Consider the following 68,658-nt stretch of genomic DNA (forward strand, 5'->3'; position numbering starts at 1 on the left):
AAAAGTGACTGTGTATTTAAATGGTGATGCCCTGAGTCAGCTCAGCCAGGACAGCCTGGGGGGCCCCACGTCCAAATGCCAACCCCAAATTTTCTGACGCTATATACAAATTAATAGGACTTACTTAGAATTATGCCTGTGTCACAGTGCAGTCAATGCTGGTTCCCTGATTAAAAACATAGAGGGGGGGGGGGGGTGTGCCAATCTAGATAGAGGCATTCTCAAACCTCAGGTGTGAATTTCTACACATATACATAGTATGTTTCTCATTAATGTAGCAATATAAATTTAGTTTTACATAATACATGAAATATGCAAAAAATTTTAGTCATGAAGTAAAATGGGATAAGGGACCAAATGTACTAAGCCTTGAAGAGAGAAAGTGGAGAGAGAGAAACTACCAACCAATCAACTCCTAACTGTAATTTTTCTAACAGACAGTAATGTGGCAGTTATGAGCTGAATGGCTGGTACTTTACCTATCTCCACTTTATCACTTTCCAAGTCTTAATACATTTCCACCACAATCACATAAATAAACGATACTGAATTAAGTAAAACAAATATACAATAGTAGAGTAGATACTGTATATAAAGCAAGCCAAATGACACCAATCCGAAAAAGATGGTAATGGATAAAATGAAAGTAGAAAAGTGAGCTCTGCTACTGATAACTTATAATATAATGAGCAGGAGCAAGGTGAAATTGTGGAATGGATATATTGTAGAAAATTGATGTGAGAGACATTGTGGAGATAAGTGTGAGAGACTGCAGTCTGAGCCAGTGAAAAGATTTCAGTGGGAGAATGGTAAGCTCTGTAGGGACTGCTGGAGTTTTTAAAAACATTTAAGAATGAACCAGAGTTTTTCTGAGCATGGAAGAGTGTTAGAGAGGGATCAATATTTGGAAGACCCCGGTACATCCCAATGCTGATCACAGACCTTGCCTATTATTATTATTATTATTATTATTATTATTATCATCCTTTATTTATATGGCACCACAAGGGTTCTGCAGCGCCCAATTACAGAGTACCTAAACAAATAATCAAAACAGGAAAACAACTTACAGTTGACGACAGTATAGGACAAGTACAGTGGAAATAAAACATAGCTACATCAGCAGATGACACTGTAATAAGTATCAGGTGGCAGAAGACTGCTGGATTTGATGCAGTTGAAGATTATTAAAGTAAGAAAAAGGATAAGCATATGAGGGAAGAGGGCCCTACTCGTGAGAGCTTACATTCTAAAGGAATCATGCCTATCATGAGCTGATGAAATAGGGAAAGGGGAAATACTTGCAACAGAAGAAACAATTCTAGAAGTAAAATACAGAATTAACAAAAGATTACAACAAAATAAGCATGCTTATAATAGAGATGAAAAAATATACTGTATATCAGAAAATAGAAATGGTTGAGGAAGATTTAAAAGTGAAGGAAGAGAAAACTTATGTTTCCAGCTTTATGGAGTAAAGCAGCTCCAGCCAGGGCTCAATGACTTTTGTGCCAGGACAAACCTTTTCACATTCATAATCAGCATGCATTTGGTCCTTGGACTTTGCTTCTGACCCTGCTACAGCCCATGCTTCATTGTATCACCTCCACCCGCAGCCTGGTCTTCAGCAGCCATGTCAGGAGCAATGCCGAACAGCAAGCAACATGATGCAGGTCCTGATTCTGTGTCTCCTGTGGAAATGAATATGGCCCCTGCAACCCAGGTACCATATGCAGCTTGATCGATTTTCCTGTTTTGTATGTGGAGGTGATGCAGGCTGTTAAATCTACCATGACCCATCTTCTGTCTCAGGTTGTTAGTGACCTTAAACTACAGATTTCAAAGTTTTCTTAGAGTTTATCTGGCATTAAGCACTAACTAAGATCTGCTAAACATGATGTTGAGGTATTAAAGTAGTCTCTTAAGGAGCTCACCACAGATAATTTTCAGATCTGGAACAAATTGGATGATCTTGAGAATTGTTCACGTATGAACAATATAAGATTAGTTGGTCTTCCAGAATTTGTTAAAGGGACATGTTGTGCAAAAGACTTTGCTTTCCAAATTGGTAATTGAACAAGAGTTTCAGGATCTTATAACTAAAAGGGTTTACAGGGCAGGGCTGGCACACACCCTAAATAAGCCCCACCTCTGGGTCCCAATCTTCCAATGCGTAGACTACATGCATAAAGTGGGTTTCTGGTCAGCATCACAATATGTGAAGGACTGTACATAAGAGGACCATAAGCTCTTTATCATCTAGGACTTCTTTGTGGAATTGACTAAGATCTCAAAAGCTTTCTCCCCTTTATGCTGTCAATTGTTCACAGAGGGTTGCAAATTTGGTTTGTTATATCCAGCTTGTTTACATATCTATTATTACTTCCCCTGCTGATGCTGATGCCTACCTATGAGAGCTTTCACATGCAGCATCTGCTGATATTAGTGACCCACCTCCTGCTGACAACCATTAAAAAATTAATGCAGTTTATTGGCCTAATCATTTTAATTGGAGCTCTCCACAGTGTTTTGGAAGCTTACCATTAATTAAGGTCCTTGTGCATTGGTTCTTTAACTGTCTTTATCTTCTCCAGCCCTTACATACTGTATTTGGTGACTTATCCATCTGATGGACTATTGGATATATCTGATGTTCACCTGGATCATCCCCACAACTGGTTCTGGTTTTGTCCCCTCTAGTTATGATAGTCTCACTGGTGATTTCATATTGTTTCTTAGGAACCTATAAGACTATCTTGCCAAATATCCTGGTAAGTTCATCTGAGTGCTTACCCCTCTTTTGCTGGCTTATGTTTTTGATTGCTTGGTTTCATAAGTTTTATTTGTTCCTTCAAAGTTCAGTGTCAGCACTGTATTTCCCATTTACTGTATGTCATACTTTTGATTTATTGTGCTTACTACTATCTACTCTTTTCCCTTCCCTTCCCCCTAATTATTTACACTATACCTGTACAAAGTAATTTATGTTGACATGCCTGCCACTCATTTATGCTCTCTATTAAGTAATGCTTGATCTAAAAAATAGGGTACTGGTGTACGGGTGAATTCAATTCCCTAGCAAAAAATAGAAATAAATATTCTCTATCTTTCAAAATATTTTTATTAGATTTCTCCACATAAAGATTACAGAAATGTAAAAGAGAATATTGTGTAAATTGTACATACCATCACATCAGTAAAAAAACAAACAAATAAACACCAAAAAATAGAGGTACACAACATTTATAGGAAAAATGGAGAAAGTTTTCCAATTTTCTAAGATAATCATATAATACAGGTTGAGTATCCCATATCCAAATATTCTGAAATACGGAATATTCTGAAATACAGAATTTTTTGAGTGAGAGTGAGATGGTAAAAATTTTGTTTTCTGATGGCTCAATGTACACAAACTTTGTTTAATACACACAGTTATTAAAAATATTGGATTAAATGACCTTCAGGCTGTGTGTAAGGTGTATATGAAACATAAATGAATTGTGTGAATGTACACACACTTTGTTTAATGCACACAGTTAATAAAAATATTGGCTAAAATTACCTTCAGGCTGTGTGTATAAGGTGTTTATGAAACATAAATGTATTCTGTGCTTAGACTTAGGTCCCATCGCCTTGATATTTCATTATGGTATGCAATTATTCCAAAATACGGAAAAATCTGATATCCAAAATACCTCTGGTCCCAAGCATTTTGGATAAGGGATACTCAACCTGTATAACATATAAAAAAATATTAATGAGTGATGAGATAAAAGACAAACTAGCTGTAGATTATCAATAGAGCAACGGTAAAACTATATGGTAGCAGAGATAGGAGAGAACACAGCTAATAAGCATAAGTTCAAACTAATCACCAAGTTCTGAAAAACAAATAGGAGGGTGCAGGGAGCATAAAACCAACCCTCCCTAAATCCGTCACCTATTAAAAATTTTTTTTAAAAACCAACATAATAAATGAAAAACACCTACCAAGGACCACAGGCCATCGATCCATCCATGGAATGTCCGACCAACTGCCAAAAGGAGACAGGGATGTAGGAAAGAGAGAAGAAAGGTAAGGGGGGAGAGAGGAGCGTAAGAGAAGTGGCAGAGTAAAGAGTTCAGTGAGCCAAAGGATCCTGGCCATCAATTTGTTGAAGCAAATACCAGGAGGAGGAGTGAAAACATTTATATATTGCCGATTTAGTGTGTGGTGGAGGGGTATGTATATATTTTCCCCAGCACATAAAGAGCATGGAGGTTAGGGTTTCCGTATGAATAGAGGCCTCCAGCCAATCCGTAATAAATAAAAATAGTAATATAGAGGTAGCCATAGAGAGAATGGGGATGGGGGGGGAGCAGAATAGATCCATTGCTGTAATATAGCTTTTTTTCCCCACTGCTGAGAGCAGGACAATCAGGACAAAAGCCCTGAATAACAGAACAGTCCCAGAGACAGTGTAGGAGATAAGCTTCCTCAGCGCAGAGCATTTATTAGTACCACCCCCCTAAGATATACCCATTAGAAAACCCTGTTTAGGTGAGATATATGACCTGTGCAACAATTTATAGGCCATTTTCTGATACATACTTGCCGGTTATAGTTTGAGTAGTATAAAAAGTATCTAATAGGCTATCTATAGTAAGCATGGGAACTTGAGAAACACATTTTGCCAGGTCAGGGAGATCAGTGTGTAGGTCTAATTCCAAGCAGATACAGGCATATAGAGAGGATATTGAGTAAGTATTTGAACGTAAAAGAGAATCTATAGGGTTTAAGAAGTCCTGGCCCTTAAGTTAAGAAAGAACGAATTTCAGATAATGCATAGCCTGGGAATAAAAAAACCCATGCAGAGGAGAGGTTTCAAATTTCTCTATAGCCTCTGAAAATGGCAGAGGGGTGTTTGAGGGCATCATTAGGCTCCGTAAATTTAGAAGACCAGAAGAACACCAGGCACTAAAAGGCAGAGAGGCAGCAGCATTCTGAAATTCCGAATTTCCAAGCAAGGGAAGGGACACTGAATGATAATATGTAAGACGAAGAAATTTCCTAGCCATTTTCCATGCCTGGATAGTGGAGGATAATAAAAGATTATCAAATTGGGGGGATTTGATTTGAGAGGAACGCGCATGTAGAAGGAAACCAAGAGAAAGGGGGGGGGGGGGAGTACAGAGCTGGGATTCTAACTTGGTATCCGTAAATATGTTATTACCACTGAGCCAATCCATGGCAAAGCAAAGAAGACAGGCCAAATTATATTGTTTAATATTGGGAAAGTTCACTCCCACTCGACGCACAGTTTGTAACATTTTTTAAAGACTTATTCTGGGCCACTTATGATTCCATATAAACTTGGAAAGCAGGGTATTAAGTAAAGAAAGATCAGTATTAGTGAGAAGAATGGGGTCATTTGTAGAATATATGAAAGTTTTTGAAAGCTCGCCATTTTTAATAAATTGCATCTTTCTAATATATTAAGGGGAAGGTTTTGCCAAAGACTGAGTTCATCTCGTATTTTATGTATAATCAGGGTAATATTATGTGAGTAGACGGTGCAAAGATGTTGTGGCAGAGCAACACCTAAGAATGTAATATGCGATGGAGCCCCGAAACTCAGACACTAGCTGGATATAATGAATAAAAGGCTCCAAGGCCAAGTTAAAAAGCAAGGAAGAGAGAGGGCAGCCTTGTCTTGTACCTCTCCCAAGAGCAAAGGAAGGGGAAGCTACATTATTAACTACTACCTGAGCTATCGGGTCAGTGTAAAGGGTTTGTATAACACTGCAAAAGTTAGTGCCAATCGTTGATATATATATATATATATATATATATCGTAGAAGAGCTGGCACTCACCCTAAGTATATGGCTCCGGTGCCCTCTGGAATAATGAATATACGGCAGATAGAGACATGCAGCGGCACTCAGAGACTGATCCAAGTTGATAACGTGCAAACAGTAACTTTAATCCATAGGAAACAAAGTGGGGTGACCAACGTTTCGGGGCACTAACGCCACTCTGTCAAGGTGATACTATTTTATGTTTATGTTTCCTATGGATTAAAGTTACTGTTTGCACGTTATCAACTTGGATCAGTCTCTGAGTGCCGCTGCATGTCTCTATCTGCCGTATATATATATATATATATATAGATATATATAAATATATATTTGTATTAATATTTTATAATAAATTTATATTTTGAGTTTTCCCAAATGACGCTAAGGATTTAAAAACTTGTGGATTAGATTGGGCCGAAATGATGCATCTGGTTTGTCTACTAAGAGAAGACTGGAGTAAAACCACCACCCTTACTGTAGTACCGGAATCAGAATAGTTACTCCGGAATCAGAAAGGGCAGAAATTGCTTGCATGGGAGCCACCTTTTCTGCAAACATCCCTTGAAAGAGGAGTTGAAAAAAAACTTTTCTGGAAATGGACCCTCCAAGTCTATCATGTAACCCCTGGTTACAAGTACAGTTAACAAAAGATCCAGTCTGGATTGCTTCCACATTTCCCAGAACCTGTGCAAGTGGGCCAAATGTCATGTCCCAGTCCTGTGACAGTCATGTAGATTGTCCTGTTGCCTTGGCAGCAGGATGAAGGGCACTGGGAACCCCTTGCAACCTAAAGGCACCTCTACAGGGACCCCTAGGCATACCCTGGGAGACCTGAAATGTTCCCATGCCTTGGGCCCTAAAGGAACTAAACCTAGGAGGTCTCGGTTTGTGTAGATACAGTTAGGTAAGTACATTTACCTCCCTTGATTTGGGAATAATCTATATTAATTCTGTCCTGAACAAATGGTAATGCTTCTAAAGCATGTTTGGACTTTGTCTGCCTTCTATGTTTTCAGCCAAAAGGAACATCTGGTGGAAATATCCAAAGCAGAAACATGAGACTGTAGCTGTATAGTGTCTATTAAAGCATCAGCTATATACTGTAGATCAGAGTCTCTGAAATCTGGTAAGCTAAAGAACTAGTTTCAGACAAATCTTCTGATTGGAAACCAGAAGTCATCTTGGCCAACCAGGAAATGATAGCTTTTATTACCAAGGGGGCTGGACAAAACAGGCCACAGTGATACTCCTGACAAAGTGAAAATAGCCTCAAGTATAGCCTCACTTTTTCTATCCATAGGTTCTTTGTGTTACAGACCATGCTGTGGGAATAACTGTATTCCTGACCAACATAGCAATGGGAGCGTCCAACATGAGTGGAATTTAACAAAGTTTGGTATCCACTTCTGAAAAAGGATAAAGATGCTTACATTTTTTCATAATATGAAACTTAGAAACAGGTTTTAACCAAGCTTCATTTAAGATTCCACCAAAATGTGAGAATTCTGGGAAAACCAATACCTGTTTCTTCTTTCATTTAAAGAAAGAAACTGAACTAGTCACTGGAATAGCTGTATCTTTTAGATGCATAGTCTCCTAAACTGCATCTACCAGCATAAAAACTCCTGAATAGGCATGGGAATCATCCTCCGAGTTTGAGGAGTCTTCACAATCATAATCCAGTTCCCCTTCTTCCTGGTAAGGGGCAGCTGTAGCTTTGTCCTCAGGAAACATAAAAGATGATTGACCTGATCATCTCTTATTGGCTGCTGCTGCTAGTATTCTATTAATCTGCCATTTCAGTGCGATATCGTCTCATATCTAGGCTCTACCAAAGAGTCTGACAAATCAGAAAGATTGTGTACAGGGTAACATAATTTGCAAGAATAAATTACCAAGGTAAAAAGCCTAGTGCTGAATTTGAGTTTAGTTTTATAGTAAGCAGCTGAATGAAGGGATAGTTAGTCCCGATATAATAATGCAGGAAAGGTATAGACATTGCTAGAGAGCTGGAAATAATAAAAAAATATATTACATTTATTCATATACAATAAACAATAAAATTACCATTGCAACATAATATAACATTAAGCAAAATGCATGATAAAGAGAGAAAAGGGGCACACATTAGCACTGCGTTGAAAACAATGGTCTTATTATAAATGTATAGGCTGAGATTTACATTCAAAGCATTTAAAACTCCTTAAGGCTCACTTACGTCCTTGAACATTGAAATAGCTGAGGTAATGAGATCCTTCTATGCTGACCTTTAGTCAGGCCCTAATGTACATCTCCCTTGATTTCTGAAATCCCAGACATTTCCTTCCTTAAGACTATTGGGACACCCTTTCTTGTCCTAAAATCACATCTGAGATGGCCCAGTCTTTTACAACTCCGATAACTCTCCAACTGGGTGGCCTCAGTGGCGATTTTTATAAGATTCTCTTACCCAGACTAGGTGAATCCCTGGTCTTGGTTCTCAGCTCTTTGCTTTCTTACATTTTTTTACCTCTACAGTTTAATCCAGCCATATTGAAGGTTTTACCAAAGCGTTGTGAAGATTTCGCCTTCCTGGGCCTTTATCACCCCATTTCTTTATTACCTCATTTATCTATTAAACCTAGATTATAAATTGCTCATTACTATACTAGCAGCTCATATGAAGGTTCTACTACCTTACATTATTTACCATGACCAGATGGGCATCATCTGGGGCCGCCACTCATAAGTCAAAATGAGACAGGTCATTTCAGCAACAGCTCACATTGACTTCTGAGTGGCAGCCCCAGATGAAGCCCATCTGGTCAGGTTGAATTATGTAGGGTAGTTGAACCTTCATATGATCTGCCAGTATGGGTGAAATGACTTCCACCTCACCCCAGATACATTTGATACTTTCTTTAGATGCTGGAAAGGCTATCTAGTTGAATGGGATCACTTATTCCAGACTCTTTTAAACTTGGATTCCCTTAGACATTTATAAACACTTTAAAATTGCTATATATACACACCTCTAGACCCAAGTATCCTGCAAGTAATTTCACCTTTCACTGATAATCAAACAGGATGTAATTATGTGACTGGCGATCGGGAGACCACCTGTCACTATACAGACGCTGGAATCCTGAGTGCTGGACAGAAGTTCTATTCCCATAGAGTGGGAATAGAACCTGTGGCGAGCACAGCAAGCCACCAAGACTGAAAGAGGCTTCGTTGCACTCGCCCCTCCACCAGCATTCTGGAGATCAGGATCCCGGGGTTGGTATGGTGACCTCCAGGATCCCAAACATCTGTCTCCCAATCCCTACCCTATCTAAGCATAAAGGGAAAAGGCAGGATTTCCCTCTGTCTCCACTATTATTTGCAAAAGCTATGGAACCCTTGGCAAAATGCTGTGTTGGGTCTCACCCTCTTTTCAAGCCATCAAATGATCACTATCTGTGAATCACTCTGTATCCAAATAATCACTATGACTGCCATCGCAATACCATTCCAACGCATGCACACGTGCAGTAGCAAAATTGTCAGCCAAACAATGGCTTTGCATTTATCTCTGAATCAGGCCAAAGATGTCTGTGTGAAATATTGATAGGATACTTGAGGGTTAATATAGGAAATCTGTGAAGTGGAAAAGTAAGGAATTCCCCTTCAGAAGTGTGTGATGATCAATTTGAGACCATAAGTATGATTATTTATTATGATTATTATTTATTATTATTATTATTATTATTATTATTATTATTATTTTAAAACTTAATTTGGCAATATCTGTATATGTTTTAACAAGTAGATATTTGGTTATTTTAAGTGTGTTCCTGCCTAATTACATGTACTGTGCCCTGCATGCTCTAGGTCTTTCCTTAAGAAGAGCATGTAGCAAATGGGTAGGGGTGGTGGTGATGGCATTTCCTGCTCCTGTATGTCATACTATTAACTAGAGATGTGCGCCTGACCATTTTGGGGGTTTTAGTTTTGTTTTGTTGCTTTCGTGTTTTGGTTTTGCCAAAACCACCTTTGTGTGTTTTGGTTTTGGTTCTAGTTTTTTTTTTTTTTTATAAAACCAGCTAAAATCAGAGAATGTGGGGGTGTTTTTGATCCAACTGTATTATTAACCTCAATAACATTAATTTCCACTCATTTTCAGTCTATTTTTGAACACCTCACAGCTCACATTATTGTTTGCATACAGTTTAGGCCAAAAGGATGCACTGAGGTAGTTGGATGACTAAGCTAGGGACAGAAGTGGGTGGCACAAACCCCTGGCACATCTAGAAGTGGCACTACAGTGGCAGACAGGATGGCACTTTTATAACCTATGCCCAAAAAATGCTCCAAAGAGCACATAACACAAAGAAATAAGGTGCAAGATGGAATTGTCCTTTATGTTGTATATAATGAACAGGACATGCACAATTTAACATACCAATCATTTCAGCGACAGGGAACGTCAGTTGTGGATGAAATGATTGGTTTGTTTGGGCCCCCACAAAACAATTTTTTAGAAGGACTTTCTTCAGTAAGTAATTACTATGAGGATATTGATGATGAGGTGATAATTACATTATAATCTTGTACAATAAATTTCATGTCTTCGCCACAAATGACATAACATGGAGGAGGTGCCTAGATGGCTAACGTTCCTACCTCTACTAAATTTGGCTTTGCAAATGGAGCAGTTGCTTTTATAAACATTGTCAGGAATGGGGTAAAAATAATCCCACACCCAAGAGGTGGCTTTTTTTTGGTCTTATGCCCAGGCATCACAATGGCTTTCTTTTTATCACGGTCAACAACGGCAGCCACTGCTGGCTGACGTACACAAGCAACATCATCATCAGTATCCTCACTGTCAGATGGTACACACATATCACCCTCATCCTGCCCCACTTCCACACATAAATCCTCAATTTGTATTATGTCCTCATCAGATTCATCACCCTCCTCATCAGATTCATCACCATCTTTACTTGTACTGCTCCCCACATGTGCAGATGGTTCAGAAATGGTTGAAGGAGGTGAAAGAGGCTTCTCTTTGAGGACAGTGTAAGAAATGTCAGACTCACACATAGCTGATGTGGGCACCCCTAAACTTTCCTCAAGAATGTCAGATGGTTCTGATTCTGAATGCGCAGTTTGTCTTACGGCCTCTGCAGCTAACTTTTCTTTTGACTTTTTTTCTTTACCGCTCTAAAATTAAATGATTTTACATACCCTGACTCTGGGGCCCTCTATGCCCCCTGGTATCTGTCTTAGCAGATGATGTTGAAGGACTTGCATTGTCAATGTCATGACTGGTGGCAGCAGCTTCAGTATTAGTAGTAGCCTCCATTTCTATCAACACAAAGTGGGGTTGAACTTCAACGACAGCGTTGCACAAATGAATCAGAAATTTATGTAATAATTACACCCTATGGTTGACTTCACCAACAGCGTTGCACAAATTAGTCAGAAATATATATAATAATTACACACTGTGGTTGATTTCACTGACAGCATCACACAAATGTGTCAGAAATGTATAGAATAATAATAATTACACACTGCAGTTTAATTCACTGGCACTGTCGCACAATACGTGTATAAGTAGGAAATAATATACTGCAGTCTTACCGGCAGTGTCACAGTACTTACTGTATAATAAAGAAAAAATTTATATTACACTGGGGTACAGCACAGACAAAAATATATTTTTTTTAGCATTTTACTTTTTTTGTTTTTATTTTTAGTATTTTATTTTTACACTGGGGCAGAGCTCCTGGATGGACAGACAGATCACACCTTTCAGATACAGCAGACAGAGAGAGCACCCCTTTTTCAAATACTGCAGTCAGAGCACCCTTTTTCAGATACAGCAGACAGAAAGCACCCCTTTTTCAGATACAGCAGACAGAGAGAGCACCCCTTTTTCAGAAATAGCAGACAGCAGCCCTTTTTCAGATACCACAGACAGAGCACCTCTTTTTCAGATACAGCTGACAGAGAGAGCACCTATTTTTCAGATACAGTGGACAGAGCACCCCTTTTTCAGATACAGCACACAGGGCACCCCCACTCACCACACACTGTGCGCCACGCCACCCGGTACTGAGACAAACACATCCATCCAGTACACTCTCCAATGCCGGAGTGAAGATGGTGCCGATGCAAGGGAAATGATATAGAATCCAAAACTCTCGAGAATCCAACAGCGGGAAGGTGACGTTTGGCCTCGCTTTGGGATCCGAGTAAGGCCGGAAGTCCCGAGCCGGACTCAGATCCTGGCTTTGATCCCAATGTTCTGGTGGGTTCGGGTATACGAGAACCAAACCAGCTCATCTCTACTAGTAACCACAGTCTCAGTACACCTCAATCATGGAGGATCAGATGTAGCAAGTCACAGATAGGAAATTGCTGGCTGCTTGTTATCCATGTTGGTGAAGGAGCCTAGAGTAGAAGTGCCGCTGGGAAGATAAGAACACTAAATGATTGACATTACAGTATATTACCTATTCAGTGTTTTAGGCACCCTCTGTAGTAGAACACTGGTAGTGCTAGCCCTGATTATGGGCCTGATGCATGGTAAACAGTATTCCATTTAGCGTAGCACATGTAAACCTGTGTCTAGGAAAAGTTATGTTAAGAAACATAAATCACCAGCAATTTGTGTTTGCACACTATAATAAATCCGGCGGCCTTTAACAGAAAATTGCAGGCAATGGATGGATGCCTCTAAAAACACAATTCTAATTTTACCCCCTGGTTTTAAAAATAATTTGCTAATCTCTACTTGCAACGCAATATTCCATTAATTTGTTACTGTTGCAAAATTTTGGCAGAAATGTTTGATTTTCTTTAGAAATTACTTTATTATTAATGCAAAACTTCCTTGTACTTCATTACTCAATGTCATCATATCAAATTATGATTTACGGAGTTGGAGGTTTAGATAATAAAATATAGCACTTTTTTTGTTAAATACATATATTTTTTAACTATCTGTATTTGTTAAACGCTTCTCTTCACTGTGTAAGTATAGGAAGCCATATGAACAAATTATAGGCAGTTGAAATATACTTTTTTTTTTAGCATGCAAATAACCTGTAATTATAAGAAAATAAATTGCACCCTTTGCTACTGTGCAAAGCCACTAGATAAACATATAATTGTAACTCCAAACAATTATTTTTCCAGATTGTATGCTGTTTGGAAAACAGCAAATTGTTACCTTATAAGCAGGACTTAAAGTAGTCAAGGAGAGGCAGTGTAACATATTTCCACTGGCAACCCCCCCCCCCCCTACAAAAAAAAAAAATTTCATATTACACCACATGTAGTGACTCTTATTCATATTACACCGCACAGCAATGTCCCTTATTCACATTACGTCACTCAGTAGTGCCTTTTTTATTCACGTTATGCTACACAGTGGTACCGCTTATACACGTTATAGAATTACTGTGCAAGGTCGTGGAGATGGAACTAGTTCCACCTACAATTACAGGTGGTCAGTTCCACCTCGTGTCCCCCCCCCCCCCCCCCCACTTTAACTCCTGTGTATAAGTTTAACTACTTAAATCACTATAAATGAAGTAATTCTCTTGGTAGGGGTAGAGTTTAAAAATAAAATTTGCATATGTATTATTCAGCATGTACTGTACATTGCCTTTTGTGCTGTGCTACTTCTAAAACATCCTTTTGCAGCTAAGATCCTTAAAAATTCAAAATTCATTTTGGATTTACTTCTGCAGAAAGCTATTATCAAGAAATTGATCTGATTATTGGAGGGGTACTAACTGTTGAAACAGTGTTGCTAAAAATGTTAGTAATACTTCACTCATGCTCGAAAAAGTTTTTAAAGGCCAGCAGAAACGACCCAGGTCTAACAGTAGTGTAAAAGCTACTGACCCACATCCATGGCCCTGCAATTTATCTGGGTTATTCCCGGGCCTGTAAAGGATAAACCTAGGTTTTCTGTAGTTTGAAAGTACTGGACTCGGGTTTTAGATCTGGGTCTGGCCAAACTGCATCGATTGGCTGTTCAGGCCCACCAGCAACAGCATCTGCACCTCCCACAGTATGTGTAGAGGCCAGATAAATAGCTTCAGAAGCCAAATAAATGGTGGCTTGGTGAGTATCACTTACCTTAAAGGGCACTATTTATCTGGCATTATCTAGAGGGGCACTACTGCCTGGCTTTTTCTACAGGATCACTACTTTCTGGCATTTTATAAAGCAGCACTATTGTCTGACATTATAAGGGGCACTAGTATGTGGCATTTGTAAGGGGCATTACTGTCTGGTATTATTTCTAATAGGTACTACGGTGTGGCATAATGTGTTTAAGTTGCTCTAGTGTGTGGCATGATGTGAAAAAGGGACACTACTGTGTGGTATGTGAATAAGGTTGCAAAACTGTGTGGCATATTTTGATTTAAGGGTAGTAAAATGTGTGAAAATGGCATCATGTCCCTTCTGAGATCAAAGGGGGACTTCAGAAATGGATGCAGGAGACCTACTGCTCACAAAATCCTGATTATCAGGAATCTGCAGCTATATAAGGCCTGTTTCGTTCATGCAGAGAATGGCCTTGCAGTATTTATATTCCCCCTCTGCTGATTGACAGGCAGAAGCTTTGAGGGCAGGGGGAGGCATGCTTTCTCAGAATTTAAGCGTAAGGTGGCCATACACCTAAAGATTTATTTTTTAACAGATCTGGCTTGTTGGAACGGAAATCTGGTAATGTATGGGAGCAAATGACAATTGACCATCAGACAAATTGGCTAAATCCATTTGATTTAACCAATTTGCCTGAACGACCATTTTTGTTGGCATTTAGGAGCAAATTGTCATTTGCTTCCATATAGTGCTAGATTTTCATTCCAACCAGCCAGATCTGGCAATAAATCTTTAGGTGTATGGCCAGCTTATTTTCTGCTGGCCATCTGTGTGAACATTGCATCAGATGAATGCAATGTGCTTGCAATGTCATTTTTAGAGCTGGAATTGCAGCTACTTTTACTGAGAAAAATCATGCATATTCCCTCCTTCAAATTGAACGCTAATTTAAAGCTCTCTAAATCACCCCCAAAGACCATTATTAAAATGACTTGAAATTTTAATATAAAAAAGGAAAAACCTGTGAAATTCCCAGGTTCAGTGTAAATGGGGTCAACCCCGGAAATTTCCTGGCTTCAAGACATACTGTGAAATGGGGGTCTCTAGCAAAAACCCTGTTTTTTGCTGAGTTTGAAAACCTTGGTCTGAGCTTGGAAATTAGTACAGTGTGTCACATTGTCATGAGCCATCGCTGTGGCTCATTCCTGTTTATGTTTTTATGTTGTGAGACTGTTGTATTTCTGTTAGCATTCCAGATTTTCTTATGAACTTGGTTGAGGGCCGCCTTTGGTGAGTCTGTGTAACTGCAGCCTGTCTCCTGTATGTGTAGCCTGTGCAGTCTTACCTGTCAGATAATTAGGCTATTTACTTGTGTCTGATTTTGCTGCTGCGGTTAATCAGTGTTCAGGAGGCTTGCTCTTTTCCAGCCATCCTGATTGGGGCTTGCTCCCTTTATTACCCAGCTTGAGCTTCACCTGATGCTGGTTATAGCTTGAAGCTTCTTGTTCCTGATAGTACCTGTGTCCAGTCCCTGTACCTTGGTGGAACCTAGAATCTGTACAGTTGTGCCATTATATCTGGTGATACCCAGTACTGTTTGTATCCTGTATATCCTGTCCAGCCAGAATCCTGAGTACTTTACCTGTGTCACTGAGTTTCTAGTCTAAGTGAGAACATGTCAGCCTGAGAAACACCTGTGACTCTGAGACCCTGTCTGACTGATTTCCTGATTGGATCCAGCTAGCCTTGTGTTCAGGTTTTGTGTGGAACTCCACACAGATTCTTGCCTTTGCATTTATTTATTATTTATAGTACCATCCTGTGCATTGTTGCATGTATATACGGTCTTGTTGCAAATAACACCCTGTGCATTGTTGCATGCATATACGGTCTTGTTGCTAATAACATCCTGTGCATTGTAGCATATACATTACATATTGATTGTGTTAATATTATATATCAACCTGTGCATTGTTGCACTCATGTGCATTCGGTTATTTCTCTCTGCCTGTGTGTAGTGCAGTGGTACCTAGATGGTGTCCAGTGAATGTCTCACCATCTGCAATTTACTCTTGCCTAGCTTCCAATAGTCACCTTGTCCATACATAAAACCTGGGGACATCTGATTATGGGGTGGACCTAATTCACCCTGGAAAGGTGGCTGCTATAGGAGAAACCTAGCACTGCAGGAGACTAGAAGACTGCTGGGCAAGGGTAATTGCATGAGCATCACCAAGAACCACCAGGTAGCCCATAGCACACTGTAGTCCACATAACATTTATGTCTCAAAGGGGTATAGCAGATTTTTCTGAACTGCCTCTTGGCTTCAATTAATCTTGTATTATGTGAGTAGGGAACTTTTTACATTTGTATGAACCATTATTATTTAAGTTAAATGAATGTATTATGATGCCACATACAGTATGTTCTATTAAGTAGGCTGGAATGTAATGCATTATGAAGTCACATATGTACTATCTAGGTGCCTATGTATGACAGAGATTAGCAGGTCTGGTTCTCCGGGAACCAGACTGACCCGAACTTCATGATCCAAGTCTGGCTCGGGGTGCTCTCCGTGCTCCATCTGTCCAGCGGTGCTGCAGTGTTGTCCATTCAGGGGTGGTCTGTCAAACTAAATGTGTGACCCCCCTGTGATTTAAAGAATTTGAGCTAAATAAATAAAAAATATAATTGAAATATATACAGTGGAGCAAAAAAGTATTTGGACAGCCACCGATTGTGCAAGTTGACCTACTTAAAAAGATGAGAGAGGTCTGTAATTTCCATCATAGGTACACTTCAACTGTGAGAGAGAGAATCTGAAAAAATCTAGGAAATCACATTGTATGATATTTAAAAATGTATTTGTATATTCTTGTGGAAAATAAATATTTGGACAATCAAAAAGTTGAACTCAATACTTTGTAATATAACCTTGGTTGGCAATTACACAGGTCAACCGTTTCCTGTAGTTCTTGACCAGGTTTGCACACACTGTAGCAGGTGTGTTGCAGATTGTCAGTGATCTTGTATTTCTTCCATTTTTTTAATAATTGCGCCAACAGTTGATCTCTTCTCACCAAACTGCTTGCCTATTGTCGAGTAGCTCATCCCAGCCTTGTGCAGCTCTACAATTTTGTCCCTGGTGTCCTTAGACAGCTCTCTGGTGTTGGCCATAGTGGAGAGGTAGCAGTCTGACTGTTTGAGGGTGTGGACAGGTTTCTTTTATACAGATAACAAGTTCAAACAGTTGCCATTAATACAGGTAATGAGTGGAGGATAGAATAGTTTCTTAAAGAAGAAGTAACAGGTCTGTGAGAGCCAGAAATCTTGCTGCTTGGTAGGTGTCCAAATATTTATTTTCCACAAGAATATACAAGTAAATTGTTTAAAAATCATACAATGTGATTTCCTTTTTTTTTCCAGATTCTGTCTCTCATAGTTAAAGTGTACCTAAGATGGAAATTACAGACCTCTCTCATCTTTTTAAGTGGGTCCACTTGCACAATCAGTGGCTGTCCAAATACTTTTTTGCCCCACTAAATAATAAAGTACTATACTATTATTTTTCTATTATTTTTCTTTGACACTGCTGGTCAGACCGCAGTGTATAATATGCGTGTGCTGTGACACTGTGGGTGGTCCATGCATAGACATGTTTTGTTTTACATAAAGGAGTGCTGTGTCGAACAAGGAACCACTGCGTCTATCAGGGATCATCTGTCAAACTAGGGGTGTGACCCCAGTTATTTAAAAAACGAAAGCTTAAAAAATGAAGACTATAATTGGAAAATAATATATTATATTTATTTTTGTGCTATACCCTTGTGTACTATATTATTATTTTTCTGTGACACTGCCAGTCAGACCGCAGTGTATCATACATGTATTGAGTGGCACTGTAGGTGGTCCCTCCCCAGGTGTGATGCGTTGTCCATTCAAGGTGCTCTGTCAAACTTAAGGGCCCTACACACTAAAAGATTATCTGTCCAATCTGGCTGATTGGAAAGAAAATCTGGCAATGTCTGGGAGCAAATGGCAATTCACTATTTGCTCTCAAACATTGGAAAACAGACAAAAATGGACTTTAAGACAAATTGGTTAAGTTTGTTTCATTAAACCAATTTATCTGAACTGTTTTTGTCCATTTTCTTGATTTTTGTAGCAAATTGTTGATTGTCATTTGCTCCCAGACATTGCCAGATTTTCTTTCCAATCAGCCAGATTGGACAGATAATCTTTAAGTGTGTAGGGCCTTTAAGTGTTCAAACACTGTGTAAAAGAAAAATTAAAGCCACAGATAGAATTGAAAAAATATATATATTTATTTTTGTGCTATACCCCAGTGTACAATACTATTATTTTTCTGTAATACTTCCAGTCAGACCACAGTGTATCATACATGTATTTGTTTGACATTATAGGTGGAAGTGAACAGTAGTGTAATATATATTCAAACTATGTGACACTGTAGGTGAAAGTTAAGCACAGTGTTAGATTATTATATCTTACATTCAAAGTAAGACTCACAACACAGTGATGTGCACATCAAACAGACCAGCCTTTCTAGTCATGCTAATTAAAAATAATGAAACTCATAATCCAGGGTTGCCTTTGTGCCTCCTCTATCTTTGTACCTACTGACAGCATTAAAATGGCCATCAAAGACAATCTGCTGAGCTGTAAAAAGAAATGGTTTTATCTCCCTGAAGAGAGATTTCCTGCCCCACCGGGATTGAGGTCCTTAGATGTGGATCAGTCTTAGGTCCTGTCCTCTCAGGTTAATATCCACAAACATACACCTACCTACCTATAATTGTATAATCCTGTTCATGGTTCCATACTGGCAAAAAGTACCGCCACCCCACCCCGTGGCTTTGTCACAGGAGAACAGAGCTATGACTCAGGATTCCACTCTTAACTCTGTGAGAGGCTCCAGATCACCAATCCTGGTCTTTTGCAAAAATAAAAAATCAGCATCAATTGTGCTGAAAAAACCAAAAGCCATTAAATGAGCACATTCAGATAACATTTAAGCCACATTTATAGTGGTACATTGTATGGGCTGGGAATCTATGTTTCATTGGATTGCAAGGTAAGACCCATTCACTTTCTCTTTGCTTGTCTTTCTTATTCCTCACTAGAGGAGTCAACCTGTACCTGTTGAAGCTCATCTACAAAGGGAGGGCATCATCATCCCATACAATAATCTCTTCAGAATCACAATTTTCCACTACTGTAGAAATTAACAGGTCCATATTATGGACCTCCCCCACAACAGCAGGAATACCCTGACCTAAATTAGTCCCATCTGGAGGACCCAAATCAAGTGGTACCATGGCTGGAGAAGGAGGAAAGGACAGGTGAAGGCTCCCCAGGATCTTGAGTCAAGGTAGATGGCATTTGAGGGGTATGGGAAGGCACAGAACAAAGATCCCCTACATCCTCCTCTGTGGTACTTTCAGGTAACAAATATTCTTTATCTGTATTAGATATCTACATAGACCTAATTTTTGATTAAACTAAGTCTCCAGCCAAAACGTTAGCCCCATATATTCCCACAGAGCTCCCAACCATCCTCTTCCTCTCACTCCTCTTACCACACTTACCTTCCAACAGGGATGCTGCAACTACAAAGAATTACTGGCAGTAGATCTCTTTCTCTGCTTCTGACCATGTTTCCCTTTGGGGACTTGAACTAACTGCCACAGAGAGAACCACATCTCTGTTCTCCAGCTCCTCTCTCAGGTTTACAGCTGCCTCTCCACCATCTACTCCTGAATGTCTGAGCGCTCCCTGAAGCTCAACATGGACAAAACTGAGCTCATTATCTTTCCTCCAGCCAGAGTAACACCTCTACCAATATCTCTATCATTGTTGACAACACCATCATCTCCCCCGTTCCCCAACTCCGCTGCTTGGGCATCACTCTTGACTCCTCCCTCTCCTTTGCACTCCACATCCAAGCTCTGGTGCAATCCTGTTGGTTCCAGCTACTCAACATTGCTTGGATCAGGCCATTTCTCTCCCAGAGTGCAACTAAACTTATCACCCACTCACTGGTCATCTCACGGCTTGACTACTGCAACGTTCTCCTCACTGGCCTCACTCGCTCCCATCTTGCTCCCCCCCAATCTATCATCATCTCTGCAGCTAGGCTTATCTTCCTCTCCCACTGCTTCACTTCTGCCACTCCCCTTCGACATAATCTGCACTGGATCACATTCCCCTACAGAATCCTCTTCAAACTCCTCACCCTCACATACAAGGCCATCTCTAATTCCACTGCTCCCTACATCTCCAACCTCCTTTTCCTTCATACTTCCTCCTGCCCCTGCGGTCGGACAATGATCATCACCTCTCCTCTACCCTGGTCATTGCTTTCCATACTCAAGTTCAAGATTTTGCCTGTGCTGCACCCCTTCAGTGGACCGTGCTCCCCTGCTATATTAGACTCTCCCCGACCTTGCAAAGCTTCAAACAGGCACTGAAAACCCACCTATTCATCAAAGCATACCCCTCAAATGCATAACCTAGGGAGTCATTCTGACCTGATCGCACGCTGCTGTTCATCGCAGCGCATTGATCAAGTCAGAAGTGCAGTGTGCCGGTGCATGGCTGACAGCCGATGGCTGTCGTCACCTAGCGATCGCCTCTGCCTGATTGACAGGCAGAGGCAGTCACTGGGTGGGAGGGGGTGGCACGGCTGCATTTGCCCGCCATTTTGTGGGCGCTGTCCGGCCAACGCAGGCGAGGCTGGACCATGCGGGGGGCAGGCCGCAGTGGTCCAGCCTGCCCCCCGCATGTTAACAATGTGTTGTTAACATAGTAACATAATATTTGAGGTGGAATAGAGACAAATTGCCCATCAAGTTCAACCTGTTTTAAGTTGTGATGATTCTACATACTTGCTAAATAATGTTTTATGACTAGTTAGCTACTATAACTCATGTTACCCCCGGATTAAATTAGCTTTTTCATTCACAAATTTATCCATTCCTTTTTTAAATCCAATTACAGAGTCTGCCATTACCACATCCTGATTGCCTTAACAGCGAAGAACCTTTTCCTCCATTGCGTTCGGAACTTTCTCTCCTCCAGTTGCAGTGAGTGCCCACATGTCCTACACTGTGTTCTTTTATTAAATAATTCCTCTGATAACTCTTTGTGATGTCCCTTTACATATTTGAAGATATTAATAATATCTCCTCTTAGGCGCTTCTTTTCTAGTGTATACATATTCAGCCTAGTAAGTCTTTCCTTATAGTCCAGTCCTTCTAGGCCTTTAATCAATTTAGTAGCTCACCTTTGAACACTTTCGAGTTCACTGATGTCTTTTTTACACAATGGTGCCCAAAACTGAACACAATATTCCAGGTGCGGACGTACCAATGCCTTTTACAGCGGCACCATTAAGATTCTTAACATATAAACATTTTTATTGAATCGTGACTGGCATGTCAATTCAAGCTATTGTAAGTAAAGTAAATTACATTGTTTAATTTAAAAACAAAAAACTGGTTCACATAGTCATACAATAACACATAAATACAGTTTCATATCCCGGGGGATTCACTGCAATTTACTCATCTGCATCCTAATATACAGTATAAACAAATCATTATTTTCTATAGTGCAATGTAAAGAAGAAACTCTGTTTCCAGTTAATTATAATTTCCACAGACTGCATACTGTTGATAAACAAACCTGGCAATATCTCCAGAGGGTTGAAGTCAATACATCTTGTTGTGATTCTATAGCTCCCACTGGATATTACATTTAGTATATAAAGATACTCTTGAGAAAGTTTGGATTTGTAAATTAATGTCCGTTTTTAAAAATCTGAAGACACCAAGCTTGAGATCTCAGGTTAGTAATTATTGCATTATAGGCTAATTTCTCCAGGCCCAGTATAGTATTGTTAAACTGCAGTGTATATATATATATATATATATATATAGAGAGAGAGAGAGAGAGAGAGAGAGTTAGAGAGAGAGAGAGAGAGAGAGAATATTTATTTTAAAACTTATAGATTACTCTTTTAACCAATTTTTTTTTATTGTAAAAATATTATTCATGTAATCTTTAGTTTAAAAACTAGTATAGCATTTATTTTTAACATGCAAAAAAAGACAATATTAAAAACTATGTTTAAAGTATAAAGAAGTAAGTAATTGAGAGGCCAAAATTATTTTCAATTTTAGCCTTAATTTGACAGAATTTTTTTTAATGATTTTGGAAGCAACAAGTTTATACATGGTAAAAACAAAAGCGACCCCCCCCCCCAGCAAACTATTGATGTTTAAAAAGGTGAATAGAGAATAAGAGTACAGTATATATAAGATATACACAAATAAATGAAATTTGTATAGGGCTTTTATCAGAGCCGGCCCTAACCATTATGATGCCCTAGGCAAGATTTTGGCTGGTGCCCCCTAGCACCACCGCTGGTTCCGCCTCTGACCTTGCACCTCTTTCCCAGCACCACCCCTCATCCATAGCAGTCCTTATTTTGGTGTTTGTACCCCCTATATTTTAAATTGGAACAGTTCGCACATTTGGCGCTCATCCCAAAAATGGGTGTGTTTTTGCTGGCAAGGGGCATGGTCATACAATAGTAACCCCAATTTCAATTACGCCACACAGTACTGCAACTTTATTCACATTTGATCATGCGATAGTGTCCATAATTCATATTGCATCCCACAGTAGTATCACTTTACCTTATAAACGTTACTCCTCACAGTAGAGCCCCTTATTCACATTACATCACACTGAATTGCTCCTTATTCACATTACACCACACCCTATTGCTCTTTATTCACATTAGACGTCACAGTAGTGCCCTTTCTATACGCAATGCCACATAGTAGAGCACCTTATACACATAATGCCACACAGTAATGCCCCTTACACATATGAGACACATTATTAATGTCCTTATAAACATAATGTGCATTACACATTATGACAACCTTTATTAATGCCCTTTTACACATAATGTCCCTTACACATATGCTGCACATTATTAATGCCCTTATACACATAATGACACACATAGTGCCCCCTACACATTTGCTGCACATTATTAGTGCCCCTATACACATAATGACACACATACAGTAGTACCCTGTTACACATATGCTGCACATTATTAATGCCCGTATACACATAATGACACACATAGTGCCCATTACACATATGTTGCACATTATTAATGCATTTTTACATGACACACATAATGCTTCTTACACATATTCTGAACACTAGTGCACAACCAACCCACTCACATGCACACAGCACTCACACTTCCACTAACACTGTGACCTCTGCCCTCTGCTTGGATTCAGATGTGTCGTCATAAATCTTGCCTCAATGCCAACGTCAGGCACATTTTTTTTTATGAAAATGCATCTTATTTGCATTGCTATGTGGCTAGGATGCACAAGCAGTTTCTGCTGATCAAAATGATATGCAGCATGCCTATATACTGTGTGAGACTGTGGCTGTATCTGCATATGAAATGCTACACACAGAATATAGGCATGCCGCATATCATTTTAATCAGCAGAAGCTGCTGATGCCCCTAGGCATATCAAATGCCCTAGGCAATTGCCTAGTTTGCCTATGCCTATGGCCGGCTCTGGCTTTTATGATCTTTTTGGTTTCATGTGTGCTCTGGTTTCTTTACACTGTTTCGTGACATGTTGGTGCTGTAGGTTAACTGGATCTTGTCTAAAATTAAGAGTGTGTTTAACCAATCTGTGTTTAACCAAGAGTGTGTTTAACCAAAATGTATTTATTATACAAACAATTGTGTAAGATTCATGGGCATTTTATAAGTCAAATATCATCATTGGTAAGCATTATCATATACCAACAAAATAAGTAGCACTGATTTAGACTTTTGTATCATTGCCTTATCATAACCACACGGGTGTGGTTCATCAAATCGACAGTGTCTAGGTCGACAATGTTTAGGTTGACCACTATAGGTCGACAGTTACTAGGTCGACATGGATGGAAGGTCGACAGGGTTTCTAGGTCGACATGTGCTAGGTCGACAGGTCTAAAGGTCGACATGAGGATTTTTTTTTTTGGTGTCGTTTTCTTCGTAGAGTGACCGGGATCCCAAATTAGTGCACCGCGTCCCCTCGCATGGCTCGCTTCGCTCGCCATGCTTTGGGCATGGTGCCTTCGGTCCGTTACCGCTTCGCTCGGCACACTTTACCGTTCTAATCGTAGTCCACTTGGATCGTTAAGTATGAAAAAATTCAAAAAAAGAAAAAAAAAATTGAAAAACTCATGTCGACCTTTAGACCTATCGACCTAGCACATGTTGACCTAGAAACCCTGTCAACCTTCCATCCATGTCGACTTAGTGACTGTCGACCTATAGTGGTCGACCTAAACATTGTCGACCTAGACACTGTCGATCTTCAGACCGGATCCCAACCACACACCTGACTAAAGGCCCAATTCAGACCTGATCGCTACTGAGCATTTTTGCAGCAGTCTGTGATCAGATAGCCACCACCCATAGAGAGTGAAAACCCACCCCGTGCAAGTGTGCGGATGCATGTGTACACCATGCAAAAATTCAGCTGCAAATCTGTTCACAACTCACTCACCATCAAATGATCTTTCCAGTCTGTGCAGTCTGTGCGTAGCCCAGGACTTACTCTTACAGTGTGATACAAACACGCTGATTGGGGCCCGAGCTGACGTCATACACCTACCATGAAAACACTTGGGAACGCCTGTGTTTTTCCTGACACTACCTGAAAACGTCCAGATACCACCCACAAACGTACTCTTCCTGTCAATCACCTTGCGATCAAAATTTTCGCACCATCCTATCGCTGTTTGGCGACACGCCTGCACATTGTGGTGCAAATGTGTGCACAGTCATTTAATAATCGGCCTCTGTGCGAATTCCCACAACGGCAATCAGGTCTGAATCAGGCCCAAAATTTGTTTTTATGTTCCTGTAGAGCAATTACTGTAGATCATAATTTCAAATTGGGCTTTTATTGAAGTGTTTGAATACAAATATTTATTGTATGGAATTTGGTTCATAAAAAACTGGTCCTCTATATTTAGGAACAAATCAGCTAAGGGAGACGAAGGAATTTACATTTTTGTATTACTGTACATTAGAATAAAAAACATTTTGCATAGCAGCATATACAGTATCTTGTATAAGATTACATATTTCCAAAGACACATTATCATACTAAATAGTCATCTTTATGCTGTATTGATCATTAGATGTACAGTTACTAGATAGACAGTCAATAGTTCGACCCTACATGGTCAACACGGAATAGATCGACAGTGACACAAGGTCAGCAGGTAAAAGACCGACTGTGTTTATGGTTGACAGGTAAAAAAGGTGGACAAGGTCAAAAGGTCAATGTGAAAATGGTAGACAAAAAGGTTGACACAAGTTTTATTTGTTTCCAAAAATTTGTCCATTTTACAGTGTTTGACCACAATTAGTGAACCGTGTCAACTCACAAGTCTCGCTATGCTCGCCATGCTTCAGGCAAGTTACTATTCCCAAATTTAGTTCATGTGGATGGTACAGCATGAAAAAGTTGAAAAATAAAAATAAAAAAGTGTGTTGACCATTTGTGTGTCAACTATTGTCATGTTGACCTTTTGTACCTGTAAACCTTAGACACAGTGGACCTTGTACCTGTTGCCCTTTTGATCATGTTGACTTTTGAACCCTCTCAACCTAAGGTGTAGGCCTATTGACTATCTAGACCAGTGGTTCTCAAACTCGGTCCTCAGGACCCCACACGGTTCACGTTTTCCATGTCACCTAGCAGCTGCATTGTGTATCACCAACTGTCACATTTTAAAAATCTACAGGTGACCTGCAAAACATGAACCATGTGGGGTCCTGAGGACCGAGTTTGAGAACCTTTGATCTAGACAGTGTAGATCTATCAACCACCAACCATCTTTTGGGTAGAGAAAATCTAATTAATAGGCGAGGAAAGAAACAGGGCTGGGCTGAGGGGAGAGCTTCTCAGAATAAGTATTACAGATTTTGATCAAATGTATGCAATAATTTATTGTTATTTAGATAGTCACGTAAACTGCACAGCACTTTACAAGGAATATTTTAGTCTTTCACATTACTTCCTGCCCCAGTAGAACCTGCAATCTATATTCCCTATCATATACACACACACTAGGGTTCATTTTTTTGTCAGAAGCCATTTAACCTACAGTACCAGTTTGTTTTTGGAGTGTTGACGAAATGGGAGCACCCAAAAAAAACGCACACAGACATGGGGACAACATGCAAATCTCACAATGATAGTGCTACAGCCAGGAATTGAACTCATGACCTTAGGGGTTTGAGGCAGTAATGCTAACCAATATACCAACCGTGCTGTCTAATTAAAACAATATATAAAAAAGTGGTCCATGTATACACATATTCAATAAATCATATATACAATTAGAGTTCAGCCAAAACCAGTGTATGGGATGTACAAAAGCCAAACAGACAATATACATCCCCCCTAATACTACTACTTGAAGGATTTCTCCAGGGGAAAGTGTCTGTGTATGCTACTATTTTGTATTTGTGATTGTGTGATTTGTTATTGGTGATCTGTTCTTTTACTACTCTAATCATCATCTTCGCACCTGTGTCATATAGTAGCATTGCCTGATATTTTCAAATCACACTACCAGAATTGAGGCACTAGAAAGGGAATCTATTGTTTTGTATTGCCATGGCATGCTCATAGAAAGTCTTCAGTTATTCAGTCACGTTGCTGGTTGATGTTGGTGGGTCTCTATGTTTTCTGGCCCATGACTGCTGCAACCCATCTCGGTAAAACTGTGGTCAACGAGGACACAGAACAGGGTGTTCGGGAGAGATTTTGCCAGGCCCAAGTCTAGAAGATAAGTGCTGACAGCTGGCAAGTCCAGGATAATTATTGTGGATAACACAGATGGTGTAAGTGTTAGCATTTGTGACTCATTGCACTGAGCTTATGGGTTTTATTGCCACCACATCCCTAACTGTGTGGAGTTTGTATATTTTCCATGTGCTTATGTGGGTTTCCTCCAGGCAGAGGTGTATCTAGGGGTCCTGGTACCCCTGGAAAAGTAAGGTAGTGGCGCCCTCCCCCCATATTTGAAATAGGGAAGGCGCATGTACACCATACTTCAGTACTGCACCACATGGGCAAACACAGGATTTTTAGGGGGGTTTCCGGATACCAGATACGAGAGAAGAGAGAGAGAGAGAGAAATAAATAAATAGAGTGAGCGCACATATATGGAAACCTCCAACCCAATTGAAGTGTGTGTGTGTGTGTGTGTGTGTGTGTGTATTTATTTGTCAGAGATATTCTGTACACACAGAGCCAAGGAAACATGGGGAGGGAGGGAGAGACATAGAGAAAGAAATGGGGAAACATGAGAACATGAGGAGAGAGAGAGAAAGACATGGGATAGGATAGAGAGACAGAGAGAGCGGCAGACATGCAGAGAGGCTGAGAGACAGACAGACATGCGGAGAGAGACAGAGATAGAGAGAGGCAAACATGCAGAGAGACAGACAGACATGCAGAGAGAGACAGGGACAGAGAGAGAGACAGTTAAGGAGAGAGAGTGTGACATGGGTAGGGAGAGACAGAGATGTGGAGAGAGAAAGACGGATGTGGAGAGAATGAAATGTGGAGGGAAAGACACAGAGAGAGACAGATAAAGGAAGAGAGAGACAGACATGGGGAGGGACAGACAGGAAGAGAGTGTGAGACAAACAGACATTAAATACACAGACATGGGGAGGGAGGAGGAGACATGGTGAGAGAAAGAGATAGAGACAGACACAGGGAGAGAGATGGAGAGAGACAGACAGTGAGATAAAGACATATGGAGGGAGAGACACATGGAGAGACAAAGTGACAGACAGATATGTAGAGAGAGATATAAATAGAGTGATGTGGGGAGGGAGAGAGAGACTGACATGAGAAGGGACTCATAGAGAGGGACCACACAGGGAGAGAGACAGACAGGGTGAGAGAGAGACACAGGGAGAGAGATGGAGAGAGACGGACACAGGGAGAGAAAGACATATGGATGGACACATGGAGAGACACAGTGACAGACAGACATGCAGAGAGAGATGGGAATAAAGAGTGGTGTGGAGAGGGAGAGAGAGAGACTGACATGAGAAGGAACTCAGAGAGACAGACACATACAGAGAGAGAGATAGACACACACACACACACACACACACACACACACACACACACACACACAGGGAAAGACAGACAAAGTGAGAGATAGACACAGGGAGAGAGATGGAGAGAGACAGAGACAGGGTGAGAGATACAGGGAGAGAGATGGAGGGAGACAGACACGGAGAGAGACAGATAGACAGGGTGAGAGAGAGACACAGGGAGACAGACACGGAGAGAGACAGATAGACAGGGTGAGAGAGAGACACAGGGAGAGAGATGGAGAGAGAGACAGATAGACAGGGTGAGAGAGACACAGGGAGAGAGATGGAGAGAGACTGATAGGGTGAGAGAGAGACACAGGGAGAGAGATGGAGAGAGAGACAGGGTGAGAGAAAGACAAAAATATATATTAATGGAAATGGGGCAGAAGTGTTTTGCAAAACAAGTATCAATGTATGGAGAGAAATTGATGGTATTGCCTTACCTTCACTAACTTTTGTCCCCATCCATTAGTTTTATTAAAGGCTTCACTCATAGGCATAATTATCTCAGTGTGAGACATTATGTATATTAGCCATTTCCTAGCAATACTATGCTTTATTTCTAGATATGTATTTATGCTGTTTAGAATAAAGAAGTTGCTGTTTTGCAAAAATGTGGCATAACATTTAGAACAATTAATTAATAGATTAATGGATAAGCTCTAAATTCGATTTTTAGCTTACTTAACTTTCATTTAAACATAAATTGGTATTAAGAGAGCAGGATTACCCAAAAAATAAATAAAGAAGAGGTTCTCAAACGCGACCATCATGGCAACCTATACCACTTCCACATTTCCAAAATAACACGGTTATTCCCGGGTTGTTGCCAGGTCAACCCAGGTCGAGGTGCAGTGTGAAAGTGCCAAAGTGAATAACCCGGGTCAAACCACCCTGCATTTAAACCCGAGTTAAAAGAAGGGTTAAACACGGGTTGGACCTGGGTCGCTGTGCAGTGTGAAAGCCGATATTCAACCCGGGTCTCAGATATAGGTGCTGATTGGCTGTTTATGTGTCGGCTCAGAGCAGTCCCCAGCCCCTCCTTTTATTTCCTTTGAAACATCAGCAATGTGAGCCAGAATACTCCATTTTAAATCACATCACAGTGTTTAACGTGGGTGACCCGGGTTCAGCGTGAAAGGCACCAACCTGGGAATAACAAGGTTGAAACCACAATGTAAAAGGGTCAGAGACTGCTCGGACCCGGGTCATACCCAGGTTCAAAAGCAGGGTTTGACCTGGGTTTGTGATGTGAAAGCGGTATTAGCGGTCCAGGTTTTAGTTATATCCATGGCTCAGTACAGATGGTTAAATCAAATTCACCAAGGTGCTAATTAAATAATTTGTGGCCAAGCATGGATAGACCTAAAACCTGGAACATTGGGTTGCCTTGAGTACCGCATTTGAGAACCTCTGTAATAAAGCAATTCTTTGTCATCTTAATAAATTTTAATATTGGTGTATTCTACAGAGCAGATGATTTTGTAAATTGGGTTCTGTTTATGTGTTCTAAGTTCTAATTACACTCTAATTATGGTTATCAATACTAACAATTATGACCTGCTATTATTGTTTATATTCAAGCCTCCATCAACCTATATAAACAGTATATATACTATATTTTAAGTTTGCTATTCCATATATTTACTGTTTCTATAAAGATACATAACATATATTTACTGTATATAACAGTGTTTTCTTTTGATATATGTTTATAACTGTTTTCATCTAAAATGATGGAACTCATTTTTATCTCTGTCTTTGTTTTTGTTTTGTTTTTCCATTTAGGGTGCATATTTCACAGCCAAATTATACAATAAGAATATCAAACACCAGAATTTGGAAACATGGAAAGTTAATAATAAATTAACATTAGGAACTGTATTATTAAAATTTAAATCAACCTACAAATAACAGCTGGCAATACCAGATTCAATACATAAAGTACAGTTAAAACAGCTTTTTTGAATGTTTAGAAAGCATATGGAAATTAGTAAATAATTTTAACGAGGGGTTTTAATTTTTCCAAGAGTAACATACACTCTTGGGTTTTTGTTGTTTAATTCCATAAATAAATAATAAATATACAAAATAAATAATAACTTAAAATTATAATTCATAATTTGACCTGTATTCATCATACAATTATATTCAAAGGATATATTTTAAACAAGAGTCACTACTGTATATGGCAAAACTAAAGGATTCCAACAATAGGACAATTACGTGAAAATAATTTACATGCCATAAGCATTTCTTACTCGGATTGTGTTTGCGACATAACATTGTTTAATATATGAAGTTTTACTTCTGCACTTATACTGTACATGTGCATTTATATTTATAATATCAGACAAAACTCACTGGCATGTCTTTCTCTAAGAATATTATATTACAATTATAAATGCATTCATTCACAGGCTGTAGCTCTCTACTGTGATTGTTGGTTAATTGCCTGGTTCTTGTTTAACAGACTATACATTTCATTTTTGTACAGATCATGTACATATTTGCAAATTTTAATACTAGTGAATAATGTGTATGTTATGTTTTGATTAGATATTATTTTATCTTATACTGTACATATATATACTATATATATATATATATATATATAATTACAATTTTTCTCATTTTGAGTTAGCCAACTGAAATAATTTTGCCCCTGAAGACATTTCATATTAAAATAACATATTTTTTGAATTGGTAATTTACATCCAAGTAATGTACAACAACCAGACTGTTAGTACTTTTGTCATATTAGGATTCCATAACATAATTCAGTACCAAAAGTTCACTTTTATTTTATTTCTTTTACTCTATATTTTTATCATAGCTGGTAATACAATTATAATACTTGTCATCTATTTTGATTCACATCTTCATATACCTATGTATATTTTTATAAGCATATTGTCTGTGGTTGAGATAAGTATTGTCACAACAGTATATCCAACACTCTTTGCTCTATTCCTAAATGGAAAGGTATATATTTCTTTTAATTGCTGTTTTTTGCAAATGTATGCTTTTGATGCATTCTTAGTTACAGAAAATTTCCTTCTAACTGTTATGTCTTATGATCGATATGTAGCTATTTGCTTTGCTCTCCGATATCACACAATTATGACTTCGAAGACTAGTAAGATATTAATATGTCTGTGCTGGCTCCTTGGTTTCTTGAGTCCTCTAGCCATGATCATTATGGTTTATAGGTTACCTTTTTGTGGTCCAAATGAAATTGACCATATATTCTGTGACTCTTCTCCTCTGTTGACACTAGCTTGTACTAATAGTAACCTTGATGTTACAATGGACTTAAGTGTTAGTTCTTTCACAATCATCTTAAACTCTCTCTTCATCGGAATTATATACATTAATATATTGAGTACAATACTGAAAATGAGATCATCAGAGGAACGGAAAAAAGCTTTCTCCATCTGCATGTCTCACCTCATTATGGCACTGGTTTTCTATGGAAGTGTTGCTTTCATGTACATACAACTTCAAGCAAGTTACTCTCCGGAGTATGATTTAGCCACAGCTATCCACCAATCTATTCTGACCCCACTTTTGAGTCCTCTTATCTACAGCTTTCGTAACAAGGAGATTAAAAACTTCATTAAAAAACAGTTTTCTTCCAAAACAATTATTAGGAAAACCAATTATGCTCAAAGGTTGGGCAGAAATATCTAGCCACGATGGAGAAAGAGAATAATTATTTTATAGTTTAAGGATTCTAACTGTATTTCAATTTGTGGAGCCCCAATATTAGAATGGCAGTCCCTTAATAGCAATTCACATGGTATCTCAGTGGCCTGGGATGGGTATGGCTTATTGATATTAAGAAAAACCAAGCACAAGTGAGACAGCAGTATGTCAAACTCAACATTACGACATTGTAGTAATGTGATGTACAGTATAATAACTGTGTTGGCTTTAGAACTTTAATCATTTTGGTAAAGAATCATTTTTAAAGTTCCAAACCCAACATGGTGATGATGCTGTACATAGCATTACTACTGTATCTGTATGTTGGGTTCAACAAACCACTGTCCCAATTGTGCTTATCAACATTCTGAATGTCAATAAGCTAACTGATTTACAGTAGCCCAGGTATCAACAACTGAGCTAAAAGACTTTTGTTATCAGTGCTAACAATAATATACTGCAAATCTTGGTGTATCTGGGGATTTTGCTCTGTGACAGAACCGGTGTAATTCATGAGTGTCCCAGTTTAAAAGGGACAGGATGCGATCTGAACCCTACTAAACATGAACAAACTTCTGACTTTAGCAACAGACCCCAACTTCCCCTGAGCTTGGCCGAATCTCCAGCCAATGGTGGAGCCATCTAACTAAAGTGTATTGAGACCTACAAAATGGAAGGAACCAGGAGGAAAGGATACCCAAACAGTGTGCGTTATATGGACTGATTGAACTGCAAAACCTACAGTATATGCAGGACTTTTTTTTGATTACGTAAAGTAATAATTCATAATACGCTAAGAAATTGTACTCATGTCTTAATAGACCACTTGATTCATTGCATTATATTGCGGTGTGATTACCCTTCTGATAAGTGCGCAGGAACGTTTGTATTTTTTGGATTTATGTTTTTGCGATTGGTGACATTCACATTTAGTTCCAGTAACCTTTCATAGCAAGGAGCGCAGGTGGTTAAATATCTTTATTTTTACAGGTTTAATGTGTGCTGTTTTGATTTTAAAAATATTAAAATTAATGTAAAATATTAAAATGAATGAAATATACGATATACCAATATTACATTTTATTTTATATGTTCTCAGTAAAAGGTACAATATTTAAGACAATTTTATTGCTTTTCTCTTTTATTTCACTATTTTCACTTAATGGCAATTAAGATAAATGATTCATTACCAGTGATGAATCCAGCTATCAGTTACACAGATTATCCGCATTACATTTAGTATATAAGGTATTTGTGAACACCCAAGGCTTACATTGAAGCTTAGGTTGAATTAATACATCACCTTTAACCTCAAACTTTAGAGATCTCCAGTTAATCAGATTTCCATTGTAATTCTCAGACATAACTTTTTGCATGTCTGCTGGTGTCAAAACATAATCCCACATATTGACATCACTTATTTCTCCAGAAAATGATTGATTAATATCAAACCCACCCCCAAATGAGTCTTGCTCCTGCCCCAAAATAATAGATGTTTTAGGATTAATAGAAAATCCTTTGCTTAAAAATCTTCTTGGGTAGAGCTTTCCATTTACCCAAAGCTGAACAACTCCGGTATCAGAGTCCCAAGCTACACAGGTGAGTTTCCAGTCTAGAACATCAGGGTCTATCCGCATACTTATAAACTCCTGGTTTATAAATACAGTAGTGTAGAGTGGTGGTTTTTGAAAGATAAGAAAAGTGTCATCCTTCAGTGAGCCAGACACTGCCAAGGAAAAAAGACTATGCTCTCGTGAAAGTTCAGTGTATGATCGCATGCAAACAGTAACTTTCTGCAATGGTTTCTCTATTTCAGGCTTCAATATCACATGTGCTGTTGCCGTTGGTTTCGGGAAGAGAAAAACTTTGCTGCCCAAATCTAGAAAGAAATAAAATAGTATAAGAGCAAAGAAAATATGCATAAGAGTTGTACTTCAATGCTTTCATATACTGTATGCCCTACAACCACAAATTACTATAGCAGTATACTTTAAAATCTAAAATAATAAAAGTTGGTAAAATAACTGAAAAAATATAGTAATAACCAGAATCACATCATGTGAGTACATATATTTCCACATAGTACAGTAACTACATAAAACCACAAAAAAAGTAAAAATAGTTCAGAAGATAAATATGTAGCTTCAGCACTGTATATCAATGCTGATAATCCAACTGTGCAATTTATTTGCTAGGAAAATAATAAAAAAAATGTATATAATGATAGATATGTCAAAATTATTCAGCTTCCAGAAGGCAAAGCACTTAGATGTATCAGTCTATTGCAAATAGCTATGTCCACGATTATTTTCTATGAAGTTTTCATGGGTATGACATTTTAAGAGGGCTGAAAGTAAGCTCAACCAATTTCAGATAGCTTGTGATATTTATTTTACTGAAATGACCTATTGGTATAGAACCTGGGTGGTTACAATAGGCACCAGCGTAATGAGAAATAGAGATTAGTACACACAGTGGGTCCTTAACCAGACTCGCAGGTTTATTGGTAAAAGCTGTGCAATTACAGTGATGACATTGATACACAGTGTTGGCTATAGTATCAATAATGCATGAACAATGGCATATGGTCATAGCCATGCAGCATCATGACACTCATACTTGGTTGCTCATGCACAGTGACATCATCCAGCCACGGTCAGAGAAGGAGACACCACACTCCTCTACAACCTATTTTTTATGCATCTATAGAAGTGAAGCTACTAATATTCAATATTTCAAATTTTTTTCTGATAATAGAGGTGTACTGATGCTTAATTTTTTTATTCAAATACTGTTTATTGAAATCTTTTTTTATAAACAATAACAAATGGGAGGGGGATAGGAAAGACAGAAGAAAAAAAGGGAAGGGGGGAGATATACAGCATTTCACATGATTAATAAAATATTAAGAGAAAAAACATGGAATTGCGTATCACCTGACTTAGATGGACAAAAGGATATCGATTAACAGGAGAACCATAGTAATCAGAGAAAGTACTAATTACAGTATATGTTCTAAAATGAAAATATCAGTAATGATGAGTAAAGTCGGATAATTCAGAAACCAAAAGTCAACGGGGGTGGTGGTGGGGGGGAGCACTGTATTGTGTCAACCAGGGGGACCAGATGGCAGAGAAGGATATGGTGTTATCTACAATACAGTACTGGATAAAAATTAGAGATATGCGCCTAGCCATTTTTTCATGTTTTGGTTTTGTATTTGTTTTTGTGTTTTGGGTTTTGGATGGGTTTTGACAAAACTGCTCTTGTGTGTTTTGGTTCTAATTTTTTTTGAAAAAATTATAAAACCAGCTAAAATCATAGAATTAGGGGGTGGTTTTGTTCCTATAGTATTATTAACCTCAATAACATTCGATTTGATGGCAGATAAGAACCACTTGGCCTATCTAGTCTGCCCCTTTTTTTTACCATTTTTTTATCTTAAACCTTATTTGACCCTTATTTCTTTGTAAGGATATCCTTATGTCTATCCCATGCATATTTAAATTGCTCTACTGTCTTAGCCTCTACCACTTGTCCCCACTACCCTTTCTGTGAAGTAATTTTTCCTCAAATTTCCCCTGAACCTCCCCCCTACAGTCTCAGTGAATGTCCCCGTGTCCTGTTGCTTCTCTTCATCTGGAGAATGTTTCCCTCCTGGACGTTGTTAAAACCCTTAATATATTTGAAATTTTCTATCATGTCCCCCCTTTCCCTTTTCTGCTCCAAACTATACATATTGAGATTTTTTTTAGTCTTTCTGTGTATGTTTTGTGATGTAGGCCATGCACCATTTTAGTTGCCCTTCCTTGTACAGTCTCTAATGTATTAATATCCTTGTGAAAATATGGCCTCCAGAATTGAACACATTATTCTAGATGAGGCTGTACCAATGACCTATACAGTGGCATTATTACTTCTATCTTTCTGCTGCTGGTTCCTCTTCTAGTGCAGCCAAGCATTTGACTAGCTTTCCTCATTGCTTTGTTACATTGCTTACCTGCCTTTAAGTCACCTGAAATAGTGACTCCTAGATCCCTTTCTTCCTCACTAGTTTCCAGTATAGTGCCATTAATACTATATTTAACCTTTGGATTTCTGAGACCCAAGTGCATGATTTTGCATTTTTTGGCATTAATCTTTAATTGCCACACTCTTGATCAGAGCAGAAGCCGGTTCTTCTGGTCACGTGTGTGCTCCACGTGGCGGGTATGCACCTGACGTACATTTTGTTTTGTGCTTGTTAACAAGACAGCTTCTTGTTATGGTTCTATGCCATGATTGGTTGTTCCTGGATCACAGACTGATGCGTGAGCCAATAGAATGACCCAGTCCTGGTTGACAGACTGGTATATAAGCAAATCAGAGGATGCCCATATGGTATTCATTAGTTCTGTCCAAATTATGGATTTATTCCAGCCGTTGGGTCTGTTTAGTGGTTCACAGTATATCAGATTATTAATAGAGCCAGAACATGGCAGTAAGTCTATTACCCTTTACCGAGAATATGTATGAAATGTTTATTATTAAAACAGAAAATGAAATTAAAACTAAATTAAAAATTAGATAGAATGATTAATTATATTTTTGCAGGACAATCGTCAATGTGTAGTTATAGTTCATTATATTACCATCCACCAGTAATTCTAGAGATAGATTTTTTTATTATTAAAAATAGATATTCAATATGAAAATTAACATTGGCAAATATATGTGACATGATATGTCATTAATAAAAAGATCTTTAATTATATGTTGTATGGACGTGCAAGGTGCTGATTATTTAATACATAAATGTAAGTGAATTGTTTGAATAATTAACGTTGGTAAAGACCCATATATTGTGTACACAGGACAAAAAAGGAGGAAATGGGGGATTTGAATAAAAGGATATAAATGTGTGCACTCGTTTAATATATACAATATAGTGTGGTAATGTGTTATGTTATATTGTATTGTTGCTGATAAAAAAAGTGTGATATGCAGATAACAATGTGATTTACTACATGGTCAACCTAAGGATATAGAGGAACGTGGTATAGTGCTAAGTGATAATACTGTATATATGAAAAACCTGGTGATTAACAATAAATTCAAGTGCTGGTGGTATAACATATAATGTGAATATTAGTGAAGGGAAAAGGGATTCCTTAGAAATGATTTATTAGTGTTCTTATATTGGCGTGTGAATAATTAAATGATATGAGCATCAGTAAGGGGAAGGAAAAGGGGTGGAGGGAAAAAGGAGAGGGGGAGGAGAAGGAAAGAGGGTTTATGAGGGTAGGGAGAAAATGGAGAATTTTTTGGAAGGGAGGGAAGGGTTTGGGAATTTATGGAAAGCAAATGGAAAGGGGGGGAGAAAAGTTATATAGATTTCAATAAAATTCTTTGACGCAATGCGCAATTTGTTGGAGATCATAAGCTACTGTAGCTTGTGTTGAGGATCTTTCAGTGAATAAACTCTTTTACTTTGTTTGCGAGGACGTAAACGGGAAGCTAGAAGAGAATCCACCTTGGAATAAAGCTTATGCTATAGTCATTGCATAGTTTTAGCTGCTTTGGCAGATATGATCTGATACTGCTGTCCTTTCAACGCTAGAAGTTTATGATATGTTCAACATTTAAGGGCCCATTGATGTTGTAATGTAAGGTCCTCAATTTGTTTCTCAAGATCAGCAACTGCCGGCAATCGTTTACCTTTTGGGTCTTAGCTAGAGAAATAAAATGACCCCAGATGGAGGCTTTATGAGCTTCCTATACTACACCCAGGGAAATCTCCACCGTTCTGTTCAGAATGAAAAAGTCCTCTAGATCTCCACCGGTCTGTATAATTTTTTCTTTTTCAGGATCAGAGCAGTGTTCAATTTCCAACGAAAAACAGGTGGGAGGGGTGCAGAGTAGAAGAAATTGATAGAGATACAGCCGTATGGTCGGACCAGACCACTGGTGTGAGCCAGGCTTTAGCTAAGCCTTGCACCTTGATAGAATGTATTAAAAAGAGGTAAATCCTCTAATGAAGATTATGAGGGACAGAGTAAAGGGTATTTGTGCATTCACATAGATATAATACTCTCCAAGAATCGTAATAGCCAAAATGTACTATTGATTCTGCTAATCGCTTAGACCAGAGGTTCTCAAACTCGGCCCTCGGGGTTACACACAGTGCATGTTTTGCAGGTCTCCTCACAGAATCGCAAGTGAATAATTAGCTCCACCTGTGGACCTTTTAAAATGTGTCAGTGAGTAATTAATGCACCTGTGCACCTGCTGGGTTACCTGCAAAACATGCACTGTGTGTGCCCCCGAGGACCGAGTTTGAGAACCTCTGGCTTATACTCTCTGAGCGTGGATGGGCTCGGTGTACGTGATTGTGTACAATCCCAACATATATCGGGAACAGCATTAAAATTGCTCCCTATAATAATATGTCCCCGCGCTAGTTTTTTGAGTCATGAGAAAAAATCTCTGTGAATGCACCTTGCTCTATATTGTTTGTATAAACAGAGTCTACAGTTAAGTAGGACTGACCTTGGTGCATAATCACTATGTTAAAATGACCCTTAGAGTCTAAATAGGAGTTCTCAATTGAGCATGTGAGTGAACTACTTAACAAGATGACAGTGCCCATATGTTTGGTGCGGTAGAGTAAAATGCTTGCGAATAAGCTCTGGAGGCAAATGAAGGGTGGGTAGATTTAAAATGGGTTTCCTTTAGGAGGATTATATTGGCTTTCTGTTTTTTCAAAAATTGTAAAGCCATGGTTCATTTCTGGGGAGAGTTTAGACCTTTTATATTTAATGGTAATATGGTTAAAGTCATGGTGGCTTCCAAGGGAGTATCCGAAATGAGGGCGACTTGACGGTCCTAAATTATGTGCATTGCTGTAAGAAGAGAAATTGGGAGGGGAAGGAGCAGCAGAAGAAGAGAAAAAAGGGAAACTGTGACAGTAAGGCCACCCAAATAATACAAAATGGTTGCAATCTCATGGACTCGACAAGAAATGTTATACCTGACCTTTCTCCGAAAAGACGGGGTTCAGAACATTGTGGGTGAGGTTCTGCTAGGTTAATACAAGCAGACCAGCCTATTAGCAATAGAGCTAACATTAGGATTGGGGTTAGATACATTTTCAATAGTGAAACTGAGAGGCAATAGGCATCCCCAACAATAAAAAAAGGCGGTGAACAGCAGAGATTTAACAAAGGGAGACATCCCATATCCTAATGGTCTATTAAAAGTAAGCAAATGGTAAACCTAAGAACTCTATCATAGTATCATAGACAGTTGTAAATAACTGCGTACGACAGAGAACATTCAACAAGAATAACGAGTTAGTAAAAACTTAAATGACAAATCACTCGTAGCACCACTAAGCCAGGACTGGGGATGGGTTTCTAATGATATGTTCATGCGAATGACCAGGCGGTCAGTGCAAACAGTATAAAGAAAAAGGGTATAGTATATATATCCCATGTCCTCACCTAGAATGGATAAGAGGAGCTCAGCAATCAGTTATGGCAACAACACCAACTTCATGTGAGCTAAACGAAAAAAGGAAATTTAAGCTGTGTCTATATATGTAAAAAAAAAAAAAAAAAAAGATTCAAGTCTCCAATAAACCTGAATATGGGAGGAGTAAAGCCACAAGATCAGGCAAGTGACCAGTCAGCCGGAGTGGGTGATTTTGTTTTGGAGCTACCAGGAGAATCAGAAGGGGGAACTGATGATGAAGTAGAGAAGAGTCCCAGTCTCTTAAGGACTTCCATGCCACTATCTGGCGCCTTCACAGAATGATTCTGGCTGTTGAATGAAAATTGTAGAGCAAACCGGAAACTCCATCTATACAGAATTTACGGTTGCATAGAGCTTTGGTTCCAGGAAGCATTTCTCTTCTTTATTTAAGTGTGGTGGGAGCCAAGTCCTGAAATACAAGGAGATGGGTCCCCTTAGAGGGGATTGCTGGGATTCCTCAACATGCGGCTAATACTTGTGTTTTAACATGAAAAAATGCATCCGTAAAATAACATCTCTTGGAGGTTGATCCAATGGTGGTTTTGTCCGGAGAGCGCTATGTGCTCTATCCAATGGTGGTTTTGTCCGGAGAGCGCTATGTGCTCTGTCCTATAGGAGAGTGCTATGTGCTCCCCTATAGTGATGGTTCTCTTACTTGGTCCTCTGGACAACAAACAGTTCATGTTTTTCAGATCACTAGCAGGTACACAGATGTCGTCATTACTTTATGACTCATTTTAAAGGATCGACAGGTGGAGCTAATTTTTTCACTTGTGACTCCATGAGGAGATCTATAACCATGAACTGTTTTGTGTCCTGAAGACAGAGTTTGAGAACCTATGGTTACACTGCTGTGTTGCATTCCTTTGCTCATAGAACAGAATATTAACAAACAAAAGCAATAATACATGGAAGATTAATATAGTACGATGTGCAAATAAACGTTACTTTGCTATTTTATGTTGTAAAACCAAACAATAAAGCAGTGGTTCCTAAACTTTTTTAAGTCACGGTGCCCTAGAGTATCAGAATTTTATTTATGGCGGCCCTCAGCCAAATGTTTCTTATTGAGAAATTTAGAAACATTAAGTAAATTGTATTTATATGTCATCCTTATAGGCCCTACACACTGGGCGATAATACTCAAAGATATGAACGATCTCGTTCATTAATGAACGAGATACCATTCATATCTTTGAGTGTGGAGGCACCAGTGATGAACGATGCGCAGCCCCGCGCTTGTTCATCGCTGGTGCCCCGTCATCTGTGCATGCAGGCCAATATGGATGATCTCGTCCATATTTGCCTGCACTTCTATGGAACCGGGTGATGGGGGGAGTGAAGAAACTTCACTCTCCCCGTCACTGTCCCCCCGCCGCCGGGTCACCCATAGGCCGTCTCCGCCGTCGGGTAGCTCGGCGGCGGGTCGCTCAATGTTTAAGGCCCTTTAGGTTCAGTTATGTGGTGAGAGGCAGGATTCACTTCTATTTGTCACATGTTTTATGATTGAAAGCCACAAACACTGGTTTTGCCTATTATATTGACCATAAATAATTTAAATTGCTCCTGGACCACCAATCCAAGGCACCCCTGCAAGTGTCCTGTGGCACCCAAGGATGCCACGGCACATAGTTTGAGAACCCCTGCAAATAAAGTATTTTAGGTAATACAGTATCTTTTCACAGCCAACATATTATACTGTTGCTCTACAGTATTAATTAATGCAGATGTTCTCAAAGGTTGCTCATAGGGTGAATGCAGCAAAAACTGAATCATTGTTTATTATAAATCAGAAACTGATATATACTGTGTATGATTATTGTAGGAAAAATGCTTTGGTTTAAATGAGAGGAAGCTGTGGAAAACATATTGTTCTTCACTAATTTCCTTTTCACTTAATACTGTATTCCTGAAACATGCCATACCTTGCTGTGCAACAGATCCTGTGAGGAACACCAGCAACATAACAGATAGTTCCATATTCCTGAAGAAAACACAAATATGTGGAGAAATTATTTGAGTCTCTGTAATCCCAACGACAATGCTCTTATTATATAAACAATTACTTTATAAACCGGCAGAGACATTTTTGTTTAGCGAGAAGCCCAAATATTTACATGTCGTATATGGCATTCACCCCATTGTGCTTCACTAGTTTTACTACTGAGTGGGGAATGTACATGTGACTGAAGAAGTGTTTCCCATATACCTCAGAGACATTTAAAATGCAATTTGACTAAACAAATATGCTTAGATCTATAGTTTAAGCAGCTGTCCAAATTGAAGTGGATATTTAACTACTGTATATGGACCATCAGGTTTGTTTAACCATAGTTTCTCTCATATTATCAGTACCCACCAGTGACATGTGGTGAGGTCAAAGGCTGGGGAGGCATTGATATATATATATATATATATATATATATGGGTGACTGTCTTAGACATAGTGGGTGGACAGGCTGTCATAGGAGCTCCTCCCCGGCTGGGATGGACAGCAAGTCCCATTAAGATCTCAATTCCCACGAATGTCAAGATAAATGTAAGAGTCGTACAATATATTTTTACAAAATTATTTTTTAATAAAACTTTTACAAAGGATATGGACTAACGAGTGATTTTGCTGTCTGGGTGATTCTGGTGAGAGGGTTTTGTTCTAGAAACATCTACCTTTCCGTGACTACATCCAACCTGAAGAGTCAATAACGTTTCCCTGAGCGCTCTCCATACAACTATTTACTTCGATATATATATATATATATATATATATACCAATGCACAGCGGCCCACCTCTCTCACCTGACAGTGTAGGGTGGAGGAAGGAGAGGTAAGAGCGCTGGCCTCCGTCGTTCCCGATGCACGCACCACCTCTCTGGGCTTCCCATCGCCACCACTCCACCGCTGCTGTAGCCGGGGCAGCTGCGGCTCCAATGCCAGTCACCGCTGGGTCCCAGCACCACTTCCGTCTGCCGTGCCGCATATAGTTGATTGGACAGCGGATCCAGCACTGGATGCACTGTCCAATATAAGCTGCCTCACTGACATGGGCATGATGTCCCTGTCAACGAGGCACTTGTAGAAGTGCCGCTTTCAGTATTTTTTTAATGGGCCTTTACAGCCAAGTGCTTGGCCCCGCCCCCTGCTCACTTCCAGTTCCCACTGTCACCGGGAGGCACTGCTATCAGTGCCTCCCAAACTACAGTAATTTAATGAGGTAAAATTATTAGAATAAAATAAAGAATATACTGATGACTCAGAATATGTGTCATAAGTATCTTCTTTGTATTATTTTAATAATTAATCACATGGGAGACACTGCCTCCCCTGCCTCCCCTGATTGCACATCCCTGGTACCCACTGCCACTGCAAGGATAACAGTTGCTCTAGGGACAAGTGGCAAAAGTAAGGCTTTTCTAACAGTATTTCCGACATACCTGTAGACTCTGCTCTTCTGAAAACGAACAAAGGTGGGTGCATGGGTAGAGAGGTCAAGCAGAAGTTTTATGATGATAAATAAAATCACAATAGTTCTACCTCTAATTACTAAGGGGGATATTCAGTTACCCGGACATGCTGTCGGGTGTAATGTATCGCCAGGGGGGCTATCTAATTAGCCCCGATAAGCCAGCACGTGCCGCAGCTTATCAGGGATTTTGTTTCACCTGCCTCCGGCAGGCGAAGCAAAATCCCCGATAACAGCCCTGTTTTCATCTGAAAACAGGGCTATTTCACCCGTAAACACACAGGTTTCACTGAACCTGTGTATTTCAGGTGAAAATGCACTTTTTACCGGCCTATTAAATCAAATAGGCTGAACGCAAAACCCGAAGAAACATTAGAGGTTTTTACTCCCGATGTCTCATCGGGGGTAATTGAATATCCCCCTAAGAATTCAAAAATATATATACAGTATTTTTTGTCAATGGAAAAGCAAGCATGTACAGTAATTTTATTATATTTAAAACATTAAAAGCAGAACAGGATTTTAAAATCCCAAGCATTGTCAAATCAGCATTTTAGCCACACGTACATAGTTGGACTGGCCCACAGGGGTACAGGGAAAACCTCCAATGGGCCCCTCTGCCTCAGGGCACACCCCATCCTATCGGGGATCAAATTGTAGACTATGCACTTCAATTATACATATGTTACAATATACATTATATACATTAATGGTGTATTTTCTGTAGTGCTTTGCTGTTACTAATCTATCATGCATGCACTAGTGCTGTAGTAGTTAATATATGAAAAAGTTCTGTGCCACATGTGAAAAATTAATAAGGGTAGATGACAAGTAAAAAATGTTCAAATGTAGGACAAATTAAAAATGGACACTCCCTAGTATGTATGAGTGTCAGCTGGCCCCCAAATATACAGGGGTGGTAAAATTAAGTATATGAAAAGGCATAGGGGTATACGCGACCAGTGGTGTCACACACAAATTTCCTAAATTTAGAAAAAACAGGTACCAAGATTAAAAAGTATAGACACAATTTATTTGTAACATCATATAATTAAAAAAACATTTTTATAAAATACATTAAAAATAAGAAAGATTTTTGGGGTATACAAAAAATAAAGTGCGACCAATTATTACTAAGAAAGGTAAAATAATAATATCTTATCTTAATCACAGGTCAAATAAGGTAGCCCAACGTGTTTTGTCTCTGAGACTTCATCAAGGGGACTGGGTGCATATTTATACCCATACTGATCAAGTACTTAATTATGACATCACATCCTGTTAGTAAACACATTTCTTTCTAATCTATTTAATATAAGCTATAACATAGTCTATTAGATGCAACATATATATCCCTTTCATCTACATATAAAAACAAGTGAGTTATATAAAGAAAAACGGCATTGTTTTTAATGTGCACTTGAACATAGGTGCTCCCACCCCACTTCCGGGGTCCGTGATGCACTTGTGCGCATGTCTACTACTTCTGTCTCGCTTCCGGATTTCAACTGCGCATGCGCCTGCCGCTAATGCTTGGGAGTGGTGTCAGTAGAGACAGCGTGGGGTTGCAATTTTGTATACAGTGTTTACACATTGTGGCGCCCATTTTCTTTTGGTAAAATTAGTTTTCTGAATGTGGTGGCTATTTTATTGAAGACCCGGATTCAGGACATAATATGGGGGTGATTCAGGCCTGATCGTAAATGTATTAAATTTAGTACAGCTACGATCAGTTTCTATGACATGCGGGGGGACGGCCAGCACAGGGCTAGTCTGCCCCGCATGTCAGGCACTACCCCACCGCACGTCTTTAAAAGCATTGCATGGTGGAGATGCTTTCACACCTGCCAAATAGCTCCCTACCTGCGCAGCCTAGCTGCTCTGGCAGACGGCTACCCACCACGTTTCGGGTCACAGCCACCACGGCCTGCCCACGCAACGGTCCAGACATGCATGCATTGTCCAGACCGCACCCCACCAACAGCGTTCTAATGCCATTGGCATGCCCCCTCCCGCCCTGCGACCGCCTTTGCCTGTCAATCAGGCAGAGGCGATTGCAGCCCTGAGATGCTTTTGCCTCTCACTGGGCCTCATGTGTGCCTCATGGCTGTGATTGCTGCCGTTGCAGCGATCTTGTCTGAATTAGGCCCTTGGTTTCAATGTCAGTTGTTGCGGTGGCTTAATTCCCATATATTATTGAAGATAGGAAAAAAGGGAGAGTATTAATGTATAGTCATTAAAATATGTATTAATCAAAAAATAGATTGGTTCATTAATATAAATCAGTGAACAAACACCAGTTATAAGATGGCTTATTAAAATTATATTGCTATTAACAGATATAAAGTGCTTGGTGCTGACATTACTTTATATCTGTGTAAATATAGGTATGCAGTGCTATCAAAAAATCTAACAACATCTCAGGGCTGCAATCGCCTCTGCCTGATTGAAAGGCAAAGGCAGTTGCGGGGTGGTAGGGGGCGTGCCAACAGCATTAGAACGCCATGGCAGGGAGCCGTCCAGACAGCGCAGGTATGTCCGGACCATTGCGGGGGCGGCCCATGGTGGCTGCATGATGTCACATGCAGCCGTTGCGACCTGGGACATAGCAGATAGCCACCTGCCAGCACGCATGAGCTGCACTGGCAGGGAGCTACTCAGTGGGTGCAAAAGCATGACCACTGTGCGATGCCTGGACTTCATCTGCCCACCATGGCTTGCAAGCCCCAACATCTATGTACAAATACTCAATGTTGGCTGCAGCTCAGTCACTTATGGAGCTTATCAGTATCCCTATGGTTGCTTAGCATGGCTCAGAAAGTAAGATGCTGTATTTTAACTGTTTACAGGGTGGAAGACGCAGGCTCAGAAACAGACCAAAATATGTCTCAACACATCTGTATTTTGTCATCAATCCCTGTTATCTTCCCCCCAAATGGTCCCAGTCAATTACTTTGCACATAAATTCTCTCTGCGACCACCATCACAAGACCATTGCAGCACATGCGCACTGTGGCTCAGATACATACACATACAAATCGGTCAACTGTAAAAAAATGGTTTTGTGTAATAATCTGCATAATGGCGCATAGTTATCATCTTTCCTAATGTACCTAGATCCAGCACAATTCTGATTAGTATTTTAATTAACTTTCACACCTACAAGATAGGACATTTAAGTGAACTCTGCACATTTCATCTTGAAAAATGCTTTTTAAAGCACTTCCTGTTTGTCCATATTAAATATTTTCCCCCATTCATTGGTGGATCCCATTCATCTTCTACTCAGTATATAAGCCCTTACACCACTTATTTTCAATCTCAAAATGCCTCACATTAACATTATACTATTTACATATACACATAATTCTTGGATAGATATATTGTTATAGATAGATAGATAGATAGATAGATAGATAGTGTTATTTTAGTATTGTTTACTGTACATACAGTACTGAGAATGCTTACAGTAAGTTACAGATAGAGAGCAATCATTCGTTAGAAGAAAATGTCCTTATTAAAGTAAATTAATGTGTATGTCATGTGATCCCATTGGTTGACTAACTGTAGGGAGTACATAGATTACATTGTCACTAGAGATGAGCGGGTCCGATTCTCTGATATCCCCCTGAACTTCATGATCCAAGTCCGGATCCGAGTCTGGCTCGGGAATTCCAGTCTTACTCAGATAGCAAATCGAGGCTGAACGTTATCATCCCGCTGTCGGATTCTCGCGGGTTTTGGATTGTATAAAGGTCTCCATTGATTGGCGCCATCTTCACTCCAGCTGTGGAGAGTGCACTGGATGTGGCATACCTGAGGATCAAATGAGGAGGTCGCCGCTACCTACTACTATATAGTGGTGAAATACCGAGTGCAGTCTCGGATTATGCGTACAATTTAGCAACTTGACTTCACTGCTGATTTCCCAGCCACAGGAATATAGAGATAAAGCCTCCTTATACTTTTACGAATATATATTCATGTTGCAGTGGTGCTACTATATATATCTGTTTCAAGAACATTTTTTTTCAATTATCACCTACAATGGGCCCATTATAAATAACTGTGATCTACAAAACAGGCTATATATTATTGAAAAAGGACACCCACATTTGCCATCATAATTGTGCAGTTTATTATTGCAGCTTATGATTAAACTTCTATAAACAATATTTAAATATATATATTTTAATTAGCGCCTGGTGTTGTGAGGTTTTACTATTTCTGATGCACACATGTATTGTGTGACCCTGTGGGTGAAGGTGGTACCACATTAATATATTTAATTTCCTGGTCATACATGTATTCTGTGACACTGTTGGTGAAATTAAACCGTAGTGTTAGATTATTATCTCTAACTCATACATGTATTGTGATACTGTAAGTGGTACATATTTTGTACAAATTGTAGTGAGTGCTGTACCCCACTTGGTTCGTGTTTGTTAATAGATATGGAGGACAAACAACTGAGAGGAGAGGCATAGACAGTTTATCTCAGGGCATGTAAAATCAAAGAAAAAGTAAAAGTTTGATTAGTAAAAATCAGATTAGGGCAATAATATAACCAATAAAAATTGTTGTCTATACAGTACATTAAAGACTGTCACCAATGCCCCCAATAATTAATAAAACTAGTGATGTGCACCGGAAATTTTTCGGGTTTTGTGTTTTGGTTTTGGATTCGGGTCCGCGGCCGTGTTTTGGATTCGGACGCGTTTTGGCAAAACCTCCCTGAAAATTTTTTGTCGGATTCGGGTGTGTTTTGCATTCGGGTGTTTTTTTACAAAAAACCCTCAAAAACAGCTTAAATCATAGAATTTGGGGGTCATTTTGATCCCATAGTGTTATTAACCTCAATAACCATAATTTCCACTCATTTTCAGTCTATTCTGAACACCTCACACCTCACAATATTATTTTTAGTCCTAAAATTTGCACCGAGGTCGCTGGATGGCTAAGCTAAGTGACACAAGTGGCCGACACAAACACCTGGCCCATCTAGGAGTGGAACTGCAGTGTCAGACAGGATGGCACTTCAAAAAAATAGTCCCCAAACAGCACATGATGCAAAGAAAAAAAGAGGTGCACCAAGGTCGCTGGATGGCTAAGCTAAGCGACACAAGTGGCCGACACAAACACCTGGCCCATCTAGGAGTGGCACTGCAGTGTCAGGAAGGATGGCACTTCAAAAAAATTGTCCCCAAACAGCACATGATGCAAAGAAAAAAAGAGGCGAACCAAAGTCGCTGTGTGACTAAGCTAAGCGACACAAGTGGCCGACACAAACACCTGGCCCATCTAGGAGTGGCACTGCAGTGTCAGGCAGGATGGCACTTCAAAAAAATTGTCCCCAAACAGCACATGATGCAAAGAAAAAAAGAGGCGCACCAAGGTCGCTGTGCGACTAAGCTAAGCGACACAAGTGGCCGACACAAACACCTGGCCCATCTAGGAGTGGCACTGCAGTGTCAGGCAGGATGGCACTTCAAAAAAATAGTCCCCAAACAGCACATGATGCAGAGAAAAAAAGAGGCGCATCAAGGTCGCTGGATGGCTAAGCTAAGCGACACAAGTGGCCGACACAAACACCTGGCCCATCTAGGAGTGGCACTGCAGTGTCAGTCAGGATGGCACTTCAAAAAAATAGTCCCCAAACAGCACATGATGCAAAGAAAAATGAAAGAAAAAAGAGGTGCAAGATGTAATTGTCCTTGGGCCCTCCCGCCCACCCTTATGTTGTATAAACAGGACATGCACACTTTAACGAACCCATCATTTCAGCGACACGGTCTGCCACACGACTGTGACTGAAATGACTGGTTGGTTTGGGCCCCCACCAATAAAGAAGCAATCAATCTCTCCTTGCACAAACTGGCTCTACAGAGGCAAGATGTCCACCTCATCATCATCCTCCGATTCCTCACCCCTTTCACTGTGTACATCCCCCTCCTCACAGATTATTAATTCGTCCCCACTTGAATCCACCATCTCAGGTCCCTGTGTACTTTCTGGAGGCAATTGCTGGTGAATGTCTCCACGGAGGAATTGATTATAATTCATTTTGATGAACATCATCTTCTCCACATTTTCTGGAAGTAACCTCGTACGCCGATTGCTGACAAGGTGAGTGGCTGCACTAAACACTCTTTCGGAGTACACACTGGAGGGTGGGCAACTTAGGTAAAATACAGCCAGTTTGTGCAAGGGCCTCCAAATTGCCTCTTTTTCCTACCAGTATACGTACGGACTGTCTGACGTGCCTACTTGGATGCGGTCAGTCATATAATCCCCCACCATTCTTTAAATGGTGACAGAATCATATGCAGTGACAGTAGACGACATGTCAGTAATCGTTGCCAGGCCCTTCAGTCCGGACCAGATGTCAGCACTCGCTCCAGGCTGCCCTGCATCACCGCCAGCGGGTGGGCTCGGAATTCTTAGCCTTTTCCTCGCACCCCCAGTTGTGGAGAATGTGAAGGCGGAGCTGTTGACGGGTCACGTTCCGCTTGACTTGACAATTTTCTCACCAGCAGGTCTTTGAACCTCTGCAGACTTGTGTCTACCGGAAAGAGAGATACAACGTAGGTTTTAAATCTAGGATCGAGCACAGTGGCCAAAATGTAGTGCTCTGATTTCAACAGATTGACCACCCGTGAATCCTGGTTAAGCGAATTAAGGGCTCCATCCACAAATCCCACATGCCTAGCGGAATCGCTCTGTTTTAGCTCCTCCTTCAATGTCTCCAGCTTCTTCTGCAAAAGCCTGATGAGGGGAATGACCTGACTCAGGCTGGCAGTGTCTGAACTGACTTCACGTGTGGCAAGTTCAAAGGGTTGCAGAACCTTGCACAACGTTGAAATCATTCTCCACTGCGCTTGAGTCAGGTGCATTCCCCCTTCTTTGCCTATATCGTGGGCAGATGTATAGGCTTGAATGGCCTTTTGCTGCTCCTCCATCCTCTGAAGCATATAGAGGGTTGAATTCCACCTCGTTACCACCTCTTGCTTCAGATGATGGCAGGTCAGGTTCAGGAGTATTTGCTGGTGCTCCAGTCTTCGGCACGCAGTGGCTGAATGCCGAAAGTGGCCCGCAATTCTTCGGGCCACCGACAGCATCTCTTGCACGCCCCTGTCGTTTTTTAAATAATTCTGCACCACCAAATTCAATGTATGTGCAAAAAATGGGATGTGCTGGAATTTGCCCAGATGTAATGCACGCACAATATTGCTGGCGTTGTCAGATGTCACAAATCCCCAGGAGAGTCCATTTGGGGTAAGCCATTCCTCAGTTTCCGTAAGAGGTTGTCAGCTGTGTGCCTCTTATGGAAAGCGGTGATACAAAGCGTAGCCTGCCTAGGAACGAGTTGGCGTTTGCGAGATGCTGCTACTGGTGCCACCGCTGCTGCTCTTGCTGCGGGAGGCAATACATCTACCCAGTCGGCTGTCACAGTCATATAGTCCTGAGTCTGCCCTGCTCCACTTGTCCACACGTCCATGGTTAAATGGACATTGGGTACAACTGTATTTTTTAGGACACTGGTGACTGTTTTTCTGACGTCTGTGTACATTTTCGGTATCGCCTGCCTAGAGAAATGGAACCTAGATGGTATTTGGTACCGGGGACACAGTACCTCAATCAAGTCTCTAGTTGCCTCTGAATTAATGGTGGATACCGGAACCACGTTTCTCACCACCCAGGCTGACAAGACCTGAGTTATCCGCTTTGCAGCAGGATGAATGCTGTGATATTTCATCTTCCTCGCAAAGGACTGTTGGACAGTCAATTGCTTACTGGAAGTAGTACAAGTGGTCTTCCGACTTCCCCTCTGGGATGACGATCGATTCCCAGCAGCAACAACAGCAGCGCCAGCAGCAGTAGGCGTTACACTCAAGGATGCATCGGAGGAATCCCAGGCAGGAGAGGACTCGTCAGACTTGCCAGTGACATGGCCTGCAGGACTATTGGCTTTCCTGTGTAAGGTGGAAATTGACACTGAGGGAGTTGGTGGTGTGGTTTGCAGGAGCTTGGTTACAAGAGGAAGGGATTTAGTGGTCAGTGGACTGCTTCCGCTGTCATCCAAAGTTTTTGAACTTGTCACTGACTTATGATGAATGCGCTGCAGGTGACGTATAAGGGAGGATGTTCCGAGGTGGTTAACATCCTTACCCCTACTTATTACAGCTTGACAAAGGCAGCACACGGCTTGACACCTGTTGTCCGCATTTGTGTTGAAATAATTTCACACCGAAGAGCTGATTTTTTTTGTATTTTGACCAGGCATGTCAATGGCCATATTCGTCCCACGGACAACAGGTGTCTCCCCGGGTGCCTGACTTAAACAAACCACCTCACCATCAGAATCCTCTTGTCAATTTCCTCCCCAGCGCCAGCAACACCCATATCCTCATCCTGGTGTACTTCAACAGTGACATCTTCAATTTGACTATCAGTAACTGGACTGCAGGTGCTCCTTCCAGCACTTGCAGGGGGCGTGCAAATGGTGGAAGGCGCAAGCTCTTCCCGTCCAGTGTTGGGAAGGTCAGGCATCGCAACCGATACAATTGGACTCTCCTTTGGGATTTCTGATTTAGAAGAACGCACAGTTCTTTGCTGTGCTTTTGCCAGCTTAAGTCTTTTAATTTTTCTAGCTAGAGGATGAGTGCTTGCATCCTCATGTGAATCTGAACCACTAGCCATGAACATAGGCCAGGGCCTCAGCCGTTCCTTGCCACTCCGTGTCGTTAATGGCATATTGGCAAGTTTACGCTTCTCATCAGACGCTTTAAATTTTGATTTTTGGGTCATTTTACTGAACTTTTGTTTTTTGGATTTTACATGCTCTCTACTATGACATTGGGCATCGGCCTTGGCAGACGACGTTGATGGCATTTCATCGTCTCGGCCATGACTAGTTGCAGCAGCTTCAGCACGAGGTGTAAGTGGATCTTGATCTTTCCCTATTTTAACCTCCACATTTTTGTTCTCCATTTTTTAATGTGTGGAATTATATGCCAGTATCAATAGCAATGGCCTACTACTATATATACTGCGCACAACTGAAATGCACCACAGGTATGGATGGATTGTATACTTGACGACACAGAGGTAGGTAGAGCATTGGCCTACTGTACTGTACTGCTATATATTATATACTGGTGGTCAGCAAACTGTGCAAAACTTAAATGCACCACAGGTATGGATGGATAGTATACTTGACGACACAGAGGTAGGTAGAGCAGTGGCCTACTGTACCGTAATGCTATATATTATATACTGGTGGTCAGCAAACTGTGCAAAACTTAAATGCACCACAGGTATGGATGGATAGTATACTTGACGACACAGAGGTAGGTAGAGCAGTGGCCTACTGTACCGTAATGCTATATATTATATACTGGTGGCAGGGCCGGCGACAGGGGGGGTCAAAGGGGACACCTGTACCGGGCCCCAAGACTAAGAGGGACCCCAGGGATACACCACTTAGTGGCCGGCAGTGATGTAAGTCATCTTGTCCAGATAGGGCAGCGACCTGTAGAGAGTGACAGGAGCCTCTCACACACAGTGACTGTGTGGCGCGAGTGTGCACCCGCTCTTCCGGGTCCAGCTCAGTAATGGGACATGGCAGCTCCCCTGACCAGGATTCCCGTGCCCTGTGCCGGCCTCTTCTGGAGGGGTGTGAGGTCTGCATGGTACCTGCTGTGCAGTGTTCAGGTCTAGGTACTGGGGAGTGCAGCGCAGGTGAGTCTTTCCTCATGTTAAGAGTGGCTTATATATAATCTGAGGGGGCCCCAGAGACAACACTGTACCGGGCCCCAAGATTTCTGTTGCCAGCCCTGACTGGTGGTCAGCAAACTGTGCAAAACTTAAATGCACCACAGGTATGGATGGATAGTGTACTTGACGACACAGAGGTAGGTAGAGCAGTGGCCTACTGTACCGTACTGCTATATATTATATACTGGTTGTCAGCAAACTGTGCAAAACTGAAATGCACCACAGGTATGGATGGATAGTATACTTGATGACACAGAGGTAGGTAGAGCAGTGGCCTTCTGTACCGTACTCCTATATATTATATACTGGTGGTCAGCAAACTGTGCAAAACTGAAATGCACCATAGGTATGGATGGATAGTATACTTGACGACACAGAGGTAGGTAGAGCAGTGGCCTTCTGTACCGTACTCCTATATATTATATACTGGTGGTCAGCAAAATCATGCACTGTACTCCTACTATATACTACAATGCAGCACAGATATGGAGTGTTTTTCAGGCAGAGAACGTATAATACTGGTGGTCACTGGTCAGCAAAACTCTGCACTGTACTCCTCCTATATAATACTGCTGGTCCCCAGTCCCCACAATAAAGCAGTGTGAGCACAGATATATGCAGCACACTGAGCACAGATATGGAGCGTTTTTCAGGCAGACAATGTATACTGGTGGTCACTGTCAGCAAAACTCTGCACTGTACTCCTCCTATATAATACAGCTGCTCCCCAGTCCCCACAATTAAGCAGTGTGAGCACAGATATATGCAGCACACTGAGCACAGATAAGGAGCGTTTTTTTTTCAGGCAGAGAATGGATAAAACTGGTGGTCACTGGTCAGCAAAACTCTGCACTGTACTCCTCCTATATAATACTGCTGGTCCCCAGTCCCCACAATAAAGCAGTGTGAGCACAGATATATGCAGCACACTGAGCACAGATATGGAGCGTTTTTCAGGCAGAGAACGTATAATACTGGTGGTCACTGGTCAGCAAAACTCTGCACTGTACTCCTCCTATATAATACTGCTGGTCCCCAGTCCCCACAATAAAGCAGTGTGAGCACAGATATATGCAGCACACTGAGCGCAGATATGGAGCGTTTTTCAGGCAGACAACGTATACTGGTGCTCACTGGTCAGCAAAACTCTGCACTGTACTCCTCCTATATAATACTGCTGGTCCCCAGTCCCCACAATAAAGCAGTGTGAGCACAGATATATGCAGCACACTGAGCACAGATATGGAGCGTTTTTCAGGCAGAGAACGTATAATACTGGTGGTCACTGGTCAGCAAAACTCTGCACTGTACTCCTCCTATATAATATACGGTCCCCAGTCCCCACAATAAAGCAGTGTGAGCACAGATATATGCAGCACACTGAGCACAGATATGGAGTGTTTTTCAGGCAGACAACGTATACTGGTGGTCACTGTCAGCAAAACTCTGCACTGTACTCCTCCTATATAATACAGCTGTTCCCCAGTCCCCACAATTAAGCAGTGTGAGCACAGATATATGCAGCACACTGAGCACAGATAAGGAGCGTTTTTTTCAGGCAGAGAACGGATAAAACTGGTGGTCACTGTCAGCAAAACTCTGCACTGTACTCCTGCTATATAATACTGCTGGTCCCCAGTCCCCACAATAAAGCAGTGTGAGCACAGATATATGCAGCACACTGAGCACAGATATGGAGCGTTTTTCAGGCAGACAACGTATAATACTGGTGGTCACTGATCAGCAAAACTCTGCACTGTACTCCTCCTATATAATACAGCTGCTCCCCAGTCCCCACAATTAAGCAATAAGCACAAATATTTGCATCAACAATACACGGAGAGGACGCCAGCCACGTCCTCTCCCTAACATTTCCAATGCACAAATGAAAATGGCGGCGACGCGCGGCTGCTTATATAGAATCCGAATCTCGCGAGAATCCGACAGCGGGATGATGACGTTCGAGCGCGCTCGGGTTAACCGAGCCATACGAGAGAATCAGAGTATGCCTCGGACCCGTCTAAAATGGGTGAAGTTCGGGGGGGTTCGGTTTTATTTTACATTTACAGAAACAGCTAAAATCACTTGATTTGGCATTTTTTGTTCCTAGAGTATTATTAACCTCAATAACATTAATTTCCAGGCATTTTTGACCACAGTATTATATTAATTCAACATATTTTCACTTTTTGCAGACATCGTGGCAAAGGGAGTGCAATCGCGCCAAGTTCCAGATGCGGCTCCCTTATATGGAATTCAAACCCTGCAAGATCAGAAGCTGGATCAAAACAATATTGTGATGTGGTCAAAACTAACTGTAAATGAATGTTATTGAGGTTAATGATACTGTATGAACAAAAACATGCCCAAATTCTGTGATTTTAGCTGTTTTTGTGATTTTCTTTAAAAACAACACAGATCAAATACAGATTGGCAAAAAAAATACAGTTCCAAAACAGGAATGAGAAACAGATCCAAAACAAGAACCCAAAACCCGAGGTTTGGCCCAATGCACATCCCTAGTTGTCACACAATAGGGGCTTGCTTCCCATCTACCATCATAAGAGGATAACACAAAGGGACTTATGCTAAGTTAAATGCAAGTTGCATCTCAGAGGGAGCATAAAGCTTTCCACAAATAGCAGATGCAGCCAACTCAGAATGCTTAGAAAAATGTACCTCCCTCCTTGCAGATAACAGAAGCAGATGAAGTATTAATACAACAGGAGGTGTGGCTTTACTGTGAATACAAAGACGGTCAAAAACATAGGGGGTCATTCCGAATTGTTCGCTCGCAAGCTGCTTTTAGCAGCTTTGCACACGCTAAGCCGCCGCCTACTGGGAGTGAATCTTAGCTTATCAAAATTGCAAACGAAAGATTAGCAGAATTGCGAATAGACACTTCTTAGCAGTTTCTGAGTAGCTCCAGACTTACTCGGCATCTGCGATCAGTTCAGTGCTTGTCGTTCCTGGTTTGACGTCACAAACACACCCGGCGTTCGCCCAGACACTCCTCCATTTCTCCAGCCACTCCCGCGTTTTTCCCAGAAACGGTAGCGTTTTTTCACACACACCCATAAAACGGCCAGTTTCCGCCCAGAAACACCCACTTCCTGTCAATCACATTACGATCACCAGAACGAAGAAAAAACCTCGTAATGCCGTGAGTAAAAAACCTAACTGCATAGCAAATTTACTTGGCGCAGTCGCACTGCGGACATTGCGCATGCGCATTAGCGACTAATCGCTCCGTTGCGAGAAAAAAATAACGAGCGAACAACTCGGAATGACCCCCATAGTGCACATTTCATACACATTACAGTAAGTGACTGGAGAACGTACAGTAGCTAATAAGTTCCCAATACACATGCTGCCCATCCAGCAATACACAAAATATACACTACTATTTCCTTTTTAAAAGTCCTTCCTAATAAACATGTGATCCCAAACAGAGTAGGACACCTGCTTTACATTTTAGAAATGAGTGTTCAGTATACTACAAGTCTGCTATTACAACAATGCTGCACTTGTTTTTGCATCTATTAGGTATTTACTTAATTGGGCATGTTTGAGGCACATTTGCTGAATCAGACAACTCATCATTATCAACTTGCAACTAGCACCAGGAGTCCAGTACCCGCAAGAATTCCACTTCCAAACCGGTGGTGTACATCTTGGGACACATCTCACATTGACACAATCTTACTGTACTTTGGTGGTGTCTACATGTTCCCATCAACCTCTATGATGGCCCATTCGGCTCTGGTAGTTGTATTAAAATTACAAAGGCATAAGATATACGTATTGTGAGTTATGGCTTATGAACAAGAGCAAGTTGCATGGATGAGATTAAACACAGTTTTACAGTATGTCCAGTTTTGCATGAGGCCCAACGAGCTTAGAAATCCTGATTAAAAGGCACAGGATATGTTCACAACACTATATAAACACAGATAAACCCCTATCGTCGCTGTAACATTAAAGGAATGTGTAAAATTTGCAACAAGACAAATGTTTGTAGCAGAAAGAAATCAGGTCAGGAAAATATAAATATTCAAAACAATAAAAAAGTGCTAAATATTTCACAAGCATTTTATGAGACAGAACAAAATAATTGCTTATTAGTGTGTGTGTGTGTGTGTGTGTGTGTGTGTGTGTGTGTGTGTGTGTGTGTGTGTGTGTGTATATATATATATTCTGTAGCAACTGTTATCTGCTTATGCCATACAATATGCAAGTGCTGTTTAGCTTTTTTCATTTGTGTTACCTCTTTTCTTTTTATGTTGTCTATGTGTTTCCCGGCCTCTTCTCAGTTCTGTGTGCAGACAATGTAGGTGCTTTGTTTATATACTGATAACTAAATGCCGGCCCTTCCAATAAAGATTACATGTTGCAACCTATTTCCCAGAATATTCGATTGAGCTGGCATAAATAACTTCTAATGCTGGAATGTTGTGTACCTTTTAAAGGTAATCCAGATTTCGCAACAATGATTTCTGCAATTCCTTTAAATGGGTTAGAATATTTCATTTGGGGATTTTTCAGCATTCATGTGGACTGTTTTGCCTGTTATACCATAAGGAAATTATATAAAACACTTTTAACTATTTGTCTGTCAGAATGCGACCAAACTATGCTGTACATTTCCTGACATTGTCACATCTGTGGCAACCAGTCAGAAATGCCCACCCATGGCTGTTGGAATTTAAGCTTCCAGCAGCTGCCTCTCTCAGATGTACCACCCAGCCCCCTGCTTTCTTGTTCCATCCCCAGTGCCACAAACAAGCGGCTTTGCAAACCGTCCACTGAAAATGCAAATGCAGAAGGAGGTGGCAGACACTTCCTTGCTTTACTGGCAATCCCAGCGCTGTGACCAAAGTAGCCGCCCTTTGATCAACATCGCGACCAATGCCTCAGCTTATTCAGTCTGGCCATCACAGGGAACCTTACAAGGCTAGGGATTATGTGTCCAGAGACGCAGACCCTGGACTTTCCACTCTCGGAATCCAGGGGGGGGTGACACGCCCCTGTTTCCAGAAACACCACTTGTCCTCACCCCACACCACCCCCTAAATGCCTCTGCCCGTCAATCAAGCAGAGGCAGAAGGAGAACTGCGTACACTCACTAAGGGACCTATTCTGCACGTGCGCAGAACCGGTCCTACACCTGCGCATATTCCCAACAATAAGGAATCTGCATGAGCAATTGAATCAGTGTCGTGAGCTGAATCAGGTCCCAAGTCATACACAGAGTAATCCATCATCCTTTTGAGCATAAGACTGTTTACAGTTACTCCCCTATTCAATATGTATGTAATCATCATCCTACTCAGCCCAGCCATCTGCAGTAGTTTATTTTCATTAACCACTTAATTTACTAATATTTTTTTTCTTTTTTTCAAAAAGAGGAACTAGCTCAGACCTCCTGCTTTTCTCCATATGTCTTCCAGCACTATTATCAGCACCTTGGCCACTGTCACAACCACGTATTGAGGATGTGTTTACAGTATATCTTATTATATAGCAAAATGTGTGTCTTATGCATATAAAAAGTCATATCTTTAATTCTAAGGGGTGTATCTCTACTTTTATTTAGAAAGTTGTCTTGATAATAACAATTTATTTCTACACTTTGCACCACAATCATGTTTGTACACAAATTATCTCAGCGATGGAAATGCTAATGTTATCAAGTGAAGCTGCCGCCCAGGAATGAATAGAGATGACCTCTGGAACCATTGCAAACTCAATCACAATTGCATACACATTTGCCGCCTGTATTCAAGAATGAGGAACATCTAGGGTAAGGGTAGTCCTATGGCTATGTAACACCCTCTATTGGTGGGATGTCAGCGGGAAGTTCGTACCTGCTACTCTGCTCGGATACACCTGTTGCAATGTCAATGGATGTCTCTGGCTGCTCCTCCTTTAGATGTCCCTCAACATGGCAGAGCAATAGAGAACCCCCCAGAACCCTAATGCAGTCACTACACATTTGGACAGTGGCATAGAGGATGCAATCAGTTACAGTAAACATGCAGAAAGTTAGACCAGATGCGGTGCGCTTATGAAGAGACAAAGTATAATTGATACTTCCCTTATGTATTCTTTGTCGTAGGTTCTAACAGGTACTCCGGGTAAATGGAATCCACCTTTAAAATCATCTGAGTGGACTTAGAATATCACTTGGTTCATATAAGTAATCACCAGCATTGGCTCCGCATCTGGTCTAACTTTCTGCATACTTATATCTAACCTCTGGTATTGGGGATACCTTCAGACCCAGTTGTGTGCAGCATATCTGTCTTGGCGCCCGGGCACTTTTCTGCTATCCATAGTTACAGTAAACAGTTACTTAAATGTGTAGAATTACTTTCAAAATATATGCACAATGGTGGTCATTCCGAGTTGATCGCTCGCTAGCTATTTTTAGCAGCCGTGCAAAACGCTATGCCGCCTCCCACTGGGAGTGTATTTTAGCTTAGCAGAAGTGCGAACGAAAGGATTGCAGAGCGGCGGCAAAGTTTTTTGTGCAGTTTTAGAATAGCTTAATACTTACTCAGCACTTGCAATGACTTCAGACTGTTCAGTTCCTGTTTTGATGTCACAAACACGCCCTGCGTTCGCCCTGCCACGCCTGTGTTTTTCCTGGCACGCCTGCGTTTTTTTCAAACACTCCCTGAAAATGATCAGTTGACACCCAGAAACGCCCACTTTATGTCAATTACTCTGCGGCCAGCATTGCGACTGAAATGCTTCGCTAGACCATGTGTGAAACAACATTGTTCATTGTAATAGTACGTCGAGCGTGCGCATTGCGCCGCATACACATGCGCAGATGTGCTGTTTTTTTGTCTCATCGCTGCACAGCGAACGAATGCAGCTAGCGATCAACTCGGAATGACCACCAATATACTCTCATTTTGCTAATATCTATACGTCTTATGACATTTTCACAGTATCACAGCAAACCATTAGGACAACACAATATTACCTTAGTGTATCCCCACTACCACTTGTCCCAATGGAGTACTTTTGCTATAAGTGATGAAGACAAACACAGTGTCTCTGTCTGTGCAAGTGTCCCCGAATTTGAGCCCTTTTTGTCCACTATGCGGAAACTAGGTACTAGCCTCAGAACTAACAGAACTTCTCCTCAGTGCAATACTTGGGAGTAGTGTTCAGGGATCTTCCCTGGTGGCCACTGATTGAGCACTTAAACCGGATGGAATAGATTATCCCATAGCAGGGGTTCTTACAGGCTTCATAAGAAACTTGGTGCTAAGCCATTCCACCGAGTCACAACAACAGAGCAGTATTTGTTGTGAAATCACACTTCCTGTGCAATGCTGTACAGTGTACACAATGTAGATCTCACCGCTTGTTGCAATAGCTGCCCTGGCACTGGAAGTAGCTGACAATCTCTCGCACTGGCTGTCTGCCTCGCTCTCTGGCTGGAGCTGAGCAGATTCTGACTGAGACTGTCTGTGTTCTCTCTGGCAGGATCTGTCACTTACTGGCATCCACAGGCTGTCTCTTGGCTACACTGGCTTTCTCTCACACAGCGTCTCCTCAGTGCTCTGATTCCTGTCAGCCCATGAGCCGTCTATCTCCACAGACTCCTCAGAATATCCCCCTCTGAGGATCGCAGAACAGCTCCTCTTCAGCACACACCAACGCGCAGCTCCATATCCTCATCCTGGTGTACCCACTCTGTAGGCTCCTCTTCCTCAGGTCACAGGTCAGCCTGTTGCTAGGTCTCTGTACTTTCCTGCTCTCTGGGTGGTGTAACTGCTGTTCCCCTGGGTCTAGTGCTCCTTTGTTAGCTGCTGGTGTCACCAGGTGGGGAAGTGGCTAACCCCTGCAGTGTTCAAGCCTTCCTGACCGAGACAGTTTTTACAGTGTAATGTAGGCAGAAGCTTCTTGAGTGCCAAGTCCAGATATGCCCAACAGAACCCTTAGTGGGGTGGCACAGCTATGCAGAGGGAACACAGTGGTAGTGATGCATTTGTATGTATGCTCACAGTTTATGGCAGATTCTCACCCCAAAAATGACCATGACATGCCTGCATTTTTCCAACCACTCCCTGTAAACTCCAAGTTGACCCCTCCAAATGGTCACTTCCTGTCAATCACTTTGCGATGTAAACCTCATTGCGAGTGGGATTCAAAGCTGCACCTTCGCACATGTCCGTTGTAATCTCCAGATAATCACTCCATTGCGTGATTATCAGTCATTGCGTACAAATATGAATAAGACCCATCAGAGCAATATCTACAGTATAACACACAAAACAATTAACCAAGTGCTTAACCTAGAACAATTCTTGTTCATCCAGTAATGCAGCTGTTACTCAACCCTGAAAATTTGTTTAGGAAAAAGAAAGTAAGAAATATTACAGCACACAGGAATTGAAAAGTTTGTACAATTTATTTAAAACATATATAAAATATATATAGAAGAATATATATCTGACAATCAATAAGCAACCACCGGCTGGTTTTAAACCTATATAATAAAACAATTAAATATAGCTGGCTATTAATCCATTAGCAAATGTATCATTGCTGGCAACAATTTCCTTCCCAGCTTGCTGTTTTGTAACCAGTTCATGAGAGAACAATGGCCCTCATTCCGAGTTGTTCGCTCGCTAGCTGCTTTTAGCAGCAGTGCAAACGCTAGGCCGCCGCCCTCTGGGAGTGTATCTTAGCTTAGCAGAAGTGCGAACGAAAGGTTAGCAGAATTGCTGGAAAATATTTTCCTGCAGTTTCTGAGTAGCTCCAGACCTACTCCTAGATTGCGATCACTGCAGACTGTTTGGTTCCTGAATTGACGTCACAAACACGCCCTGCGTTCGGCCAGCCACTCCCCTGTTTCCCCTGGCACGCCTGCGTTATGTGCTGCCACGCCTGCGTTTTTTTAGCACACTCCCGGAAAATGGTCTGTTACCACCCAGAAACGCCCCATTCATGTCAATCACTCACCGATCAGCAGAGCGACTGAAAAGCGTCGCTCGGCCCTGTGTTAAACTGCATAGTTTTGTGTGAAAGTACTTCGCGCGTGCGTACTGCGGCCCATACGCATGCGCAGAAATGCGAGCGATCAACTCGGAATGAGGGCCAATGTGTCCAATTAGTATCAGTTTGCCTGGCACAAGCTGTATAGAGGACTGTGTTGTTAATATAAAAGCAGAATTGGCAACATCAGTTTAGAGCTGTCAAAGAATAGGGGATACGGTCATTAGGTCGACACAATTTAGGTCGACAGTCATTAGGTCGACCACTGAAGGTTGACATTGCCATTAGGTCGACATGCACTAGGTCGACACGTACTAGGTCAACAGGTCAAAAGGTCGGCATTACTTTTTCACATTTTTTTAATATTTGGGACTTTTTCATACTTTACGATCCACGTGGGCTACAATTGTGAACGGTAACCTGTGCCGAGCACAGCGAGGCACCTTGCCCGAAGCATGGCGACTGAAGCGAGCCATGCGAGGGGACTTGGTGCACTAATTGGGGTTCCCCGTCACTTTACGAAGAAAACTATACCCAAAAAAGTCCAAAAACTCATGTCGACCTTTTCACCTGTCGACCTAGTACATGTCGACCTAATGTCCATTTCGACCTAGTGCATGTCGACCTAATGCCCATGTCAGCCTTCAGTGGTCGACCTAATGACTGTCAACCTAAGTTGTGTCGACCCACCAACCCATACTCAAAGAATAGTCTCCAGTGAGTCTAGCAGGCCACAGACGGTCCACTCAATGAATATACTGTTATTAGATCTGGCCAGATATTTAAAACGTGTACACATGGTCTCACTACTGGATTAATAGCCAGATATACTTTATTGTTTTATTATATAGGTTTAAAACTGGCTGGTGGTTGCTTATTGATTGTCAGATATATATTCTTCTATATATATTTTATATATGTTTTAAATAAATTGTGCAAACTTTTCAGTTCCTGTGCTCTGTGATATTTCTTAACTTATTTTTCCTAACCAATATATATAACACAATCAGGAACATAGGCTCCGATAGTAGCTCATCCCCGCAATATGTAAAAAGAAAAGAGCTCTAGATAGAACTACACACCACTTGGGCCCACACCGCACACCCTGCACCCATTTATTTCAATACTTACCCTCTGGAGTCCCTAATCAGCAGCAGCAGCAGAACTGCAGAAAACACCAGGAAAATGGTGCTGCGGCCATTTTCCCGGGATTTCGTATATGCACAGTAAAAAAATCACTGTGAAAATGGCCACTGCTACATTTTCTCGGAGACCAGCTCATGTGCACTAGAATCTGGGTCAGCGCTAGTGCCCAGGGTCTACAGCACAGCTGGTTATAGAGGTGGGGGCACAGACAGAGTATGCACACGGGCCTCCTCATCTCTTGAAACACCCCTGCTACACAGCTGGGAGGCCACAAGCGGAAATTGCAAAGTGGGACTGACATCATCTCCTAATGCCTTAGACCACATTCATGTTGTCTGCTGGTAGAGGAAGACCAGCTGCATAGGAAGTACTTGTACACACCAGGACCAGATAAGAGAGACTGGGAAAGTTAGTAAATACCCCTACCTGGGACCTGAGAATACAGAATGTTTCCCAATATCTGCACTGCTGAGCACAAAACAACACTCGGTCAGCATCAAATTACTCACAAGTTCAAAAGAGTATAAACATTGAGGTACTGTTTTTGCTCTATCTTTTAGAAAAGTACAGTATTGCATGCGTATGTTTAAACACACACCTATTTTCAAGAACTCTTTTATCAAATCTATATTATATTATTAAAACAAATTAGAGCAATTTAATTTTATACAATTATACATTTCTTATTTTTTATGATTTATTGTTATTTAGAATTGCATATTTATAATTGTTTGCGATTGTCACTTTATTAGGCTATTAATAGGTAGATTCCCCATATCTTGCAGGTACTGTTTAAAGATTTTGTTTAAATTAAACAACTCATGTTCAAACTACTAATGGAGTACCTTTGGAATGTGTACTGTACGGTGTAGTTTTACTGCATTGTGAAATAGTGTGTACTGATAGCACAGAGATTTTGTTTGTTCCTGACTCATCAAGACTGTAGCCAGCAGTCTAGAATAGCTACAGTATACTGTAAAAATTTAAAAAATTGCATAAATTCATTATGCACAAATTTTTATAAATTCAAGATACTGTATTTTGCACACGGCTATCTTAGCAGCCCAGGGCGGGCAAAGCAATAAAACATAAGGTAGCTCTCCTGCGGTCCTGTATTGTCTCTCCACATGCTTCCATACAGTAAATGGCTGTCAGCACTCTGCTTGGTGGATAGCTCCAGCAATCCCCCAATCAGCATGCTGACATAAACTCACTTGTTGCAGACCAGGGGCCAAATGAGTGACAGTTTCAGAAAGTGAGAGATTTGGTAGGTTTTTCAGGTTTTTTTTTTAAAGTGGCAATCATTTACACTGCAAAATCAGGTTGATCTTGCTGTGTAAATGATTGCCACTTTAAAAAAAAACTTCAAAACCTTACCAAATCTCTCACTTTCTGAAACTCTCACTCTATTACATTTGGCCCCTGGAGGTAGAGAATGCTGCCTGGCTGCTTTGATTGTGTGCAATTTACAATCAGAGAGGCCGAGCAGCAGTCTCTAGGTGCCATGCAAGAAGCTCCGGGGACATCAGCCTCTCTCTGCTGGAAGGCCTATACGTTAAGATGGCCCTGCATGGATAACATAATCTTACTGTAAATGATTAGGACTTTTAGGTGACTTTTAATATCCATAATTACAGTATTAGTGGTGGTATTAGAATTTACGGTATATACAGTTATGCACATATTTGTAGCACTTGGGTATTATAAATATGCTAAAACATTGATTCCCTTCTAGTGACTGGAACACTTTAATGGCCATATTTTTTTAGACAGGTCCTTTCTCAATATGTAATGCCCACCCCGATCCAGTTATCTTTCTATCAGGGTTGCATAAAAATCTGATTTTTTTAAATAAAAATAAACAAAAAAAAATCAGATTTATTTGATCTAAATCAGTTTTTATTGATTTAATCAGATTTTTGGGATATAAATAGGATTTTTTGTAAACTTCTTTTAAGTAAACTGTTTAATTTTAAATGTTTACACCTTGTTTTATTAATACATGACCAATTTTTGAAGTGAGAACAGTAACAAAATGAATAGAATAATTACACACTAAATAGTTGCATCAAGAAGTACAATTAGGCTCTGAATTTCACTCAATCAGTTGTTTGCATCTGAGTCAAACATGTACAGGTTGAGTATCCCATATCCAAATATTCCGAAATACGGAATATTCCGAAATACAGACTTTTTTTGAGTGAGAGTGAGATAGTGAAACCTTTGTTTTTTGATGACTCAATGTACACAAACTTTGTTTAATACACAAAGTTATTAAAAATATTGTATTAAATGACCTTCAGGCTGTCTGTATAAGGTGTATATGAAACATAAATGAATTGTGTGAATGTAGACACACTTTGTTTAATGTACAAAGTTATAAAAAATATTGGATAAAATAGCCTTCAGGCTGTGTGTATAAGGTGTATATGAAATATATATTCATTCTGTGCTTAGATTAAGGTCCCATCACCATGATATCTCATTATGGTATGCAATTATTCCAAAATACGGAAAAATCCGATATCCAAAATACCTCTGGTCCCAAGCATTTTGGATAAGGGATACTCAACCTGTATATGTCTTTGTCCACGTCCTCACCTTTGTCCTTAACAGAAAAGGCTCCGTAGCATGCAACCAGTTTAGCTGCTTTTTTCATTTCCCAATCTGTTGTGTGTTTTGGATTGTACAAAACCGTACGTTGAAAAAATCCTTTCAATTCCTACACTTGATGAAACTGCGGTGAACATCTGCTACAGAAGACATAGTGTCCACTTCAAACGGGTGGTCTTCTGTTTGCCGGCGGTCGGGCTCCCGGCGCTCAGTATACCGGCGCCGGGAGCCCGACAGCCGGCATACCGACACTTATTTTCCCTCGTGGGGGTCCACGACCCCCATAGAGGGAGAATAAAATAGTGTGGCGCGCGTAGCGCGCCACCGTGCCCGTAGCGTGGCGAGCGCAGCGAGCCCGCAAGAGGCTCATTTGCGCTCGCCAAGCTGTCGGTAAGCCGGCGGTCGGGCTCCCGGCGCCGGAATGCTGGTCGCCGGGAGCCCGACCGCCGGCCAGCCGTAGTGAACCCACTTCAAACATGTATGGTGCAAATGGTTTCATGGATGCACGAAAGTTGATGATGACCGGAATAATTTGATGATTATTGACATGAGCAAACTCTGTAGCAATCTCATATTTCAGCAGGACTAAGCTTTTTTCCCCTGTACCTAGGAGCAAGTAGATTAGCTAGCAAGTGGGCATCTGTAAATGCAATTTTAGCTCTTGCCTTTGCCATCTTTACTACATTGCTGTGCTGTCCAATCTCTTCAAGATCATCTAACAGCTTCTTCCACACTTGTACCACCTCTCTGATCGCGCAGTTTCGTCTTTGTGCACGATCCAGGGATACAGCTACAAATTTCGTTCGAGCCAAATAATCTTCAGCACTCCGCTTAATACCAAAGTTAGTAACTTTGTTAATAATGTCTTGTGGGATATCATCTTTGTTTTCATCACGTACTCTTAACAAGAATGGGCCAGTTTTTCAGAAAGGACTCCAAACAGTCTGCCATAGTATTCCAGCGTACGTCACTTGGTAGTATATACTTGGTAGAATCTCTTAATACACCATCCGTTATTCTCCCCAACTGAGCTAAAAAAAAAGGACTGCCCCCACCTACACTTCTATCTCTTTCTGAGCAACAGTTGTAGCTTTTTAACATTTTGATTTAAATCATGATTTCATTTGATTTAAATCGTTGAGTTAATCATTTTATTTAAATAGTTTATTTAATCATTTAATTTAAATTGTGCAACCCTGCTTTCAATGTATAGTGTGAATCATTGAATAGGATCATATTCTGCCATTTAGGTTCTGAAAATACATGGCAGAAAATAAGGATTAGGTGTGCAGAGCTGGCATGGCTATTTTCAGGCCTGCCTAGCATTAGTCATAAAAGCCTGCTCTTTCAGAAGGGCCATAAGACTCCCAGAAGAGTAGACTTGAGCCACAGATCCACCAAACTTCCCAGTATAGTGGGGAAGCTGGGGAGCTTGAATATGCAATTTGCACACACACACACACACACACACCTCCTCCCACCTCCACACACACACACACACACACACACATCATTGCCCTATCCTGGATATTGCTGCATTTCAATGCAGCTGGGTGCGAATGGGTTTCATCATCCTGAATTACCCTAAAATTTGGGAAAGACACAATAGGATTGGCCACTACTTCCTCAATTATGTCATACCAGTTAGTATTAGCAGTGGCATCAATAGCCTTCTTAATTGTACATTTATAAGCAATAACTTGCACCTGGGCTGGCAGGACCACTGAAGCTATTTCTCCTCTTAGCTGTGCATCTCCTCCTGATGCACAGCCTGTTCCTTCTGGAAAAACAAGATATATATATATATATATATATATATATATATTCACAATGCTAATCGCATATTTAAGTACATATGCGATTAGCATCGTGATGAATGGTAGCAATGTCATTTAGTACATCCCACCCACAGAGAGGGGTAAGAAGCCTCTATACTAGTCAACAAATTATAGTGCATAAATGTGATAAAATATGTTACTGTGATGTGAGAATATTTGTGTAAATAGCTACAATGATGCATAGTGAAAACACGTGAAGGAAAAAAATGACAAAAGTTTTATTATTATTATTAATAATAATAATAATTATTATTATTATTATTATTGTTATTGTTATTGTTGTTGTTGATAATGATAGAATTAGATGATAATAGCACCTATTTGGGTTATATATTTTTGTATTTTTAATTTGTGAGCTAATCTTCCTGGCCCACACCAGTATCCTCCAATACGGCACTACAAGGATCAAAATTCATAACTATATAATCCAAAGTGGTGCTATAATCAGGGCCGGATTAAGACTTGGGGGTGCACTTAAGACAGAGGGGCCCTGGTAGAAGGGGGATGTGTATATTAGATTGTGCATGCATCTGAACATGACCCATTCCAGGAGAACAAAATGCTCTCTACCTGAACTTTCCTCTTAATATATGATTGGTGTCACCTGTGTTAAACTATTTAATTAATAAGAAAAGTGTTTAAACACAGAAGATGCAATCACAACTTAAGAAAGAAGTCCAGGTAAAGAGCATTTTGTCCCTCATAGAATGGGTCACAATGGGATGTATGGATTGTGTATATTACATTTAAACCAATGGTGTATACTTGATTTAAACTAATAATTTAACCACTTAACTGACATTGTTTTTTCCAAAAACCACTCAGAAATTGTCATTTTTGTATTTTATGAGTGAATAAGGTGAAGAACATGTATTTAAACTTATTATAATGAATTTAAAAATATATATATTTTTACAAACATCGGTGGTCTATTGGAACATTGCTTCCATCTCGAACATCACGGCTATCAATTATAAAGCTGGGACAACCACCAGGTACACAGTGGGGGCTTGGGGGATTAATTTAAACTTCCCCCATGGCTGCTATTGTCTGCAGCCACTGGGTTCGGGGTTGCTGACTGTGCAGACCAATCAGCAGTGATCGACAGCACATCAAACACTGGGGGAGGGGACCATCCGGTTCCTCTGAAAGAAGCAGCAGTGAGAACTTTCTCGTACCACGCTGTCTATCTGACTGGCCGCATCCTGTGTGACCAGCTCAGATAAAGCACTTACTAGTGTGGTGTCATCTGAGTACAGTTTTTAGCTCCATCTAATTGAAAGACAACTATTTTATAAAATGTTCTTGTAGTGGAACAAAGAGAACTTAAAAAAAAACTTAAAATACATAGAAAAAATATATATAATTTTTTTAGTCACATGCAAGAATAGC

General features: G+C 40.6%; 2 protein-coding genes across 2 annotated transcripts; one reads left to right on the plus strand and one right to left on the minus strand.

The window, feature by feature from the left end:
• Window positions 1–30,918: 30,918 nt before the first annotated feature.
• Window positions 30,919–31,887, plus strand: LOC134979984 (olfactory receptor 6N1-like). The gene has a single exon (XM_063946584.1). It carries the CDS (start codon window positions 30,919–30,921, stop codon window positions 31,885–31,887), a length of 969 nt encoding a protein of 322 aa, XP_063802654.1.
• Window positions 31,888–32,967: 1,080 nt separating this feature from the next.
• Window positions 32,968–57,015, minus strand: LOC134980524 (C-reactive protein-like). Its single transcript, XM_063947375.1, has 3 exons — window positions 56,919–57,015; window positions 41,340–41,398; window positions 32,968–33,781 (listed from the first exon to the last, which is right to left on the minus strand). Exons 2-3 carry the CDS (start codon window positions 41,392–41,394, stop codon window positions 33,111–33,113), a joined length of 726 nt encoding a protein of 241 aa, XP_063803445.1. The 5' UTR covers window positions 41,395–41,398; window positions 56,919–57,015; the 3' UTR covers window positions 32,968–33,110.
• Between the last annotated feature and the right edge of the window lie 11,643 nt (window positions 57,016–68,658).

The sequence above is a fragment of the Pseudophryne corroboree genome, chromosome 12, assembly GCF_028390025.1.
Source record: "Pseudophryne corroboree isolate aPseCor3 chromosome 12, aPseCor3.hap2, whole genome shotgun sequence".
In the NCBI taxonomy this organism is placed as follows: domain Eukaryota; kingdom Metazoa; phylum Chordata; class Amphibia; order Anura; family Myobatrachidae; genus Pseudophryne; species Pseudophryne corroboree.

Coding starts and splice junctions, on each gene's coding strand:
- LOC134979984 (XM_063946584.1), top strand. CDS start 30,919: ATGTACAACAACCAGACTGTTAGTACTTTTGTCATATTAGGATTCCAT.
- LOC134980524 (XM_063947375.1), bottom strand. CDS start 41,394: ATGGAACTATCTGTTATGTTGCTGGTGTTCCTCACAGGATCTGTTGCA. Junction 33,782..41,339: donor AGGATCTGTTGCACAGCAAG/GTATGGCATGTT, acceptor ATTTCTTTCTAG/ATTTGGGCAGCAAAGTTTTT.